The 72,089-nt window shown below is 36.7% G+C and overlaps 3 protein-coding genes across 4 annotated transcripts in view; 1 reads left to right on the top strand and 2 right to left on the bottom strand.

Moving 5' to 3' along the window:
* Nucleotides 1–10,467, bottom strand: part of LOC110455333 — a 15,401-nt gene extending 4,934 nt beyond the window's left edge. Inside the window, exons 1-3 of the mRNA XM_021505414.1 lie at nt 10,169–10,467; nt 6,024–6,122; nt 3,668–3,800 (exon numbers count right to left, since the gene is read on the bottom strand). Of these exons, the coding sequence (XP_021361089.1) occupies nt 3,668–3,800; nt 6,024–6,122; nt 10,169–10,204 (268 nt within the window). The 5' untranslated portion in view covers nt 10,205–10,467. The remainder of the gene's footprint in view (nt 1–3,667; nt 3,801–6,023; nt 6,123–10,168) is intronic.
* A 9,416-nt stretch (nt 10,468–19,883) lies between these two features.
* On the top strand, nt 19,884–42,445 carry LOC110455293. The gene is made up of 8 exons (XM_021505337.1): nt 19,884–20,455; nt 26,580–26,790; nt 31,215–31,256; nt 36,416–36,457; nt 36,847–36,993; nt 39,752–39,863; nt 40,883–40,926; nt 41,773–42,445. Exons 1-8 carry the CDS (start codon nt 20,318–20,320, stop codon nt 41,787–41,789), a joined length of 753 nt encoding a protein of 250 aa, XP_021361012.1. The 5' UTR covers nt 19,884–20,317; the 3' UTR covers nt 41,790–42,445.
* Nucleotides 42,446–48,951: 6,506 nt separating this feature from the next.
* Nucleotides 48,952–59,658, bottom strand: LOC110455321. 2 transcript variants are annotated; one of them, XM_021505401.1, is made up of 8 exons: nt 59,587–59,658; nt 57,221–58,534; nt 55,989–56,095; nt 55,018–55,174; nt 54,299–54,395; nt 52,026–52,140; nt 50,919–51,028; nt 50,441–50,574 (listed from the first exon to the last, which is right to left on the bottom strand). In XM_021505401.1, the coding sequence occupies exons 2-8, from the start codon at nt 58,500–58,502 to the stop codon at nt 50,532–50,534; spliced, it is 1,911 nt and encodes a 636-aa protein (XP_021361076.1). In that variant the 5' UTR covers nt 58,503–58,534; nt 59,587–59,658; the 3' UTR covers nt 50,441–50,531. The 2 variants fall into 2 exon arrangements, with proteins under 2 accessions (XP_021361074.1, XP_021361076.1); XM_021505399.1 differs by lacking the exon at nt 50,919–51,028 and having other exon boundaries at nt 48,952–50,574.
* Nucleotides 59,659–72,089: the final 12,431 nt, after the last annotated feature.

Below are 72,089 nucleotides of genomic sequence, written 5' to 3'. Positions count from 1 at the left end.
ACAGTTGGAAAGCCTGAAATATGTATAGATAAAAACTATCTGATGGATTACTGTGCAAAATATTTGACAGGTGATGGTCGTTTACATTGCATAAGGACAAAACTTCCTATTCAATGTTTAACATGGACACTCTGACAATAAAAGATTCATGTTTGATCTTAATAATTATTCTATTTTCATATTCAACATTGATAGTGAATTCAAAAACGTAACGTTACAAATGGACCCCGGAAGATGTCCATGTTAAATCATTGTAATTGCTCCATACAAAACGTTGAAAATGGACTCCAGATAGCATGAAACTTTTCCATGATAATTTTCAGATATGCCCGGTTCCGTATTCAACGTTGAAGCGGATCCCTGATCATAAATTTGCAGAATTGCCCTGATTTAATACGTAATCCTGGTTATCATATCACCAAAGAGGGGTTAATGTTCTGACGTAGAGCAAGGTAATCCTTCAGGTATGTATTTCATTCCATAATGCAGTTCAGACAAGCTTATTCTGTCTTTTCGTATTGCAGAGTTATTGTTCTTGTGAGCAGGTATTGATTGTTACGTCATTGGTTTGTGTGAGAAAATTACGTCGTTTTATCAAAACTTGATGACGTTACTCTCACAAACAGATGACGTAACAATCAATCCCTGCTCACAAGAGAAGATAACTCTGCAATACACAAAGACGGAATAGTGTTGATTTGCGTTTTACACCATACCTTTCTAATGAGCATGTATTTGATTCATGCTACTGGTATTGAGTGTCCTGACTATTGTACATATGAAAGGTGAACAACACGTCTGAGAAGTTTCATCATTCATTTGAAATAAACACGTTTATAATTACATCCGATCCCAGGGCGAGGCTCAGTATTAGACTTATCTAGATACAAATAGATTAGAGGTGGTATAGTCTGTTCCAGAGGACTAGTATCATATCAGTGGATACGACCTGCCCCGACATTTGAAAACTGTATGACAATCAGTGTGACTTTGTTGATTTCTCTTCGGGTTTTTGTGGCAAGTGTTTCCGAATAGGGTTTGTTCAGATTTAAGAATAAAATTATAATTCTGATAGAATAATATATCGCTCGTATTTTTCCCAATCCACTACGTCCAGTAAATAGATGATATTCCTGCAACGACCAATGCGATTGTTAACGGTTTCATAGTCAACGAAGTGCTTTGGTTTCAGTGGAAGAAATCAGCGTTACAAGGGCGTTTCCAACCAATTGTGAAATTTTACAGAAAATCACGTTTTCTGTAAAATAGTTAAAATAATATTCATTTGTTTTACTCACATAAAGGTTAATGTCTGTGGGTTATGCAATGACTTGTTACATGTTGCTGAGTCTGTTTGTTTGTTTTTTGTTTGTATCTTTTCATAACTTATGTATCACAGAAATTATCAATTTGGTGCACTTGTCAAATGTTATATTCATGTAAGCAGGCATGCTTCCTACCTTTGAGACACAGGTATAACCTTCTAACCTTAATTACAAAGTTAACTTGTACTTGTAGACAGAAGTAACGTGTCATGTTTTGAACTAGACACAGACGTATGAACGTAACGATGGAGACCGTTTTGTCTTTGAAAGCTATAAAATTACCTATCGATATATGAGAAATTACCGTTTTGTTACGCCAACATAGAGTTTTGATTATCAGGACAGAATTCTATATTGATCAAACAACAACATGCGTAATGCGTTTTCTTTGAAATCAAATGGTAATTAATCTGCCTCGGTTTTAGATCAAATCACAAACAATTTTAATATATTTCTCACCAGGGTGGGAAACCGCGCTAAAATTGCAACGTTAGCAACACCAAGTGAAACCAAGTTCGATAATGCATATTGGCTGTTGTGGGTAGGTCAGGTTTGGATGATTGTGATGCACATTTCTCCCAGATATTGATTCACAGATTTCTCGGTTTTATATCCTGTTGTATAATTCACAGGCTATATACACCGGTTACACTAAACGATAGTATAACCAGCATACAGGATCATATATGAAAATATAAAAGAAACTGTTTGTAACCTTCCGGAGCCACTGGTTACATCTATGATTTAAGGGTTTAATGTTTAGATGGCATTGCGTCCTTTGTTCTTTCAATGGCCTGGATCATTTTGAATAGTGTTGCCTCATTAATTGGTAGTTTTGTATCCTTTTTTTATAATAATAAAACGTAAACTTTATTTGTTTTACAACAATTGTGAAATAAGTTATTTCAACTTATATTAAACACTCTTGTTGATCCGTATATTTACGCGCGGGGGTCTTTATGTGGGAGGACATCAAATATGTAGACGCTTCGACATGGAGTTGTGTACTAACGATTTGACTGTAAACTCGCCTACAATTTCAGCTTTTGTTTCTTCTCTACGGAAAACCTTGCAACTGAGTATCCAAATCCTATAACATCATTGCGTTGGTTTGGAAGGATTTTCCTAAAAGTAGGTACACTTAATGTGGACAGGAAGCTGCGCAAGGCGAGTTATATTTGATAGGCGGAACCCTCTTGTGTCGAATCATTAACTTTAAGAGGTTTTTACGGAGAGAAATCAGAAAGGTTCTTGTGTCTTTAAAGTGGTGGCAGTATCTACCTCTTCTTCTTACAACTATTTACACTTACCTATCGCATGTGAAAAGAGTTTTTGTGAACAAGTGTCCTATGGCAGAGCACTTACTTCCTCAAGTATGCTGCATGTTTCTATGGCATATCTATAAGCTGTAGGAAATTGAGATACAACTCTTTTAAACAATACTTAAAGGCAAATGGTCATATTCATGAAATGGCTTGATTCTACGATCCGTTGAATGATGATTAACTTTTAAAGCTGGAGTTGTATGGTTAATTATAGGACGTTGTTTCTCCGTAATTGTTATTCGCTTTCATGGAGTTGGCACTGCAATTTTTGCTCTGGTGTGTATGTCCATGTCTACTGTGAAAACGCGACAGGACAAGGTGTTTTCCACACGCCACGTGACGTACAACTGGTCTAGCCTGTCCGTCAGGCTAACTGATCAGAAAATAAAAATATATATTTCCGCAAAAAGATCGTGAAATTTCTCCTTCCTTGTCAGACATCGAACCAAGTATCCGTATTAGGTCCTTCGCCGGCGTTTCAGCTCTTTCCAAGCGCTGGCCCTTAGCCGATCCCTTAGGCCTTCCTTAACATCCCTGCTGTGGCTTGATTGTCCTTTACAATAGGACTTTTCGCTTCTGTTCTCTTGTCTTGTACGTGTTTTGAAAGTGCTCACCATTCCTACTTTAATAGCTATTTATTTTGTAAGGGGTGGGGGTGCTACATGACTGGCAAAGTCGGCGGTACTAGCTATGTGAACTCAGATTTAGATACAAGACTCTAAACTATGCAAAATGTGTGGCGCATTAGTCACAAATGCTTTTCACAGTGCCACTTTCAATGTGGTGGGTTTTTTTAATGAAATGAATTTAACTTCAGGAGATGTGAGTGTAGGCTACCTACGATACTATCAGACATGCAAACCTATAAGTGTTACATGCATGTTATGTATGGTAATGTAATTTGCATATACTGTAACAGAAAAATACAAATAAAAAACATCATATTTTATAAAAGTCGTATTTCCTGTATCGATACATATTGGAATATAATCTACTTGAAACAAAGAGTGTCCATACCTTCGAAGTCTTCTAATTCAAAACTTTCTTCTGACGGCGATTTTGGAAGAGAATTCCTCAGACTCGTGTCGGAGCTTGTAAATGTGTGTTCGTATTGAAGGGGCGTTACTTTATTCACTTTTTTGGCAAAGTGCTGAAATATCAAAATAGTGAAGCATACATGAATTACTTTATAGATAATATGTTTATGTTTACTGCCACAAGGTGCTTGATGAGTATCAGTATAAAAAGTAAACAGGAACCAGAAGCAATTGTCGCGACATATACATTGTCTATTTCAACATTTTCAACTGATTCTATCTTATAAAAGGCAAGTGATAATACATATAATCGTTACTATGATATGAATAACCGTTGTAATGGTATAAACATTTCTTTATTCATTGTTATATGTGACCGTTGCTATGATAGGCATGTCAGAAACTATGCTATGTATGTCCGATACTATGATATGTATGTCCAAACTATGATATAGATATCAGCAACTATGATATGCACGTCCGTTGCTATGATACGTATGACCGTTACTATGATATGTGTAACCGTAACTATGATACGTATGACCGTTCCTATGATACGTTTGTCCGTCACCATGATGTGTATGTCCGATACTTTGATATGAATGTCCGATACTATTAAGTATATGCCCGTTTTCACGATGTACATGCACAATACTATGATATGTTTGTCCAATACTTTGACATGTATGTCCGATACTATGATATGTATGTCCGTTGCTGTATGTATGTCCGTTACTATGATACGTGTGTCCGTCACTATGGTGTGTATGTCCGATACTATGGTATGTATGTCCAATACTTTGACATGTATGTCTGATGCTATGATATGTATGTCCGTTGCTGTATGTATGTCCGTTACTATGATACGTATGTCCGTTACTATGATATGTATATCTGTGACTATGATATGTATGTCCGCTACTATAATACGTATGTCCGTTACTATGATATGTATGTCCGTTGCTGCATGTATGTCCGTTACCATGATACGAATGTCCGTAACTTTGATATACATAACTGTAACTGTAACTGTCGTCATGATATTACGTTTGTATATTCATTATTATGTGTCGCATTTGCTATAATAAGATGACCGTTGCTATGAAACCATGCTGATATTATCTCATTAATGTAATTATTGCGTTGCAATTATAGGCATTACATACAAAATGTACCTTGTCAAATAGATCCGGCATGAACCAGAAGATTAATAAGAACTAACTTAATTAACACTTACCATATTGACGGATTTCATAGAGCAAATACATGGACCATTGTTACAAAATTATATTGACGATTCATTGCTAATGGTCATGTAATTCTGACCGTCAGTGATCGGATCAATCTGACCGCGTCATTCACGTCGCCAAACAAGTAACTAAGCAACGATGGCGTGACGAAAAATCACGTGGTCAAATATGAAAGGTTCGAGCTGAATCAAACAATCCATTCGGAATTGAATTTGTCAGGATTTTTTTTTTCGGATCTACTTCTAAATATAAATACTACAGACATTGTACGAAATTTGACAGACAGTGACAGACTTTTTTATTCACACTGCAACAAAGTTTTACTAAAAAGATTACATCTACATTAAATGTTTCAATGTTAAGTGACATGGTTGATATGAACACTTTGATGTTGAGTTACATTAAAGATATTAACACTTTGATGTTGAGTGACATTAAAGATATTAACACTTTGATGTTGAGTGACATTTAAGATATTAACACTTTGATGTTGAGTGACATTAAAAATATTACACTTTAGTGGTGAGTTACATTAAAGATATAACACTTTGATGTTGAGTGACATTAAAAATATTACACTTTAGTGGTGAGTTACATTAAAGATATAACACTTTGATGTTGAGTTACATTAAAGATATAACACTTTGATGTTGAGTGACATTAAAAATATTACACTTTAGTGGTGAGTTACATTAAAGATATAACACTTTGATGTTGAGTTACATTAAAGATATAACACTTTGATGTTGAGTGACATTAAAAATATTACACTTTGATGTTGAGGGACATTAAAAATATTACACTTTGATGTTGAGTGACATTAAAAATATTACACTTTAGTGGTGAGTTACATTAAAAATATTACACTTTAGTGGTGAGTTACATTAAAGATATTAACACTTTGATGTTGAGTTACATTAAAGATATTAACACTTAAATGTTTAATTGCATGTTAGATAGTTTGTAGCATGTAACAGAACGAGGCAGTGAAAAGGAAAAACTTGAAATATATACAAGATGGTTTTCTCTTACCTCCAAAATCGCGATAAGTTCTTAAATACAATTGTTACTATTTATACCACTTACAACGTGTGTGTCTTCCCTTCGGATCCTCTTGGAGTTTTTCCTGTGATTTATTGGGTTCCATTGCCGTTCCTTGCGTCGGCAGCAAAGACATTTCCGAAACTATAGACATAACAAAGAGATAAAAACATGGCATTAACGAAGTAAAAATCTGTAACACACACAAGCTCAGCAATCAATAATTCATAAAACGCATAGCTAGTTTCATCACCACAAAGATAATGGTATCGGGTTGTACGTTTTGTGTAGTAGTCAGACAAAGCTATCTATCACCATTCTTTCGAAATTACTGTCAACTCATGTTATATGCATGACATTGACCTCGATGCATGATGCGACGGGGGTCAGACATTGTCTGTGTTCCAAGTTATGGAAGAATCATCAAGCTGGCTTACTAAGAATTATCCATCAGTGTGTATCACCCCTGTAGGTAGGGATTCGGGAAAAGAATACATCTGCTGTTACCCACTGCATTATTGAAGGAGGCGAAAGATGTGGGAACCACCAGCATAATTGAGGATTTGCTTTGGTGTCCTCTATTTGGGGACACAAAAGCGACAAAATAAATCTGCTGCATCCATTGCAAATTTTGGGATCTTTATAATTCTTTCTTCTTCTTACTACCTTTTATTTCCCAACGCCTTGCTTGGCAACACCTCATCTTTTGGCCTTAATGTTGAGTGTTCGCCCAGGTGAGGAAGGCAATGGGTTCTGTCCCAAGGCCGGGACATACCAAAGTCCTTAAAAATGGTAGTTGTTATTCCCTGCTCATAACGTTCAGTATATAGGGGAATGGCAACAACTGGTTCACCCGTTGTCAGTATAATGTGACCGGGCAGAATGTTGTGCTGGGTGGACTTCGGCATGGTATTTCAGTGAGATAGCACTATAAAGTCGGCATCAGATCCGCGCTATCACAAGGAAGAAATCGCACCAACATACCCTGTCTCCTGTATACACACACTCAAGCACGCATACGCTACACAAATGGAGACACGTCCTTAAATGACCTTAGCTGTTAATAGGACGTTAAACAAAATTAAACCAAACCAAACCATCAGTGTGTATACAGCGATTTGCTATTGTAAATAAGAATACGTCAGACACAAAAAAAAACTAGCAAAGTTTCTGTACTAAAATCATGAAATAATGTTTACAAATTTCCCTTGCAAATTGTTGAATATGTGTAAAAAGGAAAAAAGGAAAAGGAAACCTGTATCACAGGTTAAGGACGTTATTGGAGTTCAAAGACAGCACATCACATGTATAATTCCCGTGGTAGCGTTTTCTTATCAAATCCAGGACAACGTGATAGTCGACAGCGGATTCAGACACTAGAAGTATTTATTTGATTACGGTAGAGACTAAATATTATCTCTGGTATAGACAAATCATGGATATGTCATTTTTTAGTCAACAGGCGAATCAAGCTTAATCCTATTTCATGCATAAGCAAATATTGGCTAAATTATTTATTGGTAAAGATTTGCTTAAATCTTAAACCTATCTCAGGCATCAATGAAATATGGCTACGTCATTCAATTGTCAACAGAGTGCGGGTATTTACATATCCTTGGCTTTGTCATTTATTTGTCAATAGGCCACATCGAGCTTAATGTTGTTTCTGATATCAACGAATCTTTGCTCCATCATGTATTTTTCTAAATTATAAAGAGGTTTCATGCATTTTTCCTTTTTGTTTCAAAAGCAGTTTTGAACAAAGCATTTCCAATTATTTGGCCTCTAGCATCACCGATGAGCCACGGAAGGACAAAACAGCTGTTTGATGTTGTTTAATGAATTTTTGGCATATTGTAGTAATTATCTAATTATATAGGTGCACTCATATATGTGTGTCTAATGTTATCCCCATTTATCGATAGGGCACATATATCAAAAAACAAGTTAGTGCAATAACGTATTCTGGTCCAGAATAAACTTTGTCAATGGTTTTACATTCGTATAAACTGGGAGACTTGCACGTAACTAGAGTAGGTAAATTGAAGTATATTTGGACTTTATAGTGTACTTTTAGGGCAGTATCTTTTCCCTATATTTTGCATCAATTAAAAAACCAGGAATGAAAAAACTGCTTGAAATAGGACAGTTTATTTGGTAGGGTCTTCTTCGATTATTGTCCTATTTACTACCAAAGTCATTTAAAAACGTAAAAATGTAAAATGAAAAATTTAAAATTTAAAAACATTTTTTAAATGTGTGTAATGCATGCACGTGTGCTCAATGCGGTATGTTGGTGTATTTTCTCCTTGTGAAAGAGCTGATCTGATGGAGAATTTAGAGTGCTACTTAAATATCATTTTGAAGGCAACCATCAACGTATTCAACCCGGTAACATTATCCTGACAACGAGTTAATCGGTTGTTGTGGTTACTTTAAATGCTGGATGTTAAGCAAAGAGTAAAAACAACATTATGAATGACTTTTGTGTGTCGCAGGCTGGGGACAGAAGCCATCGCCTCCCATACATAAGCTAACCTTTACCACTAAATCCAGCGTGAGGTATTGTCAAATAAGGTGCAAGGAAACAAAAGGTAGTTAAAAGTAGAGAGAAATTCAATAATTCCAAATATTGCATTGAGTGCAAAATATTTATTTCGGACGGATTTGTGTCTCCAAGTAAATAAAATGTAAGCATATCCCAAATACTAAAAGAGATTTCCACATTGTATTCCTCTTGCAACATGCAGTGTGTAACAGCAGGTATGTTCCTTTCTAAATCCCCAATATGCAGGGGTGGGGTACAGCTTGTCCCCACTGGAAAACTGATGTATCGGTAGAAAGAGCAAAACGTTATATAACTCGCCGTTGCAAATATTATTAAGCTTAAAACCAGAGTGCAATAGGGGAAATCGTCTTCCAAACCTAGTGCTTATGCTATCATGCATTCGAACATACTTTATTGAGCAGCAATTAAAAGGATCGGGCATACGAGCGTAACATTAACAATTTCCGATATAGCTGCTTCCTGGATTGGAAGGAAACATACATAAAAGGGATAAGGATTAAGCTTATCCATACCCTGTTTTAAGAATCATGGGATAAAAGCGTCCTGTTGACAGATGGAGCGCACAGCAAGGATTTCATTCCAGAAAATCTTGAAGTCGTTATGCTATGCTATTCTTTTTCGATCTGTTATGCATTCATACTTATAAGTGGGAGTTGAGAAAGATATTGGCTGGTTGCAAAGGCCCTATAACCACGGATAATAATGTGTGAACCGCTTTGAGACGACCTACGAACAAGGTTGTGATAAAGCGGTATATAAGAACCTAGCATTAATATTATTATTATTAAAACATGCCTTAAAAGTAGCATACACGAGTTCTTTAATTTGAAGGCAAACATAAAATCACGTTAACAGATGGTGCATATATTGCAGGTTTTCCTTAACTTCATTTATTTCTTTGTATGTTTATTGACGGTATGTAATAGGTTGTCATTATGTGTTGTGTGATGCTGTGATACATGTATGTTTATTGACGGTATGTAATATGTTGTCATTATGTGTTGTGTGATGCTGTGATACATGTATGTTTTGTCCTTTATATGTTGTGTGGACGCCATGGTACATGTTTGCATAGTTTATGTCACAATATTGTCGAACTACCAGTAACTTCGATTACGCATTCTTAATTTTGTCTATTACAATAGTTTCCATTTTCGTTTTGTTGTGAAAAAGTTATCTTCTCCGACTAAGAGAATAAATCTCTGTTCCGAAGAACGATAACAAGTTAGCAGGTAGCTGGGAAACTAATTCTTTAAGGGATAATAAGTGGTAATAAAATATGACGCAGCCCTTTAACAAATAGTATCTGTCATTATTCTTAAGAGAAATAATGTTTTTCTCTTAGTAAAATTGAGAAAAAAATATGTATATGTTTGTGAAATATCGCATCGGCAAATGTTTTACCATAGAGGCAATTACATGTACAATAACCAAACACAGATTTACAAAAAGCGTATGATATTTTTATTGTTTAAATTGAAGAGGAAAAAGTGATATAACAAAAAGGAACAATAACAACGGAAACAGTGCTACAGTTTAAAATGAAAAAAATCCACAATATAACAGCACTTCCAAGAGACGGAAGATTCTATCGAATTCTCTAACTAAATGCTATACTCACAACAGCCAGGATCTCTGTATGTATCCATCTGTCCATTGTCCAGATTTTGGTCAGTTACATCGCCTGGTCAGACAGATCACCTCACCTGACTGTATATAACAAACACAGATATCGTCCAGCGTCAATTTTGCACCTTTGCCAAAAGACCCACATGTAGTCGGCAGTCTCACACGCCTAGCCATGGCGGACATCTTCAGCCCACCAGCCTACTTCCATTGTCATGTATCTATGTCAGACAAAATCGGGTCAGCTTAAAATCGGTATAGCGTCACTTTGGAAGTTAACATATACTGTGTCATGCACTTTGCTATTTAATACTGTTCGTTGTCCACATTGTTGTGCCCAGAACAGAATTGTCCGTGCTCGCGTTACAACTTTACGAATATAATGAAGAAATTGAATGTATATTTCCTGTATTGTTAAGCTAACTTTGGCCGTATTAACGATGACATATACACCTCGTACCTGGCTAGGTGTAGGCTCTGCCACTGTATTATCGCCGAGGACCACCTCACGTTGTCCTCCTAAGGAGAATGAACACTACAATAGAATCGGTGGGAATTTCCATAGACAATTGCGTCGCCCTGCCGTAAATTCTTCATAAAATGAATTCCAAAATCATAAAACAGCCATCAAAGGTCAACAAAGGTATTGAAAGCACAATAAGATATATACTGAACTTGTAGACTGCTTTCTGTGCGTGTCTAGATGTACAGCCAGTTTTATGTCTGTCCTGGTTACAGTTATCTTAAACTCAGCGAAATGTCATTCATTTTTACAAAAACAAATATTGCACTTAACGTTGATGTAAATAGAAGCTAAATGTTTGTACCGGACTCCGCTGTCCGGGATTATTAATACGTCAATATGTATGATATAATATCGCTTTGTGCCCAGTCCATTTGCTAAAGATAGCGTTAAAGTGGGGGGCTTCAGCCTGTTCGATTGATTATCTGCAGTGAAACATTGACGAATCAGCACGTCCCAATTAATACCAAAGGTATAAATAAACAACAGAGAATCTGTCGGTAGATAAGCGACATTTGTAACAGTCGATTGTCTGTAAATAAAATGTGCCATCCCATGAACGTATCCTTTAAGAGGGTGCATTTTTAATTGGTTGGAAATTTTCCATAACTTTTATGTTCTGTTTTTGTGGAGTTGTATTTGTGTCCGCTTTATTTCTTGTACAACCAATACTCTGATCCTCCTCAAATGTAGTACACAGCTAAGCTTGAAACATCGCCGGGGTACAACTGTAATGACTTTCTGCTGCTAGAAAAGAAAACAAGATAAATTCTAACCATAATTACGAAAAATAGCGAAAGATCCCCGAATTGATTAGGAACACAAGTAAAGGTTACTGGAATGGATTTTCTGCTGATTTCGTTTTGTATTGAAACGATTTTTCTTTATCAAATACCATTTCTCTAATTTGTTAAAGAACTGACGCCGTCTATTCCATTTCAAGTTAACCTTATTTTCATCACACAAACAAGAACATTTTACGTAAAGTATTTAACTTTCAAGGTTGAACCCAGCCCTTTAGAATTGATACGGTGACAGTGTGCGCCCTGTTGATAGAGATAGTGTGCATATTAACACTCGGTGATCGGCATTGTGATTTTTTTCATTACAGGGGTTCGTGCTTTTATTTGCCGCATTTATCGATTACTTTTGCCGACCGAACCAGATCAGGGTTTTTAGAGCGCTTTAATTTGGTTCCCCGCGTTATTATGTGTAGTGATAGTAAAAACTGGTCATAAAAAGTACAATTATTGTAGTCTAAGCTTCTATAAGAAAATTCACATTTAAGTTATAAATTTGTTTCCTTGCGCTATTGTATATAGAGATAGTAAAACCTGACAATAAAGAATACGACTATAAAACCCTATGCTTCTACAGGAAAATTTATATCTTGAGCTATAAATGTTAAAATAAAAATAGAAATAATATACCAGATCTTCAATACACTAGGACAAAAATCGAATCGGATGTCGAAAATGAAATATTTAGGATAAAGAATTTGGTTGGGTTTGGCTATATTTTGTTTAATGTCCTGCATATACATGTTGTAGTAACATCTAAGGTCTTGTAAGGATGTGCTTCCTTGTGTGTATGCGTGCTTGAGGCAGGGAATTTTGACGTACTTCACTGCTCTTCAAAGCTCTGATCTGAGGTTGAATTTAGAGTGATTTACTCAACTTAACTTAAGTCACTCCCGGCCTCCACGCTTTTTCTCCAACCAATCTGTCTTGTGCTGCTGTTTTTTGCGGTGTTCCAGGTACTCCATCATATATGGCTGTGATCTTATTCAACCGCTCTTCGCCAGGTTGTTTTTGGTCTCCCTCTTGCTCTTTTCCCTTCCGGTGCCAAGTTATTTACTCCTTCTCTCCTCAAGATGTGACCAATCCAGTTTATCCTTCCTCTTCTTATTTCACAGCTGATGTCATTTATGTTGGCTAGCCCTTTAATTTCTGCATTTTGTGTTCTTTGCTGCCTTCTTACTCTCAATAGCCTTCTGAGACACTGGTATTGGAAAGTGTTCAGTTTCTTTTCTTCTGCTTTTATAATTTTCCATATCTCACAGCCAAACAGTAATGCAGGTTTGACAAGCGAACTGAACAGATGTATCTTTGTCTTTCTACCAATAGCTTGTACTCCCCAGATATTTCGGAGTCGGTGGAATGCTGCTCTTGCCTTCTGTAGCATGATATCACTACTAACTCCTCCTTCTCTGTCCATTACAGCACCAAGATTTACAAATGCCAACATCTTCTATTATCTCGTTGTTTAATAGGATATTTTAATTCTTTCTTGCTTGTTCGCTCATGAGCGTCTTGCATTTTTTAGCAGAAAGCTTTAGTCTAATTCTTGCTGCTTCAGATGTTAGTCTTTCTGTCTTTTCACTTAGATTACTCAGCTTAGATGACAAAAGAGCAATGTCGTCGGCAAAGTCAATGTCTTCCAGAAAGGTGTTTAATTTTCACCGTATGCCTCTCACTTTGTCTGCTGTTGTTCTCTTCATGATCAAGTCGATGGCCAAAAGGAACAAAAATCCTGACATAACACAAACTTATTTAACCCGGATCTTATGCCAAGCCAATACCAAGTTTGAATGAATTTAGAGTACTACCTCGCTGAAATATCATTCCAAAGGCACTTAGCCAAGCATTCAAAATGGTCACATTATACTGACCATAGATAAACCAACTATTGCAATTATCCTATTTGCTGAACGTTAAGCAGGAAAATAACAACTGCATGTACTATTTTAGGACTATAATATGTCCTGGCCTGGGGACAGAATCAAATGCCTTCACACTTTGGCAAACATTTAACACTAAGGAAAAAAGTGAGGTATAGCCAAGTAATGCGTTAGTAAATAAAAAGTTTGTTAGGAAGTAGAGAGAGAAAAAATGAATATTCTCAACATTGCGATGGGAGCAGCAGATTGATTTTGTTTGCTCATGTATTCAATTCTGCAGGGGGTTCCCACACTAGTGGCTTCTTATAAAATGCAGAAGGGAACAGCAAGTGAATTATTTTCTCAATCCCTGTCCTGCATCGGCGTCCAAAAGTGGAAAGATAACAAAAGAAACAGAGTAGACAACAAAGCAACAACAACAACAAAACAGAGAAAACAACAAAACAAAAAACAAGAATTGAGGGGAAACCGAAACCAAAGGAAAGAAAAAACAACGGGAACCGAGAGGACACCAAAGCCATAGGAAAAGACATCAATGAGAGCCGAGGTGACGCCAAGACGGAAGGAAAGCCAGCAACAGGAACGAAGGGGACATCATGCGACGCCAAGCCGGAAGGAAATCCAGCAACAGGAACGAAGGGGACATCCTGCGACGCAAGACGGAAGGAAAGCCAGCAACAGGAACGGAGGGGACATACACGTTAAGACAGAGGCAAACCAAAGCCAAGTATGTGCGTTCCTAAAAATGAGAAAATGCTTACAGTTTAAAGCATGAGAAAACAGAAGGTAAGGAACAGTTCAACTAAGAACATGTATATATTATTACCTCATTAGGTTTCTCTCCCACTGACCACAGTCATTCACATATCCCGCCAGATAAGTATTTGTCTGTCTTACTTTGGGTGGATCACCAGTACGAAGAAACGCGTGCTGAACTGGAAGTTATACATGGGTATATATAGGAAAGGGAAGTATAATTATGTTTAATACTAAATCAATTTAAGCAAATAAGTAAATTTCCTCGTGTAAATCATTTTAATACTAATGCTAATATTTAACAGACCACCAGGTACCATTCATCGTTGAATTATCATATAGCGCAAGTGTGTGTCATTTTTTTTATCAATTTGGATTTAAAGAAAAGGGATGATTCCTTATCTTTGGGGTATGAACGAGAAATGTCTCTCCGGAGCAGCCTCGGGTTTGGCAGTAAAGAATAAAATCTGTGGGAGTGTCTTTCTCTACGCTTATCTCATTACCAAGGCACGGAAATATTCTAGTCGTCTGGTATTGCCAGTATGCCTTCTAAAACGTAAGTAAATGTCAGTACTGGTGTTGTATGTTTTCAATTATGTTCACCAAATGCACATTTTATCAAAGTACTCGATGTGAGGCCATGACTTTACTTGGATTTGACATAGATTTACATGACAGGTGTTGTCGATGAAAGAGAAGACGGTTACCCTTTAGGAACACCTGGTCTTCATCGCCTTGTACTTTTTCATGGGTCTTCAAGTACATCTTTCTTTTGTGCATATATTGTCTAGATTAAGCGATTTTGAGCTAGTATTTTTTAGTAGGTGAGTAGGTTTTGCCTTTCGGCATTCTGTTTTCATTTCTCTGAAAAGTTGCGTTTTACACAAGATTTGTTAAATGATTGCAGAATAGAAGAAAACATATGAAATTAATTCAGAATCATATTACATTCATTAGGTTACAGCTAATTCAAATACAGTTAATAAATTAGTTTAATGTTAGTGTATGTCAGCTATTTCTTGCGTCAAGTACATACAGTCTACGCTGCAAGTAAAATGCATCTAATTATATTATATAATTTCAATTTGGACGAACTCCATGATTTGTTAAAGGCTATTTAGATATTGTTAAAAACCGATAGAGTCGAAGAACTGTATCCTTTATGCTTGCCATATGGACATTATGGAAAAGAAGGAAAATAGGTTGATAAATGCTAATGATATAGTATATACAAAATGTTTAGAGAACGTTTAAGACCACCCAAAAGACGCATGCATTGTTCCCCCCAATTCTGTATTAATCCATTGCGTTTTTAATCTATACTTGTATTATTTATTAAATGTTTGTGTTTCCTATATATAAAGCTTAGTCAAAAAGATTAAAACGGTTGACATAGTGTTTTATAACGAACATCTAGGAAGGTCACAAACCTATTTCTCAGCTCCTGAATGTAAGTATGTTGTAGGGCTTATCTATACAATAACAAAACAAACCCCATTAGCAATGTGCGTTATTTGAACCACTTACCTCCGAATCCCTAGGTACGCAAATCCACCACATTTTGTTTTATCACATAATTGGCCTGTTATCCAGTGAATTCGCCCGTGTAATATTTGTACATCTGTCACTAATGTAATATACCCTGGAGCGTTTTTCATTAGCTGTGCCAGTCAGAAATCGATTGTGACGTCATAATATGGACAATGACGTGACGTCATCAATTGTGAATGGCGCAACAAAATGTCTGTCTCCGTTTGATTAAGCCCTCTACATTTTGGCTTTAAAACCTGTCAAAATGTAAGTTTTCTGAGTTACAATGTATGTAATAAAAAGTATCTTAAATTTATTTTCATTTCATATGAGGTTTTATGAAACTCGTCTCGAAGTTTTATCACATAATCGGCCTGTTTAGAACATATTTTATTTCTAATTCATATTTATCATCATCCGTAATTATGTACGCTCTGGATACATCTATAGATTAAGGTGACGAGAATGGTTTCTACATTAATATTTTTGAGGAATGCACATTTGCCAAAATGAATACAAGTGTACTACGAAACACACAGGTACGCATGTATTTCAATGTACCCACATATAACCCAGATCGCTGAATGTCGAGTTCCCAATGGACTGGATAGCGTAGCTCTGTTATAACTTATGACAATTAATGTAAGTATATATATAAAATGTAACTTGATAGGACGATGAGCTACGATTCCCGAAGCTCCCAGCGTGTAATAGAACACATGACATAAGATTCGTATTCTATTCACATCATGCTCCAAGTAAGATAAACTGACGTTTTACTATTTAAATATTTCTGATTTATCAGTATATCTTCACGCAACACAAGTACGTAACAGTATAGAAATATTAACTTTATTTATGAAACAAGTAAGTTCAACTTATACTAATCACTCATGTTAGCCCGGATGTAAGCGCGCGTAGGGTCTTAATGTGGGAGGAAACCGGAGTACACGGGGAAACCTTACGTGGTCGGGCAGGTGACCCTATACCTTTTCACGTCCGATCGGGGATTCGAACCCCGGTCGCCTTGGTGAAAGGCGAGTGCGCTATCCACTGCACCACCCGACCACCGAACGTAACAGTATAGGATTGGTATTTCACATCAGAAAATTACCACCACTCCTCAAATTTTGGAAATTCATTTTTCTGTTTCCATAGTAGATTAGACCATTTTACGGCCTCTGATATCACCAATAATTCCTAAAAAGACGAAACAGCTGTATTGTGCAGTCTATTTCACTTTTGGCATAAGGTATATCTATTACCTAATTTCATTTGTCGTTCAACCAGACGCTTGATCACTTGTAATTTCGGCGTAGCTTGCCCAGAAAACAAGAGTCTGGTTGAACGAGACTACAAATTTCATTAGATAGGTACAACAGAATGTGTGTGTCTTGCGTTCATCATCAACCCTTTAAAAATCACATGTAATGGTCAGTGCTGGACACGTTTGTCTTCTACAGTTGTATTATCACAACACGTTCAAATAGCATAAACAGAGTTCAGTACCTAATTAGTATACGGTCTTATACTTATGTGTTGTTATGACGTTCATATTATTGGATCTCTGAGTGAACTAAAGCCTCTTATGTATTGAATCAAAGGGTACAAACGTAAGCTTTTCCTTTCACTGTAAATAAAATGGTTACACGCTTGTTTGCCGAAGGAAAGACTACTCCCATAAATTACAAGGTTGATAAATTAGGATAATCGTGCTGAAACGCCATCTTGTTATCATTACGTGAACTCCTCTTTTGATGAATCAGCTAAATTAACTAATGCACAGATTACTTAATACTTATCATGGTGTGCTAGATGAACTATGAGGAATGCGGAACCTTTGTACTCTTCGGACTTTGATCGCCACCGGAAGTGAATCTGACTTCCGGCTTTTCTCCTTATTGGCATGTTGTTTTATGTATCTTTGTGGTTACGTCAGTAGTGCACTTTTTTAAACTTAATTCAAGAAGCAGGTTTGTTGTGTCTGATGAACAGTCACATGTAGGGAAGTGTATGTGGGGAGATTTTGTTAAAGAGATAATTCGCGTAAATCCATCAGGATATTGCATAAAGTGTCAATATTTTTTGTAGATTTCTTATCGGTACCATAAATCATGTAATGTAATATTAGACACCCATACTTGGGAAGCAATTTTAATATTGTCTAGTTTGCTAATATGGACCGTATCAAATTATCACTTCACATATGACCTTACTATATATAGATATATTAACACAGGTATCATTAATATTAATCACACTTTTGAATTATAACCTATTACACTGTAACATTTTAGCTTAAAACAAAGTCATTTTTACCATTTAGCAGCAACATATATACTATTTACACTGCACACGTCTATCAATTACATTAATAGTTTCACTAATTAAACTGTTAAATGTTTATTAATTAAATTGCAACTATTTTACTAATTAGATTTCTCCCCTTTGTTCAAACACTGATTAACTTAGCAATTCTTTCACACAACATCTTACCATGTAACTTTTAAGAAATGTTGATTAATTTATTTATTTTTTACAAAAATTGGCAAGGCGGGTTTTCTCCGTTTTAAGAAATTATTAATCAATTTATAACGTCTAATACTGTAACATGACAAACATGATTGTAGATCTAGAAAATCATTTTCTCACCTCGATTTATTTAAAACAAAATAAAAACTAAAAAGCAATCGACAAGCCGTCAATAACACTCCAGTGTGACGGTTACATTATTTCCTAGCAGACAATTTTGGTTTCGAAAACAATAACCTCCTTCCTTGACTTGTACTTAACATCATACAATTATAGTTACTAAGGGAACGTGGGCAGATAGTTTCTTTAAGTATTTGTTGCTTAACGTGAAGTCAGACAACATAACTCCTTATTAAAATTCAAACGTTGTACTTTGAATGTGACGTCAACCAAGATAGATGCTTCTTAAGAAATCTGACATGGTTTTCCTCATATGACCTCAGCCAAGATAATTCCTACTTAAAATTCTACGTTGTGTTCCTCCTTGGACGTCAGCCTAGATAGATCCTTCTTGAAATCTGATTCGGTATTCCTCATGTGACGTCAGTCAAGATAGATCCTACTTTGAATTCTGACGTTGAATTCCTCGTGTGACGCCAGCCAATATAGATCCTTCTTCAAAAGTCCGACGTAGTATTACTCATGTAACGTCAGTCAAGATAATTCCTAGTTAAAATCCTACGTGGTGTTCATCATGTGACGTCAGCAAAGATAGATCCTTCTTAAAAGATCTGATGTGGTATTACTCCTTTGACGTCAGCCAATATAGATCCTACTTAAAAATCAGATGTGGTGTTCATTCTGTGAAGTCAGCCAAAATATAGATCCTACTTAAAAATCAGACGTGGTGTTCATTCTGTGAAGTCAGCCAAGATATAGATCCTACTTAAAAACCAGACGTGGTGTTCATTCTGTGACGTCAGCCAAGATATAGATCCTACTTAAAAATCAGACGTGGTGTTCATTCTGTGACGTCAGCCAATATAGATCCTACTTAAAAATCAGACGTGGTGTTCATTCTGTGAAGTCAGCCAAGATATAAATCTTATGCGGTATTACTCCTGTGACGTCAGCCAATGCAATATAGATCCTTTTTAAAATTTTACGTGGTATTCCTCATGTGTCGTCAGCCCATATAGATATTTCTGAAAATTCGACGTGGTACTAGTATTCCTCATGTGACGTCTGTCGTGGTACTAGTTTTCCTCATGTGGCCTATCCTTCTTAAATTCGATGTGGTATTCCTCATTTGGTGTTTCTAAGACTTCCTCTGACGGTTCATTACATGAACAGTTTTAAGTAACTGCGTAATTGATCTATAATATGAAACCAACATTTATCAATAAATTTGATTTAATTATTTTATGATGTGACTTACACCTTCTTGTATCTTAAATGCAGTTTTTTTTATTAAACTAAACCTTTAACCTATAACTAAATAGCGATGCATTATTATCAATATACACGTGGAGACACGTTTTTACTTAACTTAGTTGTTAATAGGACGCTAAACTCAATAATACGAGTACGGTATGCTCGTGTAAATATATTTGAGTAGTGAACGTCACTCTTTTATGATGAACGAATAGCCATTTGGTCGTCAAAGTCGTTTGAAATTAAGAGTCTCGGCACTTGTGGAGATAAACCACATCACAGACACTAAAAGGGGGAGAAGTCCCATCGCAGAGGGGGGATACAATTCCTGCACGGCCGTATATCAGCACTCGTCCCTCCACCACGCACCGTATACCTGTACTGGTACCTCTGTTGTTCAACACGCGCTCAGATATCTACACCGACCCTTACCCGTCGAGTGTATACGAGACCCTTACCCACAGAATCTCTACGACAGCCTGTGTCACTGTGAGACAGGAGAATCAGACATATCGCACATACCTAGACGCCATGACATCATCTGTGCATGACCTCCCATAAAAGTAGTCCCTCCCGTCACGGTGTGATGGGTGGTTTGGGTACGGTCCGGTGACGGCTCTGGAATTCGTAAACCTCGTAGATAATTACTCCGGGCAGAGCATGCTTGTTGGGTTGCCAACAGAAATCATGTGCTGTTTAATTTTCTCTCGAAACTATTTAACTCAGTTTAGTGTTGATTCGTTATAACAATGGAGCTATATAGGAATTATTCGTGGAATATTTTTGTTTTGACAATTATAATCTCCTTCAATTACTTGTCATCTAAGAGTTTTAAAGAAGCGGATGTACCGAGTATCGATGACGATAAATGGCTTTCTGACCTATCAGTAAGTGATGTGATTTTTCTCTTTCTCGCCTGTTGTAGAAAATGTTTGTATCTAGGGAGATTTTAAAGTAATATTTTATATCACCGGAGTAAAGTCTTTGTTTTAAGTAAAATTTGTTTAGAATAATCCGAACTATGTATAAAGTATTAAGAAAAAGCCGTATTCCAATTACTGTTTGATATACATATATGATATCTCAAACTTTGAATCATGCTAAAAATTAGTTTGTTCATCAAATTATAAACTCTTACAATCATGCATCGTAATATTCAGGACAAGGTTTTTTTCCAGTGGTTTACTGAATGAGGAAACGAACAAAAAATGTTTATTTTTGGCAGATGTGGAAATAGATTGAGCTCCTGTTTACAGAATTAACGTATATTTATTTACTGAAGTATACAAATTATAAAAAAAAAAAAAAAATGTGGAGGCTTTCATAACATCGAATAGGGCTTATCATTAGTGTCAAACATCTGCTGTTTTGCAGACATCTGTCTAATTCAACCCTTTTAAATACGAAAGCCGATGCCAAATGACAAACATTTCAGGATAAATATGTCAAATATTTATAGGTAGATTTTTCGTTTTAAGACTTTTTTTTCTTTCTTTTTTTTTTTGCAAAATACGCTGTTAGTCAAGCAAAGAAATGACCACACTATAGTTTTAACATACCAACTTTAGGTAAAACACAATTCAGGAAAGCGATAACGAAATCATCGGTACAGTGTTTAAACCACTACACGACATATTGAATGTGAAAAGTAGTCGGCCCACAGTGTGGAGAAACATTCTTTGGTCGCCATGAAGGGTAGCCATTACCGGCCCATTAGCGTGCCTTACCTCATTCTAAGTGCGATGGGAGGGGGAGTAGGACAGGGGGCGCTAGTCGGTAACCCGGTAACCCGGTAACCCTACAGCCAGCTCAACTATTCAAACAAAAACGTTTAACTTCGGGTAGCAAAAGTTCAAGAACGTGCCGAATGGTATGCTAATGGCGAGCTATCTATATAACGTATACAATATTTACTGTAGTGACATATATATGCATGAATCTATTCTAGTCTGACATGGTGAACGTTATAGGTGTCGCTGTAGGTCGATACATAACAAGATTTAACACCTGGGCTTGTCATGTCACTTGTAACTCTATCTCGGATCACGTCATGCCATTATATCATTTGGACGCCACAAACTGACTAAACATGCATACGAACATCTGTACCAACCCAAACGATTCGCGTTTGACAGTGTTGAACACCCTAGAGTTTGACTTCCGGTCTCGAGGACAGTTTTGGTTCTCTAAACAGGAATCACGGACTTATTAGGGTTAAAGTGTATTTATTTTTGAAAAAATTAATGGCACAAGTTTACTAAGCTAAATTAATCATATTTGTAGGATTAAAGTGCGCAAGGGGTCTTCATGTCGGAGGAAACCGGGGTCTTGGAGAAACCCCACGTGGTCGGGCAGTTGACCCATACATCTTCGCGTTCGATCGGGGAATCGAACCCCGGACGTCTAGGTTAATGACGAGTGCGATACACACGGCTCCACTCAACCCCGGGGTCTTAATATAGTTGTATAGATATTGCTTGTCTAGTTTTATGGTTGTATGTGAAAAAACAATATAAACAAGTAGAAGAATACCCTCGGCAGGTATAAGTTGAAGTTGATCAAGCTATTCTTTTTTCTTACGTCACATATAATATGGTTAATAAATTTAACAGTCTGACAGTTTTGCCGATGGTCTGTCAGCTTTCTCAAGCTAGAAAAAACTTTAACGTTTCAAGTTTTCATTGAGAGAGGTGATAGAACGTATGCGAATATTTTAGACTGGTGAAATTATTTTCATGTCTGGTAATAAAGGTATCCGTATATACAGAAAGTTTATTTACCAAGTTTATGATTCTAGTTTTCATGATAAAGCTGACACATCATTACAAATACTGTCGCTCCAGCAGTCACACAAGAAAATATCCCTCCGGTTTTCTCTTAATTCTTATACATAGATGTTCTTGTAGCTGTTGTTTACTGAGGTAACAGCGATTATGTGAAACGCACCTGTTGAAACAGCACAAGTTCTGTTATGTTTGGATAGAATGATGAGTAAAACTATACGTTGTGACTTAATGATATAGTTAATTTGTACATTTAACTTACGATTTAAGTACCCTCACCCCTAAATAAATTCAATTGATTCTGATTAGGGGTTAACCAGTCTGACAGTCTGTGCACGAATACAAACGCTGTTTCGATTTACCGGGCTAATTAAGAATCCCAATAAAAACCGGAGCGGGACCATATGCTCGGAAGGGTAAACGTTCCAGGCACCACATGTGGTGACAACTGGCATAAAATCCCCCGTCACATCCGCGAAAGTGGGTTTGCCATCAAGGTATTAAAACACATTATATACTTAATGTATGGGGATATAAATGCAAGACTGAGTCGGAAAAAATGGATATTCTGAGTATACCTTTAACCCTTTCACCCCTATATAACTTAAGTAGACTCAACCATACATTGATATGGATGAGTCCATTATGGTCTACAGTTTTGAAATGGTTAATGTATTATGTAGAGCAAAAGAAGCGACGTAAGTGCGACGGTTCGTACTAATAAAGAACACACACACAATTTTGTTACACAGCTGGTTGATATTGAAGTGAAAATATCGCGTGCTCTTGTTCGAAAGTTTATTACAACACACGAAAGTTTCTACATATTTATGGCATTCATAGTTTAACTTGTAATCTAACTCACGTGGTCATATTCTTAACACGAGTCTGAAAAGTTGGTGCTTTCGTTTAAAAGCACAGGGCAGGTAACCTGACCCTAACTCCATCTAATTTCAAGATCGTTCTAAGTACCAGAATTTGTGGTTAGACGTGTTCTGTTGAATAATCAACTACGTAGTCAGGGTTACTTACCTGACAACGTTTAATCTACGCTGAAGGAAGTTTACAGTTTGTTCACGTGTAATGTTGAATAATGATCCTTCCTTACCTGGGGGAGTAATATATAAATCATATACCCTAGTCATACTGCAGGTAAATGCATTAACACTTGGTTTTAAGGTGACCATTATTGTCGAACTGTAAGTAAATGTCTTTAGAGTTTGATAGTGATTTGACCATTACGTTCATAATGTGGGCGAATTGCGAGGCATGAATACCATGTGATTGATTGTTTTTCCCCATTTGGTTTTTTATTGTGCTTCGAAGCTCTGGTCTAGGTTTTCTGTATTTCTCTTGTCTTTACTAACAGCTTTGTCTTAAGAGAATGTTGCATATTTAAGACATAAACACATGAATTTTCAGTGTCATTTTATTTATAAAAACTGAAGTATCTTTCAAATGTTTTCAAAATAATGAGGCTTGTAGTGTTATCTTAATTTTCTACACGATATAGTTTTGCATTGTTGACGTTTGACCACCTGGTAACGGTAATTGGACGGTTTCAAGTCCAGCCTTATTGGCTATGGTGTGTAATCTAAACGCTCTATCAACATCGTAAAGATCGTCGAAATCTCGTTCCATCGTACTTCTGAAATAAAAACTATATCTGACACTGGAAGATTTCAACCGACATATGCTCATAATTCAAGGGATTACGCCTTCCTTTTTGACAATTGAGTTATCGGCGTGCGCAGCAGGAAACTATGATAAATAACGTACCTTCTGTAGTGAAGAGTTCCAAAAGATAGCGACACAAAAGGCCGCGGATGTTCCCGTAGGATAATCGTGAATCTCTCCTGAGATAAGTCGAGATGTTCTGTCGATAAACTTACTTTACAATGTACAATGGCACAGTAGCACAGAGACAGTCACCTACAGCAGGGGGGCAGTCACCTTGACCTGACACATACATCTTTCTAAGTCTAAATCTGTACTTCTCATACGATTCGCTACGTCTACGTTATATCTTAACATTTATCGCATTGCTTGGTGGTAGAACCCTGTTCTGTGTAAACTGTAAAAAAGTCAGGAGATGTGGTGATTTTAATTTAAATGTAATCGAGTGTCACGATTGACCTTCATTGTCAATTGTTTATATATATTTATATATGTTTATATATATATATGTTTATATAGCTGTTTAGATAGGAAGCGCCCGTCTACCTAGCAAACATGATATTTATTTTACAGTGGTTTATATGTCCTCGTTCATAATTGGAGGCTGGGATTTAATACTGCCGCTAATTTGTGCGAATTTAAAAGTTCGCAGATTTATTATCAGATCAAAAGTAGTTTTTAAAAGACAGTTGATTTTTTCTTTAAATAAATTAATATTTTGAACTAAAAAATAATCAACCGCCGCTCGCTCTCAACAAATCTCATGAGCATAAATTGAACATTCGCAATGTTATGTATTTACAAAATTTCTTAAATGAGTGCATGCAGTTACTTTACAGTATATAGTTTTCTATTATTTCGGATATAGATAATAATCTTTGGTAGAGCACAAGAAAAATGTATTTTGAAAAATCTTAGGTTTTAAAGACAATACGGAATGACTATGCAGCTGAAGGATATAGCACAGACTACTATATTACCCTCTATTGGATCTGAGTATCACAACGGTATCTGACGTTAACTGAAACTCGAGATAAGCAGTGATCCCTGTCTCGTTACATTATAGTGGTATGAGCCAGAGGTGTTCCGAATCGTTCATTAGCGTAATTTATCAAGTTTTGTTTCCGCAAACTGACAGTGTGCGGTACTTTACTTTAATTTGATTAAAACCGAAACACAGACAGTGTCACTTTATTTTTATTTGAATTAAATGTCCATTAAATACGTAAACAACATTGCACATACAGATTTGTAATGTAGAACACTCGAGGGCGATCTACATGCCAAACTTTTGAATATTCTCGAATGTTATATCAAGATACCTTGGCATAACTACGATACGTCGGCAATGGTAAACGAAGCATAGTTAGCATTGACAGAGAATAATCTCCAAAGTTCTTTATTTTATTGAATATCAAGTAATCTGAGATAATTTATATTTAAGACATATATATATTTACTGTACATTGACCGCAATTAGTTGCAGTACTCTGTATAATATTAACAAACGGTAGGGAAATCTTGCCATAGTTTATCACCTCAAGCTGACAATACTTGAATATACACAGCAAGGTCATGTACCGGAACACCTGGTAAATTTCAGAATCGTAGCTATTTCTGTCCATTCCACATGTATGTGCCAGAGTATACATTCACTTATAAGAGGTGTTAAGTCGACCTGTCAGATTCCATTACCTACAGGGGTAAAGAGGCGAGACCCTCGGACCCTTCTGATAACGGAGATCAAGCATCAGGTGTCTGCCAGTAGCCGAGAAATACCGAAACTGATTCGCAAAGAATTGAATTACTCCGGCTACCAGTAGCCAGTGATTATCGTCTTCCAAAAATAATTCATCTTAAATTCGTCGACACCATTTGACGTCACAATAATGGTTTAATCATTTTTATGGGTACATTAAGGTTTTCTCGAGTATTTGAACGTATAAACATCGTTAAAATCAAATAATCGTGTTGTTCGTCATTGCAAAATATTACATACTTGAAGGTATGATAAAAAATCGGTTGTACCTATTGCGTATTTAATGTTTTGTATGAATTCAATTAATTCATTTGACCTTCCGAGTTTACACTTGTGTTCGTGACATCAGTAATGATTAATAACATGACGTGTCGGGGTCAGTTTGGGCCATTGACGTAATTAGCAATAGACATCTGGTGCTTCATTTGCAACTAATAAATATCCGGACGGTGCAGACGCAAACTGTTTCGATTGACCAATCAAATACCGCGTTACATTTCAGATGAAGTAGAAACATCTAGAAAAGAACAGCTAGAAACTGAAATAAACAGTGACTAAGATAAACACCTAATAGCTGTAATTTACACGTAGAAGTTATGGTAATGAGCATGTAGTAACGTTAACTGGAATAGCCACTCAAGTTCTGTCTGAAATACAGCAATACTTACTTACGAATCGGTCATAGAAAAATATTTACAAACTATACTGTTCCCTGGAAGCCACAATAATGAATTACTTAACTGCATTCTGAGCGGGTAGAAAATATGTAATTTACTGCTTTTCAATTTCCAGAATTATTACTTTGACTATATGGGCGATGCTCCGGACAGTGTAACGAATAACGACAACGATCTGTGCCCGCCTATACCGGAAGTAATACCAACGCATGCCTGTAAAGTCAAATCAAAATGTGAAAGTGATTTAGACTGCCGGAAGAGGACCGCACGATGTTGTTACAATGGATGCGTGCGCACATGCAGGAGGCAGCAGGACCCCCCAGCTGGTAAATATAAACCAGGAATAACGATAAACATCAACACAATTTACATAACTTGGAGATCTCGAATCTTTCTCATTGCAATATTTCTCAACAGCATTTTATTACCGTTACAACCGGTACAAACTTACAATTGAATACGGAAAAGGATTACAATACAAGTGTGAAGCTATTGCATATGATTCATGTTTAAAACCTGATGTGCATGGAACCATTACCCGGAACTATTGTCTCAAGATCTTAATCCTTCTGTAATGATTTAAAAATCAAGACCGCTTGAACATTATTGAGTGTATGTTGTTTAATTATTTTCCGGACATAACTAACATATTCGAGATACTATATCAAACATAGATATTATACTAGTGTTATTTTTTTTATATATTTTCTGTACCTTAAAGGACAAACTGTCAAAAAAGTGTAAGGGATACTGGCACTAATACATCAGATGTGTACTGTACACTATAATAACACATGTACGAGATACTAGTTATCTTATACGAAGTTCTCTTACGAATTGAAAATAATGTATAAAACATATGTCACCCTGGTAAAAATACTAGCCGCTTCCTGCCGTCTCGGGTAGGGAGAATTTCTCTTTAGCTCATTCGATAGAGCGTAAGACTAGTAAGCCAAATGTCCAGGGTTCGACTCCTAGCAGAAGGGTTCGACTCCTAGCGGAGGCATTGAAAAACTAATGCCTTCTGTTACACATATACACCTTAAATATATAGAATGTTTATAAAATTATCAAGGATGATATATAGCAAATGGAGTAAGTAGGGAATAAAATATAGATGAAATAAAACATATGCTGGAAAATATACAATAGCATATCAATCATTTTCAACACAGTGCAAATACAGCATACAAGATTGACAGCAAAAGGGGGGAAAAGATAAATATTGAGCATTACGATTTTAAATTAAATAGTCAGTGAAAACGTAATATATGGGCCCGGGACATTAGGACATTAAACAGAAACGGCATATTGGATTTTTTTCAGTTTTAGAATAATACTTTGAAAAAGACAGTTGAAATTTAATTTTTGCTAAAAATAACATGATACATCATATCAGCTTTGTTGTCTTCCTATCCACTGGCTAATATTAACTCATTCACCCCTGAAATTTCATAATGAACTATTCCAACCTTTGAATTGGAAGAGTTCAAATATGTCTCCAGGGGTGGATGAGTCAATGGCCTGTGAATATCCGGTCCAGATTATCGGCAAATGGCAATAGAGCGCTACAAACGTTCTATGTGCCTATGACTAGTCCAAAATGTACACAGTTATAAATCACTATCCCTAAAGAAACAATACGATGATCAAACTTCTATTAGACATAACGCTCAAATATTTTGTGCAAAAATTGAAGTAAGCGCAGTTATTACCAATGGCTGTCGCTTCTGCAGAGATATAACGAACCTTGTTCGACAGATTGTCGCTCAGATTGGGTTATTTTTCAAGAGGATGTCAAACATAAAACATAATTGATATTATTGATACCAGGCCGGTCACTAGTCTGCAGTTGTTTTATCCAATATAGCTTCGTGGATATTTCTCTGTGTAATCTCTCATACCGGTATGATCAACGGTCAGAACCCTCACATCTCTCCCGGAGTAGTTTGACATACTGAAGTGCTAAACAACAGTTAAGTGTGGAGAGGAGGTGGTCGACTACGAGAAGGTGTTGAGAGAGGTGGTCGACTACGTATACGAGAAGGTGTTGAGAGAGGTGGTTGACTACGAGGTGTTGAGAGAGGTGGTTGACTACGAGAAGGTGTTGAGAAAGGTGGTTGACTACGAGAGGTGTTGAGAGAGGTGGTCGACTACGAGAAGGTGTTTAGAGGTGGTCGACTACGAGAAGGTGTTGAGAGAGGTCGTCGACTACGAGAAGGTGTTGAGAGAGGTGGTTGACTACGAGAAGGTGTTGAGAGAGGTGGTTGACTACGAGGTGTTGAGAGAGGTGGTTGACTACGTGAAGGTGTTGAGAGAGGTGGTCGACTACTAGAAGGTGTTGAGAGAGGTGGTCGACTAAGAGAAGGTGTTGAGAGAGGTGGTTGACTACGTGAAGGTGTTGAGAGAGGTGGTCGACTACAAGAATGTGTTGAGAGAGGTGGTCGACTACAAGAAGGTGTGGAGAGAGGTGGTCGACGACGAGAAGGTGTTGAGAGAGGTGGTTGACTACGAGAAGGTGTTGAGAGAGGTGATCGACTACGAGAAGGTGTTGAGAGAGGTAGTTGACTACAAGAAGGTGTTGAGAGAGGTGGTTGACTACGTGAAGGTGTTGAGAGAGGTGGTCGACTACGAGAAGGTGTTGAGAGAGGTAGTCGACTACGAGAAGGTGTTGAGAGGAATTCTGCTATCACCCACGCGCTGCATTTTACATATTTCACAAATAAATGAGTTAGATAGCTTGTTTGTTTTGGTTTTAAAAGGCTAGTGTCAAATTAAGACAAATACATTTATGTTCTCTACGAATACATCTACCATGAAACAGATATTTCTTATAACGGATGCGTAGGGAGGCTCCACTGAAAAAGAGGAATAGGAAGTAGAAAAAGGAAAGATAAATTACCAAAGTGTTGCAATTGGGGTAGCAGATCTAATTTAGTTTCGTCAATGTGTCATGAGTAGAAAACACTAAAGAAAACATCCGCTTCGTTAAGAGAACCACATGTGTCGCCTCTAAAGCTCACACATCCTCGATATCCAAGGGTTACGCTCACTTACGCCCTCTGCACCCCTGGAATATGTCATAGCAAAACTGAAGGTTCAGTGTGCACCACCTTGTTGATGAGACAAGAAGACTAGTTCTTTCCTTTGAAGTACATCAAAAAATCTCGCAGTCGCGTAACTGTAAAAAATGATTGACTTTGAAGTCGGGTGTCGCCCCTTTGTAATCTTGAAAGGGCAGGTATCAGCCTAGCGATTGGTCAGGTTTTTTATTACCTGAGACCAATCAAACAGCTATCTTTGTGCCTTCAATTTTGCTATGACATATTCCAGGGGTGTAGAGAGCGAAAGTAAGCGTAGCCCATGGATATCGAGGATGAACCTCACATAAAGTCAGATTGTGCTCGGGACTGCAAGAAATAGTGACCAAGGTCCGATTTGTCTCTCTCCCTTAACTTAACACTAGGATCTATGCACTGACCTCAGTTTCACGAAGGTCCCTTAAGTTAAATATATTGCATAACTATTCATAAAACTAGGGCTTTATTGAGTAAACAACACAGTTTGCATTTGTTATCCTTACAAATAGAACAGGAATTTGGACATAGTTGTTGAATTGGTACGGAGTTTACAGCTAACGACCGTGTCATTCAGGATCTTTGTATACGGTCGGCAATCATTGTTAGTAATATGATTTGCTTTACTTTACTAAATGATGATCCGGTGCTTCATGATGATGGTATGTTGGTGATATTTGACGTACAATCCGCTCAACGTGTTCGTCCTTCATTTGGTATTGAAGTAAATTTCTACCCCTGCTTAACGCTCAGCAATTTAGGATTGGGACGACTGGTTCGTCCGTTGTCAGTATAATGTTACCGGGTGGGGTGTCCTGCTGGGTGTCTTCGGCAGTATGTTTCAGTGAGGTTAAGCACTATAAAGTCGGCATCAGTTCCGCTCTATCACAAGGAGACAAACACGAACATATCGCAGCCTCCCAAAACACACATGCATACACTACACGCTTGTATCTTACACACAGGGGAGGCCGTCCTTAAATGACCATAGCTGTTGATAGGACGTTAAACAACACTTAACTAAACAAAACTAACTCTGTAACCATATTTAACTTCATATGGTACAGTAAAATGTACAAATGACAGAAGTTTCAAATAGGTGCTTCGTTTCTTCCCATTTCTAGTGATTGTTTTACACACAACCAAATGTCAAACTCTGTATGCATGTATGAAATATGTAAGTCTAAGGGAGAGAACGACCCTCCTCTTAACGGTCTTCTCCTTTCGGCATTGGTAAACCCACATCGAGTAGTACATATTTTTTATGACAGCAGTTTCATTGTTGTACTGATCACCATATTTAGTGATACCAATAAATTCGTGGATTAATGCTGTGTAGAGGGGCCATTCGCCGCTGTTCTGCTTTTGCCTTTTTCGCCCTCCACAATGAGGGGCGAATGAGAAGAAAGAAATTAACACTGGACGAATATGAATTTTATCGGCATGGGGCAACATTTTGATTGGGCAAAAGTGTCCCGGTATACATCAGTGTCCATGAAACCGACAAAATAAATCCACACGAAAATTAATGATTTTACAGCACACCATAATATATCAAACATGCATGTACAATATAAGGGATACAGTATCAAACAAGAGTGATATAGTACATAATATCATGTAGACACAATCGTTTCAAATAGATACATTCTTTCCTTTCTTTATATTTTCAGTAATAGATTGGGTGAAAGAACCTCGCCGAAGACTTAGCTCAGGTAGGTTACCGTTGGTGTGCATAGTGATAGCCATCGTTTAGACATCAATGATAGAAACATACGGAGATGAGATGTATAATAATAGATGTTTCGAGTTGACCAGAACAAAGCATAATAATGGTATCTACCATGCATAACGGCTTCAATCTTTGCTTAATAAAGTGTTCTTTGATTAGAATCTACTATTGAGTTTTGTAAGAGTAAAAACGAAACTGTTACAAAGGATTTTATTTGATGTGAACAAGCTAAACTTGTTCATACACAACTGATTTTGACCCATAGGTATTATTTCTGTACTATCGGAATGTTTTGTAAGATCAATTCTGGTTTTAGTGGCATATTTCTGGTATCCATTTATTTTAGGCAACGTTACGGAAATAGTTGGCTTATTAATGAAACCAAATACCATGACTTGTGGCCACAATTATCCTTACAGTTTAAAATATCACAATGCCAGAAATATGCCACCATAGGTTTCTGTATACCTTGAAATGGGTATACTCCTTATGTAAATATATTGTTAAAGCTATACCACTGCGTCAACACATAATAGACAGATACGAATTCAAAGTCGAAACGAAATGGAAGAACCTTGGACCGAGGAGACACTATAAGAAACTAAAAGACATCAAGAATCCCAAATACCTTTGTCGAAACCAGAGGAAGCGTTTTGTCGTACTGTTGGCACAAGTTTGCAGTTACTCTGCAATCATAATTTATTTATAGATATTTATTATTTTAAAACATTAATTATACCACTTTCCTTCCTGCCATGTTTCAACGTTGGAAGATTGAGTCTTTGTAATCTTTCTCTGTACATTGTATGTTAAATTTTAAAGCCTTGTAAATGTTGTGTAGTCCTTCTTTGAACGTTTCCAGTAAGATTGATATCTATGTCGTATGCCATATCTAAGGAATTGTATTGGTCACCTGCGATGTTTAATACTGAAATGTCCTTAGCGTATATTCATGTTTCCCAGGTAGATTACCCTGGCTGCGTAGTTTGTTGACATCCCTGGTTAACATCCCTGCTCCCCCTCTCTACGTTGTATACATGTTGCAATCGATTAGGTATTCAGGAGTCTGGTCCGAATATCATGACTTTCGCAACATATTTCAACTGCTGACGGACAAACTTACATACATCACAAGGTTTCCAAAATGCAGGTTGATGAAGACTTTGAACAAGCTTCATGGTCACAACAATAATATCATTTGGAAATATGTTGCTTCTTTGTGTAGTACATGTATAAAGGTTCTATTTTTCATAATGCTGATTAGTATGCCTTGTAAATTTGTTGGTACTACGCGAGTTTTCGGTGTAACATTACTTGGATTTCACCTAGATTTACATGGCGGGTGTCGTCGATGAAGCAAAATATGCTTACCCTCCTGGAACACCTGGTCGTATTTTCCTTGTAACTTTATAAGGGTATCTATGTAAATATATTCTTTTTGCGTATTTCGCCCTAGTTTTACTGATTTGGAGTTCAAATTAGGGTTTTGTAAATACGGTTTTCTCTTGTTGTTTATGAATCGTCAGGAGACATCCATATATGTATCAAGCAGTGATATTTAGAACAGTCTATCTGGAGTATCGCATGAACTGTAACATTTAAACTCCATAGTTGATAGTATGTTACTACTGACATGTAAATCCCATAAGCAGGGGAAACTTGAAATGAATACTAAGGAGATAAAAATATACGATTCTAAAACCAATGTCATTTTGATAATAATATTTATTGGTAAGAAACATTGGCTTCAATATAAGTAATAAGTATGACTTCACTTTTTATGTACCGAATACACTGCCCAATTCACCAAATAAGCCAATAAATTTTGAAATATTGTGTTGATATACAGTACATATAACAATACATACACGTATTTCATATAAGTACGGCTTTGACCCAGTAGGGAAACACTGCTTTGTCCAATACCATTCCCTATGCTGTTATCCCTATGGTTTCCATCGAGAAATGAATGCTAGAATACATTCTTGTAATTTTGTTACCGAGTTTATTAAATGAGACCTTGTGAATTATTTATTTCGCACCTGTTTGCCGCGGGGTATTTTTTTCAGAGACCCCTGCAGCTATCCAATCAAAATGTAATATAAAGTCACGTGATGAACTACTTTTAGACAAAGCTTCCGCCTGAATAGACCCGCGGTGTAGTGCGATGTTGCTTTCAGCGTCTGGTCAAGTAATTACGTTTGCGAGCGTTATATTATGTAACAACCTGTTTTATACCGACGTGGGATTGCCACTTCAACAGGTTTTTATTAGACAAATAGGGGGTAATTATCATGCTTTTCAATTACCCATGAGAACGAGAGGAATGCATTGTATTACCGTACTTAACATATGTAATGTACACGGATTGTATATACGACGTAATTTACTTATTTAAAGCTAATATGCAATACAAAACATATGTGTGGCGTTTATAACATACCTACAATTGTTCTTCATATCATATCTTTATACTTATTTTCACCCGGTATGAAAGCTCAAAAGTTACATTCCAAAAAGTCGAACTGAACAACAATGGCAGCCAAATGGCGTCGAGCACGGAAAACGACGTCGGTTTAACATAGAGAAAAATGGCACTAAAATGTCCGGGACGTTCGCTGTTTCACTAGAGTAAGGTTCAACAGATAGGTAACATTGGATTTATAACATACATGGTGAGTCTTACTATAGTAATACAGTCATTTTACACTGTCTTGTAGATGACATTGTGATAATGCAAGGTGTTTCATTAGCCGAGCAGGTAGAACACCTTTTTATATGGATCTCACCTGTTGTTATCCATTGATCAAACCAAGGAATTGAACAAAGAATATGTTCCGGGCATTTTTGCCCCATTTTTCGCCATGGTAAAATGACGTCTTTATTTCGTTCTAGTCGTCGTGTTGTTCACCATTGTTATTTGGTTCAAGGTTTGGGAAGTATATTGAACAATAATACGGGGTAATGACGAGTAGGTGGGTTTTTTTTTTTTTATATAAAGAACAATTGTAAGTATGTAACTAATGTTATACCACAGGTATGTTCATAGGACATCACATATTGCACTCGTTTATCGTTTTAATGGATACATTTTACGAGGGGAAAACCTTTGTCCTGTTACCTTTGTTGGAATTCCTTTTGTTTCGATTTCGACTGTATTGTTGTTTTCAACATATCGAGTTTAAATTCCGAGATGTGAACTTTTTTCTTCTTATATCTATATATTGTGTGTCAAATATCATCATTTTCACAATTATACAGCAGGTGATAGGTTGATCGAGATACATGTATCAAGGCAAGGCCATACGGGTGGCGAATAACACCTTTGATTTAAAGGCAAGTGTTTTGTAAACATCGCTAGGCATGTAAACAACATACTGAGTTAAATACGGTAAGTTATTATCGGCAGCACGGGGAGGCCTGCAGACTTTTTCATACAGTTTCGTATATTGCATGTAGCAACAGAGACGCGTGAACAAATAAAACCGAGATTGATGGCGGTCTAATTATCCTGCTATGTGAAATACATGTGGTAAGACGGCGTGGGCTGTAAAAACAGAAATCATTAAGTCGCCATAAACCTTTCGAGATTGTTATCAATCTGCTAGATTATTTTTTATTTTTAAATTAACACGGTTTAAAGCTAAGGAAAATAAATGATAAATTATGGCAATCTCTTTTGATATTTATTCCTTCTTGTTTTTGTCCCACAGGTGCATGTAACGCATTAGTAGGGTTGTGTTTATAGATAGGTGTCTGTTGTAGCGTTTTGATAATATTTGTTTCCTTATAAAGCTACTTAAGGTAATGATTCTGCCTAACCTTGCCACATTGTAGTCAATGTGATTAAAAGGAAGACTTGTCGGTAGTTGACTGTTTCCTTATGACTATCTTGAGTGTTTAGCCTCGGTGTGCTTGTTGTCTTAGTTTCAACTAATGGCGTGTGGCGTCTTGTGTTAAAATAAATCACATACTAGTCTTATATTTTTATGTAGTATGCATGTCACAATTGATTCATTTATTTAGAGGCTTTTCTAGGTATATGCATTTACTCAGTAGATGTTTCGAGTTTACCAGAACAAAGCATATTAATGGTATCTACCATGCATAACGGCTTCAATCTTTGCTTAAGAAAGGTTAAGGTCGAAATAAAAACCAGAATATTGCATTACAGTGTCGTCCATGATAGACCGTTTCTTTGATCGCTTGTGTCCGACACTTTTCTCTAGATTGAGCAAGAGACATGGTTCGTGGTGCTGGAAACGATTACTCTATGGATTGTTTGTTTAATGAGACTAATGAGGTTATACTTTTTCTGTGCTTAATTTAGCCTGTAATCTCCCATTTTAGTATAAGAGGGTATATTTTGCTGTAATATTTCCATTTTATCACTGAAAGTCATAGAAGGTAGTATATTTTACTAGTATGATATTACCATTTTAGTACTACGTGATATAGTATGGTATAATGTTACCATTTTTGATTCTGATAGCAAACCGGATTCCTTTCCACTCATTGTATGTGTGATTTCTTACCCCTTTCACCCCTATGTAACTTAAGTTAAACCTTCCATGCATTGATTTGGATGAGTCCATTGTGGTCTACAGTAGTGAAAAGGTTACATAGGTAATATCTGTCTCTTTTTTTTATTCAAACAAAAAATACGTTTCCCGGTTCCGTATGCTACTTTGTTTATTCTGACTTTCAGAACAATATCATAGTGAGTCGCTCATTATGTTATGTTATACATAAAATTCAGCCTTCATCATTCTACCAATATTTGTGGAGGAAATATAAGTTCTTTACCAATTGTACATGTAAGGCTACAGTAAAAGATAAATTTCTGGATATAACGGAAGACATTTCAATGGGAGCCTCGTGTGTGGCAGGAAAACACTTACCTGTCCTTTTTCCCCGGCTATTGTCTTTTTACCTTGACTTTGACTTCCACAACGGCTTGACGCTGTAATAGTCTTCATTATAGGGCAACAGATAGAAAATGGAAGTAAATAAAGAGTTTAAAACAGTAGTGACGTTTTCAGTTGTTTGTTATCTCTGTTTTGCCTATTTTTTGATACCTTTATTGAAAACGTTGCATAATACTTTTCCTGCATTTATTGGATTTTTGTGTCTTTTTGTCAGGAATTTCATGGCTTTTGAGCGGTCCCGATATAGCACAAGAATGTATGTATATCTTTGACATATTGTTATTATTCAAATCAGAAACATTTATCACAACATTTTATCATACACTATTTCATTTTCAGATAATCTTTATCGATTGATAGGTTTTACGTCCGCTTCACTACCGAGTAGTTCCGTTATCCAGCAGACTTATATAATCTTTATCTTGCCATTTGCATAATATAATATTTACATTGAGCCTATCAATTGTATCGGCGATATCTATTTCAGTCGTTGTGCCAGATAGAACGCGTACGCATTAAATGGCATTATGTAATTCCTTGTGTATACTATTAAAATGCTAGTTTTGTATCCCGTACAGTGCATAATATATTTTTTGAATTTTTGAAAGAAACACAACACGCATACTGCAATGTTTACATCCTCAGTGGAGCCGTGCAGTACCACTCCGTACACTGACGAGGAGGACCCGCTACTTTGTCCCCATGGTTACGTGTGTCACGTGGAAGATCCCGGGGACCCAGAGCTAGACCTTCCCAATAGGGGCCACTGTATTCCAGAGTCTGATGATAAATGTAGGTAAACATTGTGTACTCTCCACACTATCCAACTCTTAATGCAACTCGCAGGAAAAATTAAAATGTGAGTGTCCCATTGCGGTTTTGAATTGAACAACCAAACAAAATGTCTGCATTGTCTGGTATCGTCTCTTCAAATACCTGAAATTTCTTGTTAGATTTGAATGTATAGAATAACACATTAACCGTATGTGAACTACTCCACTTAATTCAGTGATATCAACAATAAGTATTAAATCGTCATCACCTCATTCTGGTGAGCGGATGGGGGATCTCAATATTGTGCTCTGCGATTTTGATTTACGACTGATCTGTGCTGTAGATATGTACTTTTCTGGATTTTACCCGAGATATTCGGTAAATACTGTTGTCTGCAACGAGCCTCGTCTGAATGTTCTTTATCACTTTGTCTGGTATATAGCTGAGCTTGACGTTTGACATTTGGACTTCAAAAAGAATCGCAAGGAAGCAAAATATACATTTTACATGTACTATGATATGAGTCTTGTTTCCTTCTACCTCCATACTTGCTGAGGTAACAGAAATGTAAATACCGGTACAATACTCATATGTTAGCTTTGATTTGTTTTATTTCACCTTATATACCTCCTCCATCAAGAGCCAGGGTCAAAGTCAGAGATCCACTTTGTCTTTGACCTTTGGACCCAAATAACCTTGACCATTAACCCAGTGACCCTGATCTTTGGTCAGTTGACTTCTTCTTTAATTCCGACCAACTTTGCTTCTTAATATCATAACAAAATGTTGATCAGTGAAAAATACAAAAATTGACCTTGACCCTTTGGACCCTGTAACCTGGACCTAAGGTCAGTTGACTCTGTGTTAAGTTCTGAACAACATTGCTTCCTAATGTCATAACAAAATGTTCTTCAGGGAAAAGGTACAAAATTTAACCTTCACCTTTGACCCAGTGACCTTGACCTTTGGTCAATTGACTCCTTGTTTAATTATGAGCAACATTGCTTCAAAGTGTCATAGCGAAATGTTCACCAGTGAAAAGATACAAAATTTAACCTTGACCTTTGACCCAATGGCCCTGACCTTTGGTCAGTTGACTCCTTGTTAATTCTGATCAACTTTGCTTCATCATGTCATAACAAAATGTTCATCAGTGAAAAGATGCACAATTTGACCTTGACTTTTGAATCTAATGACCTTGACCTTTGACCGCGACTATTTAACTCAGTGTGTCTCTTTGTTTAATTCCGAACAACTTTGCTTCATAATGACATAGCGAAATGTTCACCAGTGAAAAGCTACAAAATTTGACCTTGACCCCTGACCCGATGACATTGACCTTTGGTCAGTTGACTCCTTGTTCAATTCACATCAACTTTGCTTCATAACGTCATAACAAAATGTTTATCAGTGAAAATATGTAAAATTTGACCTTGACCTTTGAACCTGATGACCTTGACTATTGACCTTGACTTTTTATCTAAATGTGTATTTTTTTGCACTGAACATCTTGACCAAGTTTCACGTACATCGGTCAATATATACTAAAGTTATCAGCCAAAAACAAAATTTGTGGACAGACAGACAGACAGAGTGATTACTATAGGGCACCCGTATCTCCGATACGAGGCCCTAACTATGTTGCATCACATAATTTATTCTAAGACTTGTATTCCATGTAAACCTGCCAGAATAATGATTGATATGAGTAAGAAAGTGTTTCGTCATAACGTTAACAGGATGCTGATGACAGCAAAGTCTAACACTTTGATCAACCCGACACGTTATGATTATAGGTGATGTTTTCTTACATATATTTCAGTGTACGTTGGGCGTGGATAGCCATTCTTTTGACATTAAGTGACTTTGATGAGTCCTAAAAGGACCCAACGGTCTTGCGGTGCAGTGAATTGTTTATTTGTTAGGTTTCTGCATCTACAAACGAAATTTTTAAATGGGTTCTTCATTCTTCGTATGTCTAGTGCTTAATTTACAAAACAAGATGGCTGGCTCAGCTGGTGGACTAACAGTATACGATCTCGGCCATACTGGACAGTCTAAGGTTAATATGTTGGGATTTCTAGATCTACCCGTTTTTTTCTAATAGGTAGTTCATTTCTGCATATTTATTTAGTCTATGTCCAATGTATGTCAACTTAGGATTATAGGTGAAGCCCACATGATGCAGCCCCCATTACTGGTCGTGTTACACTAGGTTATATATCATGTTTGGGTAATTTATATGTTATCATTTCTTGCAATAGACATAACTGACTTTTTGGGGTGTCCTGCTGGGTTGTCCTGGGCAGTATGTTTCAGTGAGGTAGCACTATAAAGTCGACATCAGTTTCGTTCTATCACAAGGAGATAAACACGAATATAGCGCAGCCTCCCAAATCACACACGCATGCATCTTGCACACAGGGGAGGCCGCCCTTAAATGACCATAGCTGTTGGTAGGACGTTAAACAATACTAAACCAAACCAATCACAGGGGAGCAACAGTATTAAGAGAAGTATTACAACATTGTAGGTGAATGACACACTGACATAATTTTCAATGTACGGTTATAATTAAGCGATATTTCATTTTCTAATTGCGTACTAAATAAACATCACTATACTATAATTTGAGTGAATTTACGAACAAGAGCCTTCTTATATTTGAACAACTTTTAGATGGAGTTCTTTTGTAGTACTACTGTGTATGTTGTAGAAGCGGTTTACACTGAAACCAGTCGTCACTAACGATAACTCTTGTTTTTGATATTTGTAGTCGCCCGGTTAGGAGTGGGCTATGTCTCTCGTCGTATGAAGGATAACTCCTGTTGGATGGACAAATATGTCCTGTTGGACGGGGCCAGCATGATGTTTAAAGGCAAAACATGGTACGTATTTACACATATTTACAACACATCAAACGAATTCTTATCACAAAATATTTTTATGGAACGAGCTTCAAGTAACCATGACATTAATATAAAAGACCAATTCTCTGAGCTAAGATACTCACATCGTCGGATAACAACAGTCGATTGTGCTACACTTACCGCATCTTTGCTAGCCAAGTGTTCGCTTCGTATATATACTGTACATTCCACTTAAAGTAAGTGGAGTGTATACGAAGCGAACACTTGCATTGGCTAATCAAAACGTGTTGCCATCTTGAACCACGTTTGCGATCTGATTAATGCTTCATATGGACCAAATATAGCATAAGTAATGTAAAAACGTATGTTGTATAATACACAGCTACATATCAACTATTCACAGGTCCAGTATCCTCTGCCAATTGAGCTATATAGCTATACAGACCTATATAGCTATATTCACATATAAATTATAGCTGTATTGAGCTATATTTTCTCGAATTTCAATTTTCATTAAATTAAAGCAAAGTCGCATTAAAATATAAGGTTTATGACAATGTTGACTACAAAAAACATACAATTCAATTAGATGTTTATTTTCATTTTTCATAAATGTAAAATTTTCGATTTTTTTTACATCATAATTTTTTAAAAAGAATACTTATATTTAATGTCTTTTGTTATCAACCTAATGATAAAATCTTCTTTTAACAGCGACTTTGTTTCATTTTCCTTAAAAAAAAATCACATGAAAATAGCTCAAAAGAACTATTTCGGATAGGTCAATACAGCTTTTATAGGTCTTTACAGCTAGCTGTATAGCTCTATCGGCAGAGTGTACTGGACCTGATTCACGGGTGAAATGCGGCATTTATGAAACAGTATATAATTGGCTTCCCATTGTTTCATAAAGAACACCTATCGATTGTTGGTAAAGTTGCTATACACGATTGAAGAGAGGTTATCTCTCTTTGGCTATAAAACTATATAACCTCGTATATCTGAGTAAATTAAGCTCGTTTTGTTATCTTTTTCAGTATCTGTAAACGAGGATTTTTAACATGTATTCAGAAAAATGGAGGTAAGAAACATATTACTTTCATTATTGATTTCATATAAATACATACAGTGTAAAGTTAATGTATCCGGAAAATAGATCGCGCATTTTTTACATATTTATCTCAACCCCACATTTTAACCATAGACAATTGTTTATTTTGGTTTATTTGGCGAATCAAAATATTTCTGACTATGTGTAAGAATGATAAAACGTTACAGCAAAGAAGCTTGTGAAAATGTACAATAAGTAAAATAATTATCACACAATAAGTATTTAACTAATCGGCCAGATACGAGCTGGAGATAATATCTATATCCCAGAATCTTTCTGTAGACGGATTAGAGAAGAAAATAATATTAAGTACTAGCAAAATCTGTACGGCCTTAGTAATATCGATACATGTAGTACCGTAAAAATGTAATTGGAAGGTGTATGCAGTGTTATGTGATAGTATTTTCATTCAAATTGTCTTGAATTTCGTGTTATGTATATGTGTATATGATTGTCTTGACACCGGGGAACGATTGCCACGAAAAAATCTTTTACGAGAAATAAATACAAATTTATCCTTTAAACAGATCCGACCGTTCTTTTCTAGGCATAAGGAATAAATGGGGAAAAAATGTTTTTACATGACAACTTATAATAATTTCATCAACATGTTTACTACTTAATTCTAATACTGATGCATACTCAGTCGACCGGCAGGCAGCCAACGTTACTTATAATGATTAATTTGATAGTTTTTAAATTCACTATACAATGTAACCCTTTGGCATTTATTGACAATTTTTCAAGTTCCAATTTTCGTTTTAATTTCAAATTGACAATCAATGATGTAACTCGCGTTTATTTCTTTGATTTCAGGATCAACATCTTTGTGAGCGATTCCTATTTCTACCTGTACCAAACCATTGCACTGATTATTTATTTGTTATTAATTATGAATATTGACTATTTATGAAAATACAAAGGAACGTGTACATGTATTTTATCAACCGAAACGTTGGTTATATATATAGCTGTGTAATTTGCATTTAGCGAAAGACCGAAATTGAAAAGACGAAATACAGATTTTTTACAAATGTCTCAATGGTTACAAGTGAGAAAGGCAAGTTTACGCAATGTTTCAATAGTGATTGTAATGGTGAACTATTGAAAAGTGTACCAAACACCCCACTGTGATTGTAATGGTGAAATATTGAAAAGTGTACCAAACATCTCACTGTGATTGTAATGGTGAACTATTGAAAAGTGTACCAAACATCCCGCTGTGATTGTAATGGTGAAATATTGAAAAGTGTACCAAACATCTCGCTGTGATTGTAATGGGGAACTATTGAAAAGGGTACAAAACATCTCACTGTGATTGTAATGGTGAACTATTGAAAAGTGTACCAAACATCTCACTGTGATTGTAATGGTGAAATATTGAAAAGTGTACAAAACATCTCACTGTGTTTGTAATGGTGAACTATTGAAAAGTGTACCAAACATCTCACTGTGTTTGTAATGGTGAAATAAACAAAAAATATTTAAATACGCCTCACTGGTAATTTGATAATGATGTAAACTAACAGTGTACTTCATCAACAACTATAGGACATATAAGACAACAACAACCGTTTCCCAATTTGACCTGCTCTGGACTACCCGATATTCCTCTAACCACCAAGTGAGGTCCATCCTCGATATCCAGGGGTTACGTGACCGCGAGATTCTTTTGATGTATGTCTACTAAACAAGGTGGCACACACCGAGCCTTCAATTTTGCTATGACATATTCCAGGGGAGCAGAGAGAGAAAGTGAGCCACAGACACTAGCCTCGTCTGTCAATTAACCTAGGTGTATTGACAGACGAGGCTAGTGACTGTGAGTGAGCGTTACCCCTAGATATTGAGGATGGGCGAGGTCAACTAGCACCTCCAGCCCTCTGGTTATAGATTCAGTCCCGCGCTGCATTGTTTTTGGTTGTCTCTTTAGCAAGGTATTGTACATTTGAGTGCTACCTTCAGAATGTCTCGCTGTTGTATTCTCAAGATGCAACACATTCATTTTATTTTAGATGCTTGCTACAAGACCCTGGTAGCCAGTCCTTGAATGGAATTATTTGTTTCATATGATGTTCGGTCAGAAAAATAACCCCCATCAAACGAAGACATATATTGTGGAAAGATTTAGTTCCCCCGCGTTTTCTTAAATGACAACCTTGCATTCAGAGCAAAACTGCAGAACCGACAAGATGGTGTTGCTGTATAGCCTATTTTTGGTACTGTGACCGTTTTTCGTAATTTCAGATAGAACGAAATCTACTAAATGCACCATCAGCTTTCTCCAATCTCGTCTTGATATCTTTCCCTTTTCCAGTGGCTATCCTAATGTGACTTCTCAATAACGCAAAACGTAAAATTCGACACCTGCTTTAGAGTCTCGCTGTACAGTGTGACAGGTACACCTGGTGATGTGTTGAAACTCTTCACACAGGTTTAGGTCCTTTGATGAAACACAACAAGGGAATGACGAAGTATCAACAAAGCCGTAATTTGAACTCAAAATCTATAAATTAAGGGCAAAGTATGAACAACTGAAAGATATGCATATACGCCATTGGAAAAGTGCAAGGAGAATCAGACCAGGTGTTCCAGGGGGGTAAGCGTCTTCTGATTTATCGCCAACACCCATCATGTTAATCTAGGTTAAATCCAAATGATGTTATTTCCTCACATTGAGAACTTGGTAAAAGACAACAAAACCACAAGGTACACTAATTAGCATAATCAAAAACATCGCCCTTCCAAGCAACCAAGAAATAGCATATTTCTGAATGAGATCATGATGGCGACCTTAAAACTTGTTTATAGTCCTTATCAACCAGCGTCTTTGGAACTTCTTTGTTTTAAGTTTGTCTGTCAGCAGTGGACATCCATCAGGAAACTCATGATATTTGGATCGACATGTAAACAATGCAGATAGGGGAAGCAGGGATGTAACTTTCAAGAAAGGGAAGGTTCACGATCGAGAAGTAAGCAAAGATCGAGACGAGCGGCTAAAGTAAATGGGTATTTAAAGACAGCACAAAGTCGAAATATCGTAAAAGTGAAAGTGAAGGACTTGGCTAAATTATGTCCCCAGTCCTGATTAACTCAACACTAAATTGTATAACAAGAGGCCCAATAGGCCTGAATCGCTCATCTGGTATCAATTTCACACTTGTTATCTTAAAATGGACTAAAATACAACTACAGGCAGAATATTGGTGTTTGATTGATAAGAACCTATTAAAATATTTAATCATATGACACCCGTGACCTTGAATGTCGAACAAGGATATTAGGTTGAACAGAATTTATAGTCTTCCAATCCAGCATGCTTCTAGCAAAATTACAGAGCAAATCATTTAAAGATTTAAACATATATTGACCACGGTGACCTTGAATATAGGCGAAGGTTATTCATTTGAACAAACTTGGTAACCCTTCATCCCAGCATGTTAATGGCCAAATTTAAGCACCCTAGGCCTCTCGGTTATTCAGAAGTTGTGTAAAGGTTTTAAACTTATTTGACCCCTGTGATCGTGAATATAAGTCAAGGTCATTGATTTGAACAAACTTGGTAGCCCTTCATTTCAGCATGTTACTGGCCAAATATCATCACCCTAGGCCTCTTGGTTATTCAGAAGAAGTTGTTTGAAGATTTTAACATATTTGACTCCTGTGACCTTGAACATTGATGAAGGTCATTTATTTGAACAAAGTTGGTAGCCCTTCATTCCAGCATGCTTCTGGCCAAATATCATCACCCTAGGCCTTTTGGTTACTGAGAAGAAGTTGTTTGAAGTAAAAAGTTGACGCCAGACAAACGGACGGACGACGGACGGATGACGGACGCGGCACCATGCCCTTCGGGCCAGGTGAGCTAAAAAAGCATATCGTCCATCAACAAATGCATATGAATATTTTATAACCGGTAAATTGGTGATGCATCTTTGCATTCATTGACCTTATATTCTGTGACCGACTTTTCATCGATGATGTTATTTTCATACGGACTCTAGTTTCGCCCCAGTCTTAGTCTGGATCAATATACATTTTTGAACCACTTAAAACTTAACTATAAGTGCACGCCAGACCAAATTCAATATAACTCAATGTTGTGGCAAATTTTTTAACAGAGCTCATCTACATCACTAATTCTTATTCACTTACTTTCAGTAAAACATAGAACCTTATTTTCAGACTGACATAGTTGATAACGTTTCTATCTGTTTAGTGCATGAAACCTAAAATTTATATTCGGTTTGAATTGTCCGTTAACATTTTCAGATTAACGTCGGTCATAACTGCCAGTTTTAGTAATTGAAAGCAAAAAAACGTTATGTTCAGTTTAAAGGGTACAAAGACATTTTCAGCTTGACGTAGGTCATTGCCAATTTTATTAAATGAAAGCTTAAAACGAGGATAAAGTGTATACGTCCGTACTAACGCTCCGTTACTTGCATCCTTTCGGAGAAATGCAAGTGGTCAATTTTAGTTTTATGTAGACAATAACATCCTTTTTTTACAATGATCCTAACTTCCAGATTTACAGAGATTAAAAATCTCACTAACAAATCACTGAAACTTTCAAAATGGCTGTACTCTATGGCAAAACTCATGTACATCTTGTTATATAGAAAGACAGTCACACAAACAAAAAGCATAATTATTTATTCTACTTTTCTGTCAATATCTTTTCATTGACAACATACACACAAAAACTTAGTAAATACCTCATAACACAAATTAACAATATGGATAAAACAACACAGTTGTTTTACTGTTATGGTACATCCTGCCATGATCCTGGTATGACTTATATTAATCTACTTTCAATACATAGATGACAAAGTGCACAGTTGAACAAAATGGACATGCATACTGCAGGCTGGTGACCCAATGTTACACACGGTATCATCTTCAAACTTTGTTGTTTTATTTATGCGATACCCAGCCCATACTCAAAACACTGGTATTTTCGGATTGTGTTTTTTGACTATCCCTAAGACATGTTGCAATATAAATATACCATATAAAATTAAATGATGTTCATGCTGAAGATATTTTCACTCTTTTACATTTCATAGACGTAGTCACAAACCGTTAGACAGTGCAATTTTATAACAAGTGAAAATTTAGCATCAGAATACACTACTTACGTTCTCAAGATGCATTGCACAAATTGACCTTACATTGTCAACAGGAAGGCCATGTTACATGATATGGTGAGGACATGATCAACACGTTGTCTGCCTCAGTACACGTACAGCTCCCCCTGAATGTTTACTGCAAATCTGACGATAGGGTTATGGACACTTTGGGAAGTGCGACAACCATTGAACACAAATTAACATTGAAACGTAATACTGTCTGATGCTAAATAAGAAGGCTGCAATGATATATCCTGCGACAATATATCGCCATATTTTGAATACGGTACGATACACAATTATTTTTGGGAGGTCACGATACACCTATTGTATCTTCCGGATTTTGTCGCTTCTGATTTTTGTTTACTCATATCTGCTCCCACATGGGGAGAGACAGCTCAAACTCGGCACGCACATTGAAAGAGGTGAATTGTGGGAATCTTTTAAGTCAATCCAATTTTGTAAATGTCTATTTCCTCTTGTAATATTGCCATTAAAACTTTGCAAAATATGTTTTTCGCTACTGTTACTATATGTATCGTGATATGAATCATATCGTGACCAAAGTATTCCCATACGTATCGTACCATAAGGTTTATTGATTGTTACTAAATAACACAATGATCAAAACAGTACAACACTATATGATAAGATTCTAAATTGGAGGCAGCTGTAATCTAATTGTCAGTACAGAAACATTTCCAAAGCATTGTCCTGGATCTCAAGTATTATCCCAGTCAGTGTTTTTAACCCAAGGAAATACTGTGGCCTGGGTCTTGCATATTTTTCAAAACAAGAGATCCCAGAGGGATCTTGGCGCCCACTTTTGTACCATCTTCGTTAGTTCTTTGTCAGTTCGATCTTTTCTCTTCTTTCCTCTAATCTGTTTGATCGAGTCATGTTAACAGTAAATGCACCTTGAGGTAACTTTTGATCTAAACTTAATACTGATGTGTATGAAGCCAACCTTCAAAGTGAGTTTGTCATTTCACATATTTACTAGTACAGTACTTAATGTGAAAGAAATAGAATCGATCATTGCAATATGAGAAAGATCTGTTTAGTTCTTCTTTTAATCCATTTTGTTTTTATGATCAGTCTCAAAATATAACATACACAACGAGGGATCAAGGGGAACCTACATTTAAAATTTGAGAAAGATCCCTCCCGTACTTCCCGAGAAATAGCGATAACAAACTTTCACTATCAAAATCCAAGATGGCTGCCTGTCGGCCATGTTGTTTATCCGATCAGTCTCTAAAATTGCCCTGCACAGCTAGGACCAAGGGGAACCTACATATAAAATTTAAGAAAGATCCCTCTAGTTCTTCCGGAGAAATAGCGGTAACAAACCTACAATATCAAAACCAAAGATGGCTGCCTGTCGGCCATGTTGTTTATCCGATCAGTCTCAAAAAAATGCCCTGCACAGCTAAGGACCAAGGGGAACCTACATATAAAATTTGAGAAAGATCCCTCTAGTACTTCTTGAGAAATAGCGATAACAAACTTTCACTATCAAAATCCAAGATGGCTGCCTGTCGGCCATGTTGTTTATCCGATCAGTCTCAAAAGTTGCCCTGCACAGCTAAGGACCAAGGGGAACCTACATATAAAATTTGAGAAAGATCCCTCTAGTACTTCTTGAGAAATAGCGATAACAAACTTTCACTATCAAAATCCAAGATGGCTGCCTGTCGGCCATGTTGTTTATCCGATCAGTCTCAAAAGTTGCCCTGCACAGCTAAGGACCAAGGGGAACCTACATATAAAATTTGAGAAAGATCCCTCTGGTACTTCTTGAGAAATAGCGATAACAAACTTTCACTATCAAAATCCAAGATGGCTGCCTGTCGGCCATGTTGTTTATCCGATCAGTCTCAAAAGTTGCCCTGCACAGCTAAGGACCAAGGGGAACCTACATATAAAATTTGAGAAAGATCCCTCTGGTACTTCTTGAGAAATAGCGATAACAAACTTTCACTATCAAAATCCAAGATGGCTGCCTGTCGGCCATGTTGTTTATCCGATCAGTCTCAAAAGTTGCCCTGCACAGCTAAGGACCAAGGGGAACCTACATATAAAATTTGAGAAAGATCCCTCTGGTACTTCTTGAGAAATAGCGATAACAAACTTTCACTATCAAAATCCAAGATGGCTGCCTGTCGGCCATGTTGTTTATCCGATCAGTCTCAAAAGTTGCCCTGCACAGCTAAGGACCAAGGGGAACCTACATATAAAATTTGAGAAAGATCCCTCTGGTACTTCTTGAGAAATAGCGATAACAAACTTTCACTATCAAAATCCAAGATGGCTGCCTGTCGGCCATGTTGTTTATCCGATCAGTCTCAAAAGTTGCCCTGCACAGCTAAGGACCAAGGGGAACCTACATATAAAATTTGAGAAAGATCCCTCTGGTACTTCTTGAGAAATAGCGATAACAAACTTTCACTATCAAAATCCAAGATGGCTGCCTGTCGGCCATGTTGTTTATCTGATCAGTCTTAAAAGTTGCCCTGCACAGCTTGAACCAAGGGGAATCTACATATAAAATTTGAGAAAGATCCCTCTAGTACTACTTCAGAAATACCGATAACAAACTTTCACTATCAAAATCCAAGATGGCTGCCTGTCGGCCATGTTGTTTATCCGATCAGTCTCAAAAGTTGCCCTGCACAGCTAAGGACCAAGGGGAACCTGCATATTAACTTTGAGAAAGATCCCTCTGGAACTTCTTGAGAAATACCGATAACAAGAATTGTTTACGGACGGACGACGGACGACGGACGACAGACAACGGACGACGGACCACGGACGCAGGGTGATTTGAATAGCCCACCATCAGATGATGGTGGGCTAATAAAAGATTTAAACTTTACAATGACTGAGGAAAAACTAAGCATGAAAATTTGATTTGTAAACATTCTATGAATTACATGACTTTAGCCCTTTCACCCCTGGGTAACTTTAGTAGACTCTACCACGCATTGATCTGGATGAGTCCATTATGGTCTACAGTGGTGAAAGGGTTAAGCAAAAACTTAAAGTAACCTCAATAAATATGTATTTATTGATCCCTGTCCCTATGCACTTCGTCTTTTTCAATACACAGTAATCCCCCCTTAATTTCCATATACAGAAAACTGTAGCACAGTTGGGCATAGACACTTCCATTGTCCAGGTAGCTCAATCAGTTAACGAGACAGTTTATATCAATCTGAAGTCCAGGGTTGGAATCCCACTCTAGCCCTGCTGGGGTTTTTTTTCACTCAAAACACTGTTATTAATTATATTTTGGTGGTTTTTTTTGTCTTTATTTATTTCTCATGAAAGTAACCTAATAAGGCATAGCTTTCTTTTTAGAAATGATTTATCAAAGCTACAGTCATGTCAAAAAACACAAGTCTCCAACATTTTACAGGTTCGCCAGTGGTACGGGCATCCTTAAAGATAAAAAAAACATGTTCTCACCATATCTTATGGTATAAAACCCAGCTTCGTTCTTACATATTCCACAATACTGTTAGCACAGTGGCATGTTTAAGAATATGTTTGCAAGCAAATGAGTTTCATATCATCATAAACAGTAAGAGTTGGCAATTCAATCCTTATATTATAATTCAAAACATCATAGAAAAAAAGAGTCTATGTGCTCTGTTTCTTTTGTTAATGATACTTTTTAAACAATTTGATCCACTGCTTGTGGCCACGTTATCTACGGTTAATATTTCAATTCGGTAAAAAATGTTGATTGGACACTATATGGAAATTCCTATCGAAGTTTGAATCACACATCACGACAAGATTGGTAAAATATTGCTCAAAAAGTGTGACGGTTTTACTGAAAAGTTTCCAATAGAAAACATTCACAACCTTTTGACATCATACATACTAGGCATCTAACCTTTTTGCGAAAGTGACACTGATTTTAATTTTGCATGTCACATGGTAGGTAGAAGTTGTGTCGTTCTGTCCACACGATATGGTTGACAATGTCCACCTTTAAAAATGACTAGTACAGCACAGCTCATAGACAAGCAAGCGTAACTCATTCACCCCTGAAGACACATTTGAACTCTTCCAGATCAAAGGTTGGAATAGTGCATTATGAAATTTCAGGGGTGAATGAGTTAACAGAATGATCCTTTGCAATACTAATGGCATGGCCTTTCCTTGGATCATCATCTTTGGTCCAGTTTGATTGGAAAGACGAAGACAAATGAAGAATAGCACACAAATGGAGAGATGATATTTCAATACTAAGAAATGACAAAAGCTAACTTTTACACAGTTTTTTCAAAATGTCTTCTCTGCTCTTTGTCTCAATGTCTGGAATCATCTCCAAGAACAAAGAATCTCCAGGTTCAGAGTCTCTCTGAGCGGAGTTTCTGAAGTCTCTAAAGCTTTTCCCAGTAAGAACTCCATTCAGTTCTTTAACTATCAACTGATGGACTTCTTTCTTAGACATGACCTTGTATGGAATCTGAAATCATATATATTCAAAGGTTATATTATTGCAAATAATTTTACATTGAATTAGTTTCTTTGTTACCTGGATCTTTACATAAACTTGTAACAAACAATTTTGACTGCTGCCCACAAAAAATTACAAGAAAATCATAGTAAGATGGTCAACAGATAAAAGTAATGCCCAGTCCATACCCTTGAATCTTAACTGGCAAAATGATTGGCTGACAGCCGCACTCAACAACTAGAGTTTGAAGAAATTATGATGCAGACAATGTCAGGCAAATTTTTGTTCTTCATTGATCAAGTAACACAACAGTTGTTTTATGTATTTACAGTCAAAAAACTATTTTCCCTCACTTTTGGGACAAACCAAATAAACTGTTTCCTGGGGCCGCATCTGGTTGGTCCCAACACTTTAGAGAAATAGTTTTGAATGTTGACAACTTGACAGTGAATGCTAGAAACCCCTGTAAAAGGCAGTACATTTCACATATTTATTCTATATTCTATATATATTCAAATTCCTGATTGACATCAATTGTAAAATCACACCTGTAAGAGACTGCACAATTACAGCAGCTCTGCCTCATGCAATATAATGAAGATCTTACATGACATTTAACCCCATTAACTCAAATAGACACACATGTATTACATGACATTTTACCCCATTAACTCAAATAGATACACATGTACTTACATAACATTTTATCCCATTAACTCAAGTAGATACACATGTATTTACATGACATTTTATCCAATTAACACAAGTAGATACACATGTACTTACATGATATTTTACCCCATTAACTCAAATAGATACACATGTACTTACATGACATGTTATCCCATTAACTCAAGTAGATACACATGTATTTATATGGCATTGTATCCCATTAACTCAATTAGATACACATGTATTACATGACATTTAACCCCATTAACTCAAATAGACACACATGTATTACATGACATTTAACCCCATTAACTCAATTAGATACACATGTACTTACATGGCATTGTATCCCATTAACTCAATTAGATGCACATGTACTTACATGGCATTGTATCCCATTAACTCAATTAGATACACATGTACTTACATGACATTTTACCCCATTAACTCAATTAGATACACATGTACTTACATGATATTTTATCCCATTAACTCAATTAGATACACATGTACTTACATGGCATTGTATCCCATTAACTCAATTAGATGCACATGTACTTACATGATATTGTACCCCATTAGCTCAAGTAGATACACACGTCATGTTCTTAAATGACACTGTGAAAATGACAAATGGACAAATGATGGCAGTATTATGCCATTTTACTGTACTTTTATAACAATATATCTCATAACCTCAAGTAAATATATACTGTCTGACAATGTACCCCATTGATTTAAGTAAATATACATATATAACACTACCCCATCAACTCAAGTTAACATACCCGAATGACTGTGTACTTCAGTTTCTTCAGTAACCGAAGCTGTAGCAGAAACCAGCCCAAACATTTCCCACCGTTGACAGATACTCGATTGGCACGGGCAACTACGATAGCAATCCTGTCAAAAAAAAGGGAACAAATATCTACATATGTCCTTTTAATGTTAAACAAGGAATTTTCCCTCATTTCTTTTCTAATTCAGTTTCTTGCACTTCAGACAAAAATATTTAACGTCATACCCTGTGCCAGATTTTTCTATCTCGTCCAATCTGTCTGGTACTTTTACCCAAAATTTTACGAAAATTTTACACAGCGATGCCATCATCCACATCTTAACGGCTTAAAATTGACAATCTGCATTATAAATATTCAGTTTTGTCATCATATGTATTGTTTTGATGGTGTTAAGATTCCTGATATTGTCGATCAAATATAATCTACACTGTGAATATGTGGTCTTCTTTGTAAGGATGGAGTACATTTTAACAAGGAAGCATTAAAATTTAGTTTTCAGTAGTGTAGAGCCCATGTTTATTTGAAACCCCAGATGGGATACTTAAAGTTTTTAGTGAAATTGCACAGTTTTTTTCAAACTAAAAAGAGAGAGAGTTGCGAAAAGGTACAGAGGCTGACGTTGGGATGTTACATAATTTTTAGCTTGAGACTGAGATAACCCAATCTCGCTCAGTTACAGGTACAGTAAAAATCTGTGTAATTTGTGCACCTATGTAACTTGTACAGGTACTTTTTTAGGCTGAAAAAAGCTTCTACCGCGGTACTCATATATTTTGCGCATCCATTTTCCCCTCAAAAACGATATCCAAAATGCCTGGAATATTTTGACCTCCGACACCAAACTTTTACACAAATATCTACTTTCTGATTTCATTCATTACTTAAATGTGTTAATTTCATAACTTTAGATCTTAATGCAGATGCATATCAGTGTTTTTTCACATCTTAAACAGACCTTCACAAGTAATGTGTAGTGTAGTAATAATATGAACATATCAAGTAGAAAATTATAATTAGACACCTATTAATAGAATATTACCCTAATTAGGGTAGGCAACAAGGAGCCACGGTAGTCTAGTGGTAGGACGCCAGGCTTGTGACCGAAGGGTTGCGGGTTTGAGTCACGGCCAGCACTGTGTTGTATCTTTGAGCAAGATACTGTACTCCGCTTGTTCCAGTCTACTCAGCTGTAAATGACTACGTGGTTGGGCAGTGCTAGAATTGTTGAATGCTAGCTGTTAGCTTGGATATCTCACTGTAACACAGCACAGTTCCTGTCACAATCAATGTGTGGGTCACTAACGTTGTGCTTTGTATCACAAACTTATAACTGCAAAATAGCCAGAAATTTGACCACTGACCACTTATATATGACTATTCTTTCCGTCAGAATTTAAAAACTCTCTCCAAAATGTTCTATCCATTTCAGTAGAATCTATATTGTAAGCACAGAATAGATCGACAGGACCAATACATTAACACAAGAAAAGAACTGTAAAGCTTACTATACTTTGAAAACTTTAGCTACCCGGCAAGTAGCAAGCAGATGAGCTGACTGGATGAGGTCAAAGGTCACTGCTGTGGTTTACCTGTATTTTCTTGCAAAAGCTTAATTGTCTCCCTCAGTTAGACATTGGACTAACCAAATCAGCCGGATTTTATCAAAGTTAATCTATTTGTAGGGTTGAACCATATTTTGTGAGTTGCAAAACGCTATCTCCCTCAGAATATTAGACTATCCCAATCAGTCAGATTTAGAGGTTGTCCTGTTTTTAGTTTAAATAGATTGTCTTAGGGTTGATGATGAAACTCAAACATGGTACGAGCCATCCTTTTAGTTGTGTAACATCCTATCAACAGCTAAGGTCATTTAAAGACTCGCATCCATGCATGTTGTGTATGCGTGTTTGCATGTGTGTGTACATGAGGCAGGGTGAGTTGGTGTATTTGCCTACTTGCGATAGTGTGGATCTAGTGCCGACTTTTTATAGTGCTATCCCACTGAATTACCATGTGGAAGGCACAGTATTCCACCCTGTCACATTCTACTGATCCCTGCTTGAATTGACATTCAGCATTTCCCTAAATGCTGAACGTTAAGCAGGGAATAACAACTACATTAGCACCATTTTAGCTGCTCACAAGTACTGTGAAACCTCTATATAATACTTGTGATGAGGATGGCCTTTGCAAGAACAGACATAGCAAAGATTAAGTCATTAAGCCCAGTAATGAGAATTGTAAAGACTCTACAGACATACCGTTTGGTTGTTGACTCAGTGTCAAGCTGTAGTTCTTCGTGAGACATAGGAGTGAAGGGTACAAAGCCTTTCTCCTTGTCGTAACGGAAGTCGACCACTGTAAAATATATACACAATTAACATTTACACTACACAGTGCATCACAAGAAACATTCTTAGGGGAACGTTCCTTCACAGCTGTATATCAACAAACCATTCAGCTGATACAAATTATTTGAAATCCAGTACATGTGAATTAGAGAAAATAGTTTAAGATGACTTCCTAAATGTATACACTATTACTTAAATACATTGTTAAACTTCAGCTGAGAAATCCACTTATGTAAATACATAATAAATATGTCATGATATAAGGATAATTCTACAGGAACTTCACAATCTTTGTCTAAAATAACAGAATAAATATTCTGGAAAAAATACTATTTAGTTATACATTTCCTCTAACAAATGATGATAAGAGCAAACTTATAGTCCTTTACTCTAGTCACAAGCTAAGTAAATACCATTACTCTAGCTACAGGCTCAGGTAGACCAGAAAACAGTCATTGAAGTGCACACCAAACACGGGGAAAATTTTTGTTTTCAAATAGACTCCATGCAGGACATTTCGACTATCTCCAATTCATCAAAATGTTTTTTAAAAGGGGACAGTCAGTTGTTTAACCGGTATTTTTTTGGACTACTACTGGCATATATATATATATACAATGTGTACATACCATCATCTAGACACAATAAACGGTCGTTGAAGTGGAAAACATTTTCCTCCTCTGGAAATATCTTCTTAATCGCACTGTGAGTGGCCCTGGTTTTAAATGGGATTGGAGGTAACCTGTTGTGTAGGTTGTATTCTGTCCTCAGGGTTTCCACCATAGCCTGTCAATCAATTTGTTATTGAATGTGTTTTTGAATGTTTTGTTTGATAAACAGGCTTACATATATATACAGGATCTGCATTAACCAGCAAATATTTTTATTTTCATACATGTACCAAAATATAAACATAAAACAAATAAATAAAATTTTATAGATGCAAATTAGTAGAAATAATTGTCAGATATTTTACTGAACACAAATACAGCCATTTTGGATTGATCGTAGCCAATCTCCGAAAGGTAAATCTTTGCAATGTCAGACCTCTTTGAAGTTCGGGATGCTACTACTGTTTGTGTATGTGACTAAAGTCATTTCCCCTCAGGTACTAGACTTGATCAACACAATCATTATAGATGGACCAAGTCATTATGTTTCCAGGGGTGAGATTATGTACACACTACTGCTGAATCAAAACTTTGTTGCCATTTCTTTGATCTTGCTAACAATCGGTTGTGCTTCGGCCACTCCTTCTTTGTCACATGCATTCTGGATTGATCGTAGCCAATCTCCGAACAATAAATCGTTGCAACCACTCCTTTGAAGTTTGGGATGCTACTATGTTTGTGTACATGACAAAAGCTGTTGCCCCTCAGGTATTGCTGTTGACTTGACCCAATGTGTATACATGTTGAGTAGTTTGGATCAAACGCATTATGTATTTCAGGGTCGATGCTTATTTTACTACTTTGATCATTGTCAGTCGATGTTAGTCATGCCGTCTCATCAGTTCATTATGACAGAGGGACAGAAAACATTATAATATAATGACATATGTATGGGTTTTTTAATTGATTTTAACAAAATATGTCCTTACCGGGGAAAGCTTGCTTCCTTTGTAATCTGGACATTCCAAATCCACACAAGCTTGAATCAACAGGAGGCGTTCTGTTTGTGTCATCAAAGGATCTAGACGACTATTAACTTAAACAATATATAGCAACTGTTATTAGAACTATGCAAACAAATTTCAAAGATGAAACCAGAAACAAGACTTACCCTTTCACCACTGTAGACTATAATGGACTCGTCCATATCAATACATGGTAGAGTCTACTAAAGTTACATAGAGGTGAAAGGGTTTATCTATTTATAACATGTAAGAACATCAATTCATAATTTTTTCATATGTCACAAGTGTTATATGACCTAGAAACAATTTGATTGGGTGAGTACAAGTGATCTTGGGATTCGATTGGGTGAGTACAAGTGATCTTGGGATTTGATTGGGTGAGTACAAGTGATCTTGGGATTTGATTGGCTGAATATTATTTAGTTCCATGCATATGAATATAGCACTATACTTAAATTATCTGCAAAAATTATAGTAGTCTCTAGGAATTATAAGAATGAAGCACCTACCTAAATATTTTCTTTCGAGATACAAACAGCTACTGCAATTTGATCAATTATATATTTCTTTATTATATTATTTTAATGATGTTTCCAAAAAATGCCACAGCCCAAAAAAGGAAAAATATGAAAACTGACAAAAACTCTGATACTTTGATTTTCATAAAATCAATTTAAAAAATAAAAGTATAACGATAATGAGGAAACTTGATCCTGCTGTACAATATGCGCGAAATATGCGAGCCGCGCCCGGGTCACACTTCAAACTGATATTTTAGAAACAAATCGTCACTTTCACACACATGTCGCACATGGATCGAAAGATCTATTCTTTATGCACTAGGTGGGGTATCAATAACATGTTTCAAAGATCATTTTGAACAGTATTTTCTAACATTTTCTATACCAACCCATGTTTTTAATGGAAATTAGGGCATGAAAATATATGTTTTAAGTGATTGTATTGGTTGTTTGAGGCATGTTATGTATGTTCATCTTGTGCATAAAGAATAGATCTTTCGATCCATGTGCGACATGTGTGTGAAAGTAACGATTTGTTTCTAAAATATCAGTTTGAAGTGCGACCCGGGCGCGGCTCGCAATATTTCCCGCATATTATAGAGAGCCAGGTTCCTCACATTAATTAAAATAAAGTCGATAAAACGTCAGAATAATTCGGACTAGCTGTACCCTTACCCAGGCAGTTCTCGGCTATTTCATCACGGAGAACACTGTCAATCAAATCGTAATGAAATATGCCAGCTACAGTATACGCTGCTAACATGATCATCCTGCTCATGTCAATATTCTTCAGTTCATGGTTCTCATGTTCTCCAGGACCATTTGAAGTGACAATATAGGAGTTGATTTTGTCTTCACTCGAGTGTTGATCATACATCTGTTGTAGATTCTCAAAGCACAGGCGCACATTCTTTCCTTTCATACCACTAGATGCCAAAGCCCAGCAAATGTTAGCCAAATCTTTCCTTCGTACTCTCAAATTTCTGTCATCTCTAAGTCTCTTTCCCATTTGTTCTCTGTTGATATACCAGACTACTTTATCTAATAGAGGTCTATGGTAAAACCTGGCACGTTTTAAAAGTTTTATGTAACAGCATATTTCAGACATCTCAATAGTATCTGCCTCTTCCATTATTCTCTTGGTATATTCGAAAGCCAACAACAAAAACTCTTCATCCTGAAACACTTTCTCAAACTCCTTCAAGGGAAGACAAGCCATATATGATATAAAAGCACTCTGAAGAAACCGGGCCTCTTTAGGGTAACACAGGCCAAAGTTAAAACTGTTAAATGAGTCCCATATTTTCTGGAGAAGAATCACACTGAAATTTTTCCTGCATCTAATGCATGCCTTCAACAGCATGATATTCTGTTTGGCATTGTATATCTGGCTGTCTGAAAGCATATGTATTTCAATGTCCTTAAATAAACTCATTTCCATATTGCCAACAACAAAAGCACAATACATTATTTGAGCTATGGAGTCTGGACTCCAGGAATGTGTGTGGAATGTTTCAGTAGCATCCGCGAGAATATGTTTTAGGAGGTCATGGCATATATATTGTTGTACAACTAGATATCGCACCCTACTAAACACATCTCTATAAGTTAAGGAACCAAAATCCTTGATGGTGTTTTTCTCGTAAAGTTTCAAGTTTTGAAAGTTGAAATCCGAATTCTGGTATACTGGAAGAATCCCATTTGCCCAATATGCAATGTCGGGTGAAACTTTTCCAAACGAAAGTGAGCCATTTTGTTCAGCACTGGTTCTACGTTTACATTGATGTAGTGTTCTAAGCTGAAAGTGTAGTAATTGATCATAAGTTGCTTTTCGGTTATAATTGAACATCACGACGTGGATCAAGGGTGGGCGACGCTCGAGGCAGCCAAGTACAAGCTTAGGACTCAAGATGCTCATGCTCCTAGCAGTGGCTCCAAGTATCCATCGTATCATCATATTCCTTCATCAGTAAGGTTTTTTTCAATATCCTGGAAAGAAAGAATTTAGCAAGGTATCAAACTGGTAATGATATACTATCAAAACAATAAGGGCAGTTGCAATTCATTTACAGTGTGTTCTACTATTATACTGAGTACTTAGTTACCAGTTAGCCTCGTTTTAGGTTTCATAGAGCAGTTGATGTCACACCTGAGCATTTATATGATAAAAATCAAAGTTATTTATATAATTACTTATAATTACAAGCTATATATTCTGGGCAACATTACTTAAGCTTATACTTTTTTGTTTTAAGTCAAAATAATTTACAAATTAGGACAAAATAATCTGAGAATATATGTCAACATCTTAACAGATTAATGGCGACATTTGTTAGAGATTATATCAACATACGTAACTCACAGATTGTTAGTCACTGGTATAAATAGAATCTTGAAAATCATTAACTGTATCTGAATTCAGATCTTTAATTTGTGTCTTTAGATATACAATGTCTAATACGTACATCATGACCAAGACGGTGAAATTTAGGCTGAGCACATGTATGTACACTCAGTGATTTCTGTAGATTTTTTTAATCGAGTCATGAACATCTTTTGCACTTTTTCATAGATTCACATTCCTTATGTAACTTGGTAATAATGAGTTCTCAAAAGGTTTTTGAGACCCATGTGCACAGGATTATCTAAGTCTCAAAAATCAACTGCACAGCATTTTATAGGGAGGGATTTTGTAATATAACATTCTTATATCTGTAATACATATACAGTTTGTATGTATATTATATAAACTGTTGCTGTGTTGTGTAAGTCTGTAACTGTCAGCTCACATGGGCTTGTAAAGACTTTTATGATAAAATTAGCTAGAAATACCTATATACATAAAGACTAATTTTATCATCAAAGTCTATATCATATATACAAGCCCCTGTCCCCTGTGGTCAGCTGGTGTCCATGCAGAGCTGGCCTATCGGTAAAGAACCCATGGTTGACGTTATGTAACATGATATTAATGTTTCGATTTTCCTGATGCCCGATCGCCAAGGACAATCAATCCAAACCGCGTATAGACCACTACTTACCGTAGGCATACAACAACACTTGAAACGGGCCGCTGGAAACATCATAACATGTGCCATTGAGGTAACCGGAAGTAGATTAAAGTCAACAGCATTTCGGTCCGACTACTTACCGGAAAGAAAACGAAACGATCGGACATGATCCCAGTGGAATCTGGATTGTGTTATCCATAAAACTAATGTGTATTATTTAGTTAATTTTCAAATTGTAAAAGACAGTCGGTAAACTTTGTATCTTAAAAAATTGAAATCCTGATCAAACTCGAGTTACATAGAAATAGAAATAGTATCTATGATGAAATAGACCCTACCTTTGATGTGACATGTATTTTCACCTGTGGTTTCAAGTGCACATGGTCATTAGGAGTGATAAATTATACCAATTAAAAAGATATATTTCAAAAATTTCAAAGACAATGAAGCATCCTCCTTATCATCACTTCATCAGGTGACTTATAACCAATGTTAGCATAAAAGCTTGGCGTGTACATCCTTTTCATTAGAAATGTTTTTAAAATAAATACTTAATTATTTGTAAGACCGGTGTTGCCCTTGTTGAATATAAGACAAATAGTTCAATCATAATTCATATTTATGACAAAATAAATTAATATTAAATTGCCAAAATGTTCTAGATTTTTGTTGACAGAAATTAGTATACATTCAGAACAGCCATTAACATTTTAATATATTAGTACCGGATAAGTGCAAAAATCTGTCTTTTTCTAAGTTTAATATTTTGTGCAACCCCCTCTGATACCATATAAAATATCCTATAACATATTTATAGCCTATATAAAACATCCATAGATACGTCAATAGTAGTCGTGGACTAATGGTATGACGTCGACAACAGTGAGAGTTATTCATAGCCTATATAGTATATGTATAGCACCTATGTCACCCTGGTAAAATATTAGCCGCTTCCTACCGACACAGCTAGGGAGATTCTCGTCTTCTAGCGGAGGCATTGACAAAATAATGACCTCTGTTAAACATATAACATACCCGGGCCTGCTAAACATCTCACAACCTTACATATAAAAACAAAATCAAAAACAACAATACGCACTGAACATCTCATATCCTCACACGTGACAACAAAAACAACACGACAAACACCTCATATCCCCACACCTGACAACAAAAACTACACAACAATACACGACATACATCTCATATCCCTACATGTGACAACAATAACAACCCGACAAACATCGTATATCCCCACACGATACAACAAAACCAACACGACAATACACGACAAACATCTCATATCCCCATACGCGACAACAAACACAATGCAACAATACGCGACAAACATCTCATATCCCCACATGTGACAACAAAAACAACACGATAAACATCGTATATCCCCCCACGATACAACAAAACCAACACGACAATACACGACAAACATCTCATTTCCCCATACGTGAAAACAAACACAATACAACAATACGCGACAAACATCTCATATCCCCACACCTGACAACAAAAACAACACAACAATACACGACAAACATCTCATATCCCCACATGACACAACAAACACAACACGACAATATACGCTTAACATCTCATATCCTCACACGTGACAACAAAAACAACACGACAAACACCTCATATCCCTACACCTGACAACAAAAACTACACAACAATACACACTAAACATCTCATATCCCTACACGTGACAACAAAACCAACAAAACAATACACACTAAACATCTCATATCCCAACACGTGACAACAAAACAAACACAACAATACACACTAAACATCTCATATCCCCACACGTGACAACAAAACAAACACAACAATACACACTAAACATCACATATCCCAACACGTGACAACAAAAACAACACGATAATACACGACAAACATCTCATATCCCTACACATGACAACAAAAACAACACAGCAATATACGCTTAACATCTCATATCCCCACACATGAAAACAAAAGCAACACAACAATACCCACCAAACATCTCATATCCCCACATGACACAACAAATACAACACGACAATATACGCTAAACATCTCATATTCCCACTGGTGACAACAAACACAACACGACAATATACGCTAAACATCTCATATTCCCACTGGTGACAACAAACACAACACGACAATATACGCTTAACATCTCATATCCTCACACGTGACAACAAAAACAACACGACAAACACCTCATATCCCTACACCTGACAACAAAAACTACACAACAATACACCCTAAACATCTCATATCCCAACACGTGACAACAAAAACAACACGATAATACACGACAAACATCTCATATCCCTACACGTGTCATCAAAAACATAACAAAAATACAAACCAAACGTCTCATATCCCTACACGTGACAACAAAACAAACACAACAATACACACTAAACATCTCATATCCCAACACGTGACAACAAAAACACCACGACAATACACGACAAACATCTCATATCCCTACACATGACAACAAAAACAACACAACAATATACGCTTAACATCTCATATCCCCACACATGACAACAAAAACAAAACGACAATACACGACAAACATCTCATATTCCTACACGTGACAACAAGAACACAGCAATATACGACAAACATCTCGTATCCCTACATGTAACAACAACATCAAAAACAACAATACATAACAAACATCTCATACCCCACACATGACAACAAAAACAACACAACAATATACGCTTAACATCTCATATCCCCACACATGAAAACAAAAGCAACACAACAATACCCACCAAACATCTCATATCCCCACATGACACAACAAATACAACACGACAATATACGCTAAACATCTCATATTTCCACAGGTAGCAACAAACACAACACGACAACATACGCTAAACATCTCATATTCCCACATGTGACAACAAACACAATACAACAATACACGCTAAACATCTCATATCCCCAAAAACTACACAACAATACACGACAAACATCTCATATCCCTACACGTGACAACAAAAACAACACAACAATATACGACAAACATCTCGTATCCCTACATGTAACAACAACATCAAAAACCAAACACAACACGACAACATACGCTAAACATCTACAACAATATACGCTTAACATCTCATATCCCCACAACAAATACAACACGACAATATACGCTAAACATCTCATATTTCCACAGGTAGCAACAAAAACAACACGACAACATACGCTAAACATCTCATATTCCCACATGTGACAACAAACACAATACAACAAAACACGCTAAACAACTCATATCCCCACAGGTGACAACAAACACAACACGACAATACACGCTAAACAGCTCATATCCCCACACGTGACAACAAACACAATACAACAATACACGCTAAACATCTCATATCCCCATACGTGACAACAATACACGCTTAACATGTCATATTCCCCGTGTGACAACAAAACCAACACAACAATGAACGCTAAACATCTCATATCCCTACACGTGACAACAAAAACAACACAACAATACACGCTAAATATCTCATATCCCCACACGTGACAACAAAACCAACACATTAATACACGCTAAACATCTCATATCCCCACACGTGACAACAAAAACAACACGACAAACACCTCATATCCCCATCCCTGACAACAAAAACTACACAACAATACACGACAAACATCTCATATCCCTACACGTGACAACAAAAACTACACAACAATACACGACATACATCTCATATCCCTACATGTGACAACAATAACAACACGACAAACATCGTATATCCCCACACGATACACCAAAACCAACACGACAATACACGACAAACATCTCATATCCACATACGCGACAACAAACACAATACAACAATACGCGACAAACATCTCATATCCCCACATGTGACATCAAAAACCACACGATAAACATCGTATATCCCCACACGATACAACAAACACAACACAACAATATACGCTAAATATCTCATATCCCCACATGTGACAACAAAACCAACACGACAACACACGACAAACATCTCATATCCCCCTCCTTGACAACAAACACAATACAACAATACGCGACAAACATCTCATATCCCCACACCTGACAATAAAAACAACACAACAATACACGCTAAACATCTCATATCCCCATACCTGACAACAAAAACAACACGACAATACACGACAAACATCTCATATTCCCACACGTGACAACAAAACCAATACAACAATACACACTAAACATCTCATATCCCCACACGTGACGACAAAACCAACACAATAATACACACTAAACATCTCATATCCCTACATGTGAAAACAAAAACAACACAACAATATACGCTAAACATCTCATATCCTCACATGTGACAACAAACACAATACAACAATATACGCTAAACATATCATATCCCCATACGTGACAACAATACACGCTTAACATGTCATATTCCCCGTGTGACAACAAATCCAACACAACAATACACACTAAACATCTCATATCCCCACACGTGACAACAAAAACAACACAACAATACACGCTAAACATCTCATATCCCCACTAGTGACAACAAAACCAATACAACAATACACACTAAACATCTCATATCCCGACACATGACAAAAAAAACAACACGACAATACATGACAAACATCTCATATCCCTACACATGACAACAAAAACAACACATCAATACACGCTAAACATCACATACCCCCACTAGTGACAACAAAACCAATACCACAATACACACTAAACATATCATATCCCCATCCTTGACAACAATACACTCTTAACATGTCATATTCCCCGTGTTACAACAAATCCAACACAACAATACACACTAACCATCTCATATCCCAACACGTGACAACAAAACCAATACCACAATACACACTAAACATATCATATCCCCACAAGTGACAACAAAACCAATACCACAATACACACTAAACATATCATATCCCCATACGTGACACAACAACATCAAAAACAACAATACATGACAAACATCTCATACCCCCACAAGACACAACAAACACAACACGACAATATACGCTAAACATCTCATATTCCAACATGTGACAACAAACACAATACAACAATACACGCTAAACATCTAAAGATATCATATCCCCATCCTTGACAACAATACACGCTTAACATGTCATATTCCCCGTGTGACAAAAAAACCAACACAACAATACACACTAAACATCTCATATCCCTACACGTGACAACAAAAACAACACAACAATACACGCTAAACATCTCATATCCCCACACGTGACAACAAAACAAATACAACAATACACACTAAACATTTCATATCCCCACACGTGACAACAAAACCAACACAACAATACACACTAAAAATCTCATATCCCAACATGTGACAACAAAAACAACACGACAATACACGACAAACATCTCATATCCCTACACATGACAACAAAAACAACACAACAATATACGCTTAACATCTCATATCCCCACACATGACAACAAAATCAACACGACAATACACGACAAACATCTCATATTCCTACACGTGACAACAAAAACAACACAACAATATACGACCAACATCTCGTATCCCTACATGTAACAACAACATCAAAAACAACAATACATGACAAACATCTCATACCCCACACATGACAACAAAAACAACACGACAATACATGACAAACATCTCATATCCCCACACATGACAACAAAAACAACACAACAATATACGCTTAACATCTCATATCCCCACACATGACAACAAAAGCAACACAACAATACACACCAAACATCTCATATCCCCACATGACACAACAAACACAACACGACAATATACGCTAAACATCTCATATTCCCACATGTGACAACAAACACAATACAACAATACACGCTAAACATCTCATATCCCCACATGTGACAACAAACACAACACGACAATACACGCTAAACATCTCATATCCCCACACGTGACAACAAACACAATACAACAATAAACGCTAAACATCTCATATCCCCATACGTGACAACAATACACGCTTAACATGTCATATTCCCCGTGTGACAACAAAACCAACACAACAATACACGCTAAACATCTCATATCCCTACACGTGACAACAAAAACAACACAACAATACACGCTAAACATCTCATATCCCCACACGTGACAACAAAACCAATACAACAATACACACTAAACATCTCATATCCCCACACGTGACAACAAAACCAACACAACAATACACACTAAACATCTCATATCCCCACACGTGACAACAAAAACAACACAACAATACACGCTAAATATCTCATATCCCCACACGTGACAACAAAACCAATACAACAATACACACTAAACATCTCATATCCCCACACGTGACAACAAAAACAACACGACAATACACGACAAACATCTCATATCCCTACACGTGACAACAAAAACAACACAACAATATACGCTTAACATCTCATATCCCCACACATGACAACAAAAGCAACACAACAATACACACCAAACATCTCATATCCCCACATGACACAACAAACACAACACGACAATATACGCTAAACATCTCATATCCCCACACGTGACAACAAAACCAATACAACAATACACACTAAACATCTCATATCCCCACACGTGACAAGAAAACAACACAATAATACACACTAAACATCTCATATCCCTACATATGAAAACAAAAACAACACAAGAATATACACTAAAGATCTCATATCCCCACATGTGACAACAAACACAATACAACAATACACGCTAAACATCTCATATCCCCATACGTGACAACAATACACGCTTAACATGTCATATTCTCCGTGTAACAACAAAACCAACACAACAATAAACACTACAAACATCTCATATCCCCACACGTGACAACAAAAACAACACAACAATACACGCTAAATATCTCATATCCCCACACGTGACAACAAAACCAATACAACAATACACACTAAACATCTCATATCCCCACACGTGACAACAAAACCAACACAACAATACACACTAAACATCTCATATCCCAACACGTGACAACAAAAACAACACGACAATACACGACAAACATCTCATATTCCTACACGTGACAACAAAAACAACACAACAATATACGACAAACATCTCGTATCCCTACATGTAACAACAACATCAAAAACAACAATACATGACAAACATCTCATATCCCCACACGTGACAACAAAAACAACACGACAATACACGACAAACATCTCATATCCCTACACATGACAACAAAAACAACACAACAATATACGCTTAACATCTCATATCCCCACACATGAAAACAAAAGCAACACAACAATACCCACCAAACATCTCATATCCCCACATGACACAACAAATACAACACGACAATATACGCTAAACATCTCATATTCCCACAGGTGACAACAAACACAACACGACAATATACGCTAAACATCTCATATCCCAACACGTGGCAACAAAAACAACACGACAATACACGACAAACATCTCATATCCCTACACATGACAACAAAAACAACACAACAATATACGCTTAACATCTCATATCCCCACACATGACAACAAAAGCAACACAACAATACACACCAAACATCTCATATCCCCACATGACACAACAAACACAACACGACAATATACGCTAAACATCTCATATCCCCACATGTGACAACAAACACAACACGACAATACACGCTAAACAGCTCATATCCCCACACGTGACAACAAACACAATACAACAATACACGCTAAACATCTCATATCCCCATACGTGACAACAATACACGCTTAACATGTCATATTCCCCGTGTGACAACAAAACCAACACAACAATACACGCTAAACATCTCATATCCCTACACGTGACAACAAAAACAACACAACAATACACGCTAAACATCTCATATCCCCACACGTGACAACAAAACCAATACAACAATACACACTAAACATCTCATATCCCCACCCGTGACAACAAAACCAACACAATAATACACACTAAACATCTCATATCCCTACATGTGAAAACAAAAACAACACAACAATATACGCTAAACATAACACAACCCCACATGTGACAACAAACACAATACAACAATACACACTAAACATCTCATATCCCTACATGTGAAAACAAAAACAACACAACAATATACGCTAAACATCTCATATCCCCACATGTACAAAAACAACACGACAATACACGACAAACATCTCATATCCCTACACATGACAACAAAAACAACACAACAATACACGCTAAACATCTCATATCTCCACACGTGACAACAAAACCAATACAACAATACACGCTAAACATCTCATATCCCCACATGTGACAACAAACACAATACAACAATACACGCTTAACACCTCATATCCTCACTTGTGACAACGAAAACAACACAACATTATACGAAAAAAATATCATATCACCACTTATGACAACAAAAAACAACACCACACTCTGAATTTCTCCCTTCATTGTATGCGTTAACAGAAAACATCAAACGATACACACACCAATGGATATTGATCAGATATCATCTCTAGGCTGCACGAAAATGAAATAATATAAAATTGATCCGACCCTTGTTATTGAAGATCGCTGTAACATGTCCATACGTAATTCAGGATGATCACCGGGGACTAATCAGCCCGCAGGTAGATTGCTGACTGATTCTTGACAATTCTCTGCCGATGACGATTAGCCTAAAGGGCTTTGTTGTTTGTCTATACATAGTATACGTGGTTGAGAAGCGGATTAAAACTGGAACCGATATTATATGGTATCGTAACTTTATATACTGCGTAATCTCCTTATAGATCAGAGCATAAAGGTAACATGAAACAACCAAAGTGTTATGTTATAGCCGTATAGTAGTCCCAACACTAAAGTGTACAACAGAATCACCGCATCAATGTTCATGATTGTTTGTTTGTTTGTTTGTGTTTTACGTCCTATTAACAGCTATGGTCATTTAAGGACGTATAAGTTTTTTTGTGGTGGAGGAAAGCCGGAGTTCCCTGAGAAAAACCACTGACCTGCGACCAGTACCTGGTGACTGCCCCACGTAGGCATCGAACCCGCGATCCAGTGGTGGAGGGCTAGTGGTTGTAGAATGTCAGACGCCTTAACCACTTGGCAACCGCGCCCCCCCCCCCCCCCCCCCCCCCCTGTTCATGAAACCGTTTCCGTGCTCAAGCATGGATTCTGTGCTCAAACCTATTTTGTAACTGGCTCAAAATCATGGGACATGGTCAAAAAGCCAAGATTAAACATCGGACACGGTATTCGGCCCAAAGGCTCTACAAAATTCTTGCAGATCATTGACAAAATGTACCTTTTATTTATTTATCAACAAGAAATTGGGCTTGAGCACAAACTCTGAGTTTGAGCATGTGAACGGTTTCGTGAATATGCGATATTGTTAATCCAGACATAAAATGTAAATCTGGAACCCCAATCAAATGGTATTGTAACCGTGTACTGTGTAATTTCGTTAGTCCGGAATACATATTGTTCCAGAATTTTTTTCCTATATCGAAATTTTCGGATTTAATAGGTTCCACCGAAATATGAGCGTCTCGTTAGTTTGGATCGAGGAGCGATTAGCTCAGATGTGAGAAGTAGTATTTTTCTTGTATAGAACGTACGGTGTTATTTGTATCCATATTTTGTATACAGCACCACGTAAACCGCAAATACATATGATACAATCGATTTAACGTTTCCTAGTTGAAGTGATAGATATTCATCATCTTTATCTAGAAATGTGTATTGTTCTTGAACTTTTAGAATTTAAAATCCACAAATGTAACACGTTTGTCGGCGTACTTAATGCTTAAACCGGTTGGCCCATACCTCCTTGAAGATAAAAACAATATCGGACCTTCACAAAACTGTCAGTGTATTAGAAATAATTGTACCTCATCTTTATAACAGCTTATCTGACTGAATAATATTGCATGTCGGGTAACTTTAACATCGTGTTTCTCTCAAGCGCTCGATTTTCCCCGGTCATATCTCCCTTATGAGAGGATAACAATGGCGCGGAAACCAAATCATCTTCATTGTTGTATTATGTTCTATTTCAGTATTATAAAACATGTATTGCCCTTGTGATAAGGAAATACGATTATTTGTTCCCCCTCGATTAATCATGTTTCGCTCGTTCTTTAATCTCATGAACCATGATAAATGTATCATAGAATTGCTCAAAGCTCAGTTGTTGTTTTGGTGGGTTTTTTTTTGTGTATTTGTCTACAATCCGAACACCACGCGTGGTATTAACATGTGTATTTACGTACACGTATTTGTCTGGCACGAAAACTATCTAGTTACAATATATATCCGTGGCTATAACACCACGCAATGTCGTGCTGGTATATATCGACGGAAATGACACCTACTTAGTTGTTGCACAATGTATCTAGTAACGCTCTCGACAGTTACAAGTCATTCCAAATTCACGATGGTGATGAAACACTAAGTATTTTTTTTAATTTAACAATTTTTCTAAAAGACTTCGGAAATATCAGTATGTTCGCGTATATTGTCTGAAGACGATCATTTTGAACCCCTTGACATGCTTGTTTGAAAATTATGAAAATTACCACCTACGTGGAATTTACCTTAACGACCGTCACTGTCACAGAACTAATTAAATTTGATACATTTGCGTCCTGTGTTAACAGAGAACAAACACCATATATTACCAACATACAGTGAAGTAATCTGGCTAAGATATTTACTGGGTCCTGTTGTTTGCATGAACCAGTTACAATAATCAATAATATTTACTCTTGCACCACGCCGAAAGCGTGTGATATATCTACTGTCAACCTCTGCTGATTGGCTAATCAATTAACCAATGAAATATCAATTTCGATTCGAAGCAGTTTTGGATTATTTGCATGATAAGACATTGTCCGTTTTATATAAACGATTTTATTTCCCTTCTCTCAGTTAATTTCTATAAACCAACACCTATATGTCAAACGAAGGAATGAAAAAAAAGCAAACACAGCATAGATATTTAATGTTTTGCCCTTTTGAATACCACATATTTAGATTGTTATTTGAAAATACTCGTGAAAAAATATCAGGATATTCTGTCATACCAGTGATATATATATATATATATATATGGTATTCAAAGTGAAACCATTATTATTGTATTTGTTTATTCATATCATTTGAAATTTGCAAAGACGAAAGACAAGTGCGGAGTTAAGGAGCGTATCCTGGATTTACGCATTTCCCGCTCTGTGTCAACAGTAGTTTAGACAAGTTTGGATTTTCACCTTTTTTGACCCTGGAATCGACAATGAGACCCAGAAAGACGGACCAGCTGTACGGTTCTGTGTATGTCGTGTTGGCATACTGTATATCTATTACAAAGTTAAAAAGGTGTAATCACCTTTGTGTGTTTACCTGCACCTTCTAGGAGACACGGTAGTCTAGTGGTAGGACGCCGGGCTCGTGACCGAAGGGTTGCGGGTTCGAGTCACGGCACGGCATGTATCTTTGAGCAAGATACTCCGCTTGTTCTATTCTTCTCAGCTGTAAGTGAGTACGTGTGCTAGCTGTGAGCGCCGAAATGGCAGCTCCCCAGGGAGTTGAGAAAGGTATCGGCTGGTTGCAAAGGCCCTATGATAATTTGTGAATTTGTGAGACGACCTACGAGCTAGGTTGTGATAAAGCGGTATAAAAGAACCTCAAATTATTATTATTATGCAACGTGGTAGACTCTGCTAGTGACTCTCTTAGTCTCCGAGGTTTGCTATGACCTTGATAGCCACAGCGATCCATTTTAAGTAGCGTCATGGTTCAAAATATACACTTTACTCATTATTTATTTGAAGTTAAACAATACTTTTTTTTTATTTCCTATAGTTATGGGATTTTACACACCTACCCTAACAATTCAAAAGTACTTGAGATCAATTCTGATTTCACTGTTTTGACCCCTGACATCACCCTAGAAGGACGAAACTGATGTATGGTGCAAGTAGTTCATTTTGGCATACCGTATCGAATATTTACATTTGTGTTGCAGTGCCTCTAGATAACAGTACCAACTCAAAATGTGTGCATGATTCAATAAAGGCAAGTGTGTAGTAATATTAACAGTACTACATGTACCGTTACATGACCTCTGACCCCCCTCCACCCTCAACACACACACCCCCCCCCACACACACTCACACACACCAAAACAAAACGAGATTGTTTATCAACGGTTAAAATACATGTAAATATGTTCTCATAATCCTTTTTTAAATTATCAACAAGAAATCACCCCGACCTTTAAAGAAATTGAAGTCCACGTACTCAGCGTCTAGAATACGTCGTGTGTTAACTCCAGCCACAGACATTTATAACGAACCCCTGTGCTCCAGGACAACGACGTCGCGGACGTTGTCCCAGGAATATGGAATGATTGTGGTTTTGAATCAAGGCACATCATGTTTGTGTAGGGCCAC

Source organism: Mizuhopecten yessoensis, unplaced genomic scaffold, assembly GCF_002113885.1.
Source record: "Mizuhopecten yessoensis strain PY_sf001 unplaced genomic scaffold, ASM211388v2 scaffold8195, whole genome shotgun sequence".
NCBI classification, from domain to species: domain Eukaryota; kingdom Metazoa; phylum Mollusca; class Bivalvia; order Pectinida; family Pectinidae; genus Mizuhopecten; species Mizuhopecten yessoensis.
The sequence above is the reverse complement of the archived record's forward strand: the minus strand, read 5'-3'. Positions and strand labels throughout refer to the sequence as shown.

Excerpts from the sequence above, each read along its gene's own strand:
- LOC110455293 (XM_021505337.1), top strand. The coding sequence starts at position 20,318 with ATGGAGCTATATAGGAATTATTCGTGGAATATTTTTGTTTTGACAATT. Across the intron at positions 31,257-36,415 it reads TCGCCGAAGACTTAGCTCAG|GAATTTCATGGCTTTTGAGC; the intron begins GTAGGTTACCGT and ends TCTTTTTGTCAG. Across the intron at positions 36,458-36,846 it reads TCCCGATATAGCACAAGAAT|TGGAGCCGTGCAGTACCACT; the intron begins GTATGTATATCT and ends TTACATCCTCAG.
- LOC110455321 (XM_021505399.1), bottom strand. The coding sequence starts at position 58,502 with ATGATGATACGATGGATACTTGGAGCCACTGCTAGGAGCATGAGCATC. Across the intron at positions 54,396-55,017 it reads TTTATTGTGTCTAGATGATG|TGGTCGACTTCCGTTACGAC; the intron begins GTATGTACACAT and ends TATATTTTACAG. Across the intron at positions 50,575-52,025 it reads TGAAGTACACAGTCATTCGG|ATTCCATACAAGGTCATGTC; the intron begins GTATGTTAACTT and ends ATATGATTTCAG.